Genomic DNA, 65058 nt, shown 5'->3' with positions numbered 1-65058 from the left:
TCGACTGTAACATGCAAATATATCCAGCTCCACGTATTTTTGAATCCTGAATCCGTACCTGAATATATGTCTACTATATAAAAGGAGCCATAAAGTGCCGGATGTGTATCTACTACACACAAATACTTATATATCATCTTATATTATATCACTTGGAGAGAAGAAATGGCACCGCCACCATCGAAAACCGTCCCACCGGTGGTGGCACTCGCGGTTCGGGTGATCACTTTCATTCTCGTACTCGTTTCGGTTATAATTATGGCCACCAACAAGATCGCAGGTGCGGCCAAATTCAGCGACTTCTATGCTTACCGGTTAGTGCGTGTTCCTGATCGATGCATGCTCACACACACACACACAAACACACACAAATACACACACATATATATATGGATCGACAATTATTTTTATAGAAATATTGTTTAACTATCTTCTGAATTATTGGAAATTAATTTAATTTTTTTTTAAATATGTGCAGTTACATGCTTGCTGCGGGTGTGATTGGAATGGCTTATACACTCCTACAGGCTGCATTCACAGTGTTCTATGTGAGCACAGGAAATAAGATTGGGGGTGATGGCTTATCCGTCGTTGACTTTTTTGGTGACAAGGTTAGGATGAAACAGCAATTTTTTCCGTCACATACAAAATTTATTTCCGATCTATTTACTTCAAATTTTACTCGGAGATGATATTCTTAAAATATTTTCATTATTTTATTTACAAATGTAATTTTTTCCCATCATATATCTATTCATAAATTTAATAATATAAATCGGAACCGGAACCATCTCTAAAAAAACCGGAACAGAAATATTCTTTCAGTCAGTTGGAATTGTAGATATTCCGGTTCGGTTTCGGTTTTTAACAATAAGGAACCGGAACCTTAACAGTAATCATAAATTAATATTAAATTTTAATGTTTTGTATTGTGTATAAACACATTATGTAATTAAACTATTGGATCTATATAAATTAACATTAACTCCTTATTTTTATTTCCTTTTATATAAAACCTAGATATTAATATTATGTTGCAGTAAAACTATTGAACAATTAGTTTCATAACTCCACATATTGTATCTTTATTTTTGTTTTTTTTTTTCCTTTAGAACTAAAATGATAAATTTGAGCTCGAATGGGTTCAAACAGTAACTGAAACCGATTTGGCTCGGATTTGACCTTTCATTGTAACTCGAACCGTCGATTTCGAAGCTGTGATCAGGCCTAGCATAGACTCAAAAGTATGATCAATATGAATATATGATATCCCGATTGATTATTTGTCTATTTTGATTATAACTTGTTTGAGCTGCCTGCAGGTAGTTTCCTACCTATTGGCAACTGGTGCAGCCGCATGTTTCGGACTCACTGTAGATTTGAAACGCATCAATGACCAGGGAATCGTTGACTCAGATACTGATCGTTTCTTGAACAAGGCGAATGCAGCAGCTGCCCTTCTCTTCATTGGATTCATCTTTTCAGCAATGTCATCCATAATTTCTTGTTTGTCTCTACCAAAAAGATCAGGCTAACTTTTGTACAAGGGCAGAATTGCAATTTTCTCATTTTAACCATCTTGTAATATTGTCGCCAGGGTTCGCTGCCATTTTTCAGTATCATGTCATCATCACATTTTTTCCTAGATAGGAATAAGTTGTATGCTATGAAAACAAGGTGGTGTCATTGTTTAGGCTAAACCAAGAAGGCTTCTTTTCAGTTCATGTATATTGTGTGGTTTGTGGCTGTAAAACCATGAAATTATTGGGTTTCAAAATACATCAAACTATGAGTTAAAATAATATTAGTCTTAATGATTGATCATATTTTCAAGATGAAACCACTAGTTCTTGGGGATATATATGGATCCAACGTAGGCCAAGGTTGGGCTGAATATATTTATATGGCTTGGATATCCAAGGCAAGGTTCCTTGCTTATCATGAAATATGTTGTTGGCACTAAAATAGACCGATTACAATAACAAAATGGGGAGACCCGTAAGACGATTATAGCAAAACACACTTGATATAACATGTATGTCATTTTTTTCTTCCGGAAATGTCGACAAATCATGTGAGAATTGCACAGAGTCAAAAAGTAGGGTTGCACATTTATTAGACAACATAATTGAATTTCAAGTCCTGTTAAGACAAATATGTGGAAGTTTATTGCGTTTAGACTAGGAAGAGTGCCTACAAACGGGTGCATCAATTCACTTCCTCTGTCATCTCATTCTCAACTCTTATCTCATTTTATAGCATTGGAGTGCTTAACTTTATAATATTTGTAAGATGTTTATTCTTCTGTATTAAAAGAGTGTGTGTTCTTTATCAAAACACAGTGAGTGGTTGTACAATATAAAATATTATAATGTAATTCTTTTCATTTTATCAGTGATTTTTACCCAAATAATTTTTATAATTTTTCACGTAAATCTCAATGTCCAATTTATTTTTTATTTCAATATTTATTATCTCAATTTATCGCACGTAGGATCAACAAGAAAAAGAGATGCTAATATACACGGAAGATATAATTGTTGGGTAGTCTCATCCATCTTGATGAGGAAAAACCATTACACATGGTGGTAGACTTTACCATAACCTCGTCCAACAGCTGCACATATGCTAGGAGATCTTTTTCAGATGTAGTATATATGGACAAATCCATTGTTTCTCGTCACTTGAAAGTTGCATTTCACTACACAAAGAGAAGCCAAAACCACAAGAAGATCAAGAATGATTCATATCAAATCTTGTACAAGATAACCAATATATATACTATATATATACAATTAATTTGAAATTTTGTCCTCAAATTAATCGTGGTTACATTCATTCTTCCAATTGAATGATGGCAATATAAAAAATTTGAAATTTTATGCATTCGATCTTAAATTTGTTATATTTACGTGTTATTTTAGCCATTATTTAACTTGAGATAATTATGATTATTAAGGCTTATAATATTTGAGACTTGATCTTCATGTTTCCCATGTTTCTTACTTTTTAAAAAAATTCCAAGAAAAAGAAAATATTTAATATAGCAAGGGCAAATTGTAAATTCAACCATTTAACTTAACAAGGGAAACAAAGAAATATATGGATTATAAAGAGGAACGCAAGCAAATAAAATTAGGGGTGATCACAGTGCGGTTTTGCGGTTTTTTTTAAAAAAATTCAAACCGAATTGTCATATGCAGTCGGTTAGTATTTTGAAAAATTAATCGCGGTTTTACATAAAAAAAATTAGCCTTACGGTTTTGAGCGGTTTCAAACTGTTGCGGTCGGTTTTACGGTTTTTTTAATGAAAAATATTAGCATATATTCTAATTTATTTGAAAACAACAAAAATATATTATCTTCAAATATAAAATATAGTTCAAAGCATATATAGATCAAAATAGATAAAACAATAATCAAGATTCAAAACTAATTTAACAACACAACACATTCACAACAAAAATGACATTTACATTATTTTATCCATTTTTTTAATTTTAAATAAAATATTGTACCAAAAGAAATAAATACTTTAATAAAAAATTAATATGAAGAATAGTTAAGAAAAAGATAAGTTTTATTTGTAAGAATAATAATTTTGAAGAGAGTTGAGATATAATGAATGATGACTTCTTTATTTGAATATGTTGTTTACAATATATTATAATTCTAGGCCCAATATTATGGCAAGCGGTTTAGGCGGTGCGGTTCTTGGCAAAAAAAATAACCGAACCGCGTAAGCGGTGCGGTTTATGATTAATATTTTTAATCGCGGTTTTTATAAAATATTATGAAAAACGGTACGGTGCAATACGGTTCGGGCGGTTCGGACGGTTAATAAAAAAAAATTGATCAGCCCTAAATAAAATCGTTTCGAAAAATATTTCACTCATATGAGAAAAGTATCGAATTTGAATATGTTTGAACATTTTGTGAGTCGAATTCGTGATCGAAATGCTAATTTTTTTAAATATAATATAATTATATATTATTGATGTGAGGGCTCGTGCTTCTAATTAATATTTAATTACCAAATTACAAAGATTAATTAGTGTAAATAGGGAAAACGAGTTTAAAATGTTCATTTGGGCCTGCAGAAATTTTGGTATGACATCCCCGTAAATTGAACATCCGAAAATTTATGAAAATATAATAATATCAACATACGCTCGAAAATAACATTAAGTTCACAATCAAACAAACCGATATCCAAAACAACATAAAAACATCACAATACAGTTACGTAGGACATCTCCTTGATAAATGTATCAATTTAGTATAATATATATAGATATCTAGGAACTCTGACACAAACCGACTCAACTACTAGGTACCACTCGATGACGCTCCACCAGACGCATCAAATCTCATGTAATGATCTGTTATGCCATCAAAAACAACAAAATGTAAAAGAAAATAGGGGTCAGACCCCAGAACGACAAACCAGTAAAATTACGACGTACATAAAAGGCATGTAATAATACCAAGTAAATGCAATGATATGCGATGCATGAATGATAACTGTGGGGACGCGGACGCTAATTCATTTCTTAATCATCTTTGGGAATAATTAAATCAATTAAGATAAACATGGTCTAAATTTTTTTAAAAAAATACAAGTGCGGAAACGTAATGTAATCAATCTGATATACATATCAAAAGTAAAGTACATGTCTTGTACTCAATACATTAAAATCAAACTAGGGTTCAACTACTATATATCAAGTGTTGAAGCCTATCTACTTCTGATCCAGATCTCCACGTTAACTTGTCCTCTCTCATCCTCTTTTTGACCCTGATCTTGTCTCATCTGTTGTCATGCACACATACAAACACGACAACAGCCGGATAAATCCGGTGAGAATATAATCCCAGTATAAACAATGTAAACATGCAATCATATAAAAACATATATAAAAGCATATAACAGTTATCAATAACATGTATCAAATCCGAAAACATGAATGATGTAAAACTGTAAATAAACACATGACTCGTCATCTCAGACTCGACTCATCTCTAATCTAGGGATCCCGATCTAACTCAGACTTTGGTATTCTGTATCGAATCTCCGCAATAGAAGTCGATATACTCCTACGCAACATCGATACACCAAAAGTCTAGTGTCTTGGCGGTTCTGCCGAAGACTTGGCGGCTCTGCCAATGACTAGGCGCATCTGCCTAAGACTCTAACTCATGCTTTGCTATAACTCAATAGACTAAGCATATCAATCTCATGAATTGCAAATACCAATGAAATAAGTAAAGTATGTGGTTTTGAGAAACTCAAGTCAAATCAAACTCGAGTCGTATCTTCCCAGTTCAACATTGATTTATACCTTTCTTCCTGCTGATCTGACGAAGTCGATGTCTCGAATTCGAAGTCTGTCAATACTCAATCTGGCAATGACAATATCGAAGAGTACAATATCAATATACCACTCAAATCAATACTGGATATAGTCAGAATTCAATTTAATTCTGTTTCAACGACATAACTGCACAATCTCAATATACCCACCAATACAAATCAACAGACACCAATATCAACTCATAATCGATAACAAACTCAATTCTGATATCAAATTTGTATAATCTCAATCAAATCAAATCTGAAAATTCATAACAATTTCATACAGTATCTGTTCTTCAATCCGGTTTTAATTATACGATGTCTACTATATCAAGAACACCATATATCAATCATATCTGATTCCTTCAATATCATATTTTCAAATCATATCAAAACATACGAAAACTTACGTCTGTGTGAAGCCTGTAACGAGAGGAGTACGGTACTGAACTCATATCGAAATTCTGACAGACGGATCTTGCACAACCACAAATCTAAAATATGAAAAGGCGTAAGGATTTTTCACGGAATTTCTCTGAAGCTATCCTCGATTTCTTTTTTTGCTGTGTTGTTCTGAAGGAATAAAACTTCTATATATATGTTAATGCATGAGAGAGACCATGTGGTTCAATGTTCTTGATGCACGTCTCGCGCATATGCGTGACCTATCTCGGCGCATATGCGCGAGACATTATGTCTCGGCGCGTATCCTTCACAGTAACTCGCGCATATGCGCGCCCTCACTCGACGCATATGCGCGAGGTTCTTTGCAACTCTCTGCCATACTCGCGCATATGCACGGATCCATGTCGCGCATATGCGCGAGGTTCTCTGCCTACCTCGCGCATATACGCCCGGCTGGGTCGCGCATATGCGCGAGGTTCTCAGTCCTCGCACATAACATTCTTCCTCCGGTCTTCCCCGGTCCGATCCGATCCGTCTATAATCATATCAATTTATCAACAAATCATTTCAGATTAAAATAATCAAAATCTCGGGCATTACAATAACAATGAAATAACAGATACCAAATTGAGTCCAAACGAATAGCATCATCAACAGTAACAGTGGACATCCGTGCCATGAATGAGCACCAAATCGCCGCCCGTCCATGTACGTAGCATCGGGAATGCGAGTAGCTAAGTCGCTCGTCCCTAGCTGTCATCTGGAAATGTGGCTAATGCTAACCCACTCGTCCCTCTAATGACTCAGTATATATCTCAACAGAATCAACATAAATCACCGTCAAAGGATTCAAGGCTCAGTAAGTTATGCCAATACAATTAATGCATGAATGCATCATAATAAACATTCAATGCACATAATAGCAAACGACATCCACCGAATATCTTACACGCTAATATAAGCGTCATAATAATATAGGTTTGAGCGTATCTTAACTACAACTTACAATACCACAGTAATTTCTTAAGGACTTTATGATGAACTCGTCCAACGATATAACCTACGATATAAATTCGCTATATACTTCAATATACTGAATTCCAACTGACTAAAACAATTTAAATCAGAGTTAGAAATCGAATTCTCAGTTTATAAACCCATTCAAAATCTGGAATTTCAAGCTTAATACCTCAAGAATTGAGGCTTAAATGCATAAAGGTGATCTCGCGGAGGTGGCTCGCCAGAAAAACCATCGGAATCATTGTTCATAGTCAAAAAACAAGCTAGACAACATGGGAAAACCTAAGGCTTCCACCAAGAACAACTAAGATCGAAGTCAAAATCTTACCTAAAACCGGATCGAAGCCCACATGCAAAGGTGATGGAAAACAAGTCGATCGAGCTCGTGACCTTCTGATTCATGGCAAGAAAGAGGCTAATAGACGGGAGGAAGAAGGTTGCTAGCTGCTGCCCCAATTCTACAGCCGCTGGCGGCGCCACGCGACTGCTGCAGAAAGAGGAGAGAAAAGCGATGGGGTGCAAGACAGTGATAGATTTCTTCTAATGTTGTAAGCAGAATACATGACATGAGTTGTGTTAATTAATAAAGTGAAATGGGTTGGCCCAAATTGGTTATTGGGCTCTTATAATTGAGGTGCATTAATTGTTGTTGTTAGGAAATCAATCGAAACTGACTCTTGAATTCGTTGTTACATCTTTAGCACTAACTACACGTTTGGTAAAGCAACGGACACTTGATTCTAAAATTTGCATCAAAGTCAATGTAGCATGTTTGTTCAATTCTCATAGATGATAATAAATGAAATTAATGAGATGATAATTGTTTGGGATGTAATAACTGCCTTGTTAAGATGACGATTGAAACATGACATTTGTATTGTACGACTTAAAATATTTGAGATGTATCATGGACATTAACTATAACTTTTGATTCATATAGTAAATAAATATATTTCGTGCATTTCTTTTTTAATGGTAGTTCAAATAACGCGCAAACATTCTCTAAATATTCTAAGCCAAGCTCGGACTCGAGCCAAGTCTGAAAAAAATCTGATCTTTAAATTCCTCTACTCAACTCCTCAAGAGCAAGCTGGCCACCCCCCTATACTGAATTAGCTTAGTATATTTAATTCGATTCGATTCATTCAAATTCATTATTGCAGGCAAAACAAATAATAATCCCAATACGTACAAGGAGCTATCCTAATATATATATTGGAAAGGTGGCCCGTGCTTCCATTCCCTTTGTACGCCTTTATGAACCGCAGTGAACGGCCCGCAAATCTTGTGTTTCATATTATAAAGACATTGAAACAGCTGTCAGCCTCACGGCCGTGATTTTTGCCGCCTCTCCGCCTCTTTCGTACCCCTGAAATTTTCTCTAAATTCCAATTAGAAAGAGAAAATCGATGGCTTCACCCTCTCAAGGTAGCCTCCTCCTGCAAAAGCAGCTTAAAGGTACTTATATGTCAAGAATTTTCGGTTTTTTTTTCTGGATTTCTTGATATAATAGACTTATCTTTCTCCCAATCTTTGATAAAATTTGTGGGTTTAATGATCTGGGAATTGATTTTCAGATCTGTGCAAACACCCGGTGGATGGATTTTCGGCGGGTTTGTTGGATGAAAGCAACCTGTTTGAATGGAGTGTTACTATAATTGGCCCCCCTGACACACTCTAGTGAGCAAATATATCTTCTTCTTTTTGTGTTACATTCGTGAATATTTACCCCCCTGGTTGGTATGAGAATTCGAGTGCGTGTATGGTTAGTTATTCAATCGTTTTGCTTTATTGTTTTTTCTTTCTTGTTTTTAATAAATCTTCTTTCGCAAGGGTTTTAGTTGCTGTGCTGGTGTTTTTTGAATTGGTCTTACAGCACATGAGATACTCTTTTCCGTGATCTAAATGTGATATTATGTGGCGATTATGGAAGATTAAGCATGAAGCACGTGTAAAACACAACGATTTTATCAAAAACGGAAAAATGGTTAAAATCATGGTTGGCCATATTAAGCGGTGTTTAAAGCATAATCTAATTTAGTAAATCAAGTATTTGAATAAATAAATAGTAACCACATATTATAATTTAAAATGTGTTTTAAATGACAATTTGTGTTTTAGTATTAAAGGTATTTATAATTATAAATCGATTTTTTTGAGTTTTGGTTTTTCTTAATCATATGTACATAGGTGCATATGTAATGATGTGAATTGTCTGGTTATATTTCCTAATTCTTATGTTTTAATCCAAAACCTCCAAGGTGTGTTTGTAACTATCCAATGCCATCCACAAATTGAATCTTAGAGTTTCGGAATTCCATTTTACTTTAGGTTGACTTCCTCAGACACGGTATACTTGTCCGCATCACTTTCCTTTGTTTTCTGAATTTAATTTTAGATTTGAAACTTACTAGTTAGAAGGAAATTGAATCACATTCAATACATTTTGAAACTTATTATTTTTAGAGCATCCAATCATTCTTCCACCTATATTGCAGAACCATGAGCTGTTTTACAGTAATTTTTTTATTATGAATCAACAATCCTATTTCTTCATGATTGTTTTTGTGTAATATCCAAGTCCCAAGATCCAAATGTTATTCACTACAGAACCTGCCTTTGTCTGCTCCGCCTTTTGCTACCTATTCCATGCTCCCGATTTCCAACAACAGCTTTTTCCAACCACTATCTATCAACTTTGATAAAGTTCTAATATAATATCATCGTTTCGCACTCACCACCTGCTTCCAACATCATGCTTGTCTCTGCAACCTCGACGACCTTTTTTTTGTGCTTACACTAGTCAATGATCTAGTCACATTTCGCAAGGGTTTTAGTTGCTGTGCTGGTGTTTTTTGAATTGGTCTTACAGCACATGAGATACTCTTTTCCGTGATCTAAATGTGATATTATGTGGCGATTATGGAAGATTAAGCATGAAGCACGTGTAAAACACAACGATTTTATCAAAAACGGAAAAATGGTTAAAATCATGGTTGGCCATATTAAGCGGTGTTTAAAGCATAATCTAATTTAGTAAATCAAGTATTTGAATAAATAAATAGTAACCACATATTATAATTTAAAATGTGTTTTAAATGACAATTTGTGTTTTAGTATTAAAGGTATTTATAATTATAAATCGATTTTTTTGAGTTTTGGTTTTTCTTAATCATATGTACATAGGTGCATATGTAATGATGTGAATTGTCTGGTTATATTTCCTAATTCTTATGTTTTAATCCAAAACCTCCAAGGTGTGTTTGTAACTATCCAATGCCATCCACAAATTGAATCTTAGAGTTTCGGAATTCCATTTTACTTTAGGTTGACTTCCTCAGACACGGTATACTTGTCCGCATCACTTTCCTTTGTTTTCTGAATTTAATTTTAGATTTGAAACTTACTAGTTAGAAGGAAATTGAATCACATTCAATACATTTTGAAACTTATTATTTTTAGAGCATCCAATCATTCTTCCACCTATATTGCAGAACCATGAGCTGTTTTACAGTAATTTTTTTATTATGAATCAACAATCCTATTTCTTCATGATTGTTTTTGTGTAATATCCAAGTCCCAAGATCCAAATGTTATTCACTACAGAACCTGCCTTTGTCTGCTCCGCCTTTTGCTACCTATTCCATGCTCCCGATTTCCAACAACTATCTATCAACTTTGATAAAGTTCTAATATAATATCATCGTTTCGCACTCACCACCTGCTTCCAACATCATGCTTGTCTCTGCAACCTCGACGACCTTTTTTTTGTGCTTACACTAGTCAATGATCTAGTCACATATCCCTTTGAGTTTTCAATCTATGGCCCAGAGGCCGTGACTGCCCCCCCCCCCCCCCCCCCCCCCCCCCCCTCTTTCCCTTCCCCAGCTTCTGCATATTCTGGGCTGCTGCTTTCCATCTGAGAGTCGAGGAGCAGGAGTGAGTTGTGAGGTGTTTTTGTGGTGGTCTTAGTTGGTTATCTAGTTTAGTTCAGTGATGGAAATTTTTTTTGTGGATTAATTTTTGCATGAACTAGTTGAGGTGTCTACTGCAACATGCAGAAGTATTTATGAATTGTGTGCAAATAGATAATATTTATGTGAAGTGACCAAATTTGGAGTATAACAGGTTACCTATTTCAGTGAAATTTGAATCGTGACAGCTCAGAACAAAAACTACAGTTAGGGACCTTTGGCGATCGTAGAATATTATCAACAGTTTGGTGTTTTTGTTTAAATGAAATACTTGTAATATCTGTATTTATGCTGTTACCCTTGATATGTTTTATGGTGGCAGCACATGTGGAAAGTTTTGAACTAAGCAATTGGGAAGGATTAGAAATGTGGTGCTGAACCACAGGCATCATGTAGTTTTTTTATGTTGAGTAAGTGGAAAATAATGTGCCAATTTAACTTTGGAATAGTGATATCTGTGTGAATCTATGCGATTGAGGATAAAGTAGTAATGAAATGAAAAGACAGTTGCACTGACTTGGTGGAGCTTGAATAACCATGCCGTCTGGTTACGCATTTAAGAACCTGATTGGTCTTTGTGTTAATTTGGATGTTATTATTAACAATACAACTTATTGCGTGCTTCCTTCTAATTGTCGTATTTAATTTGGATGCAGTGAAAGTGGTTTCTTCAATGCCATCATGAGCTTCCCCACAAATTATCCAAACAGTCCTCCAACAGTGAAATTTATCTCTGAGATTTGGCATCCTAATGGTTTGTATTCATTCTCTTTTTAAATTGTTAAATTAGATGGTTCGTGGGGTTTTGATTTGAAGTCATAAATTGCAGTTTATCCTGATGGGAAGGTTTGCATTTCAATTCTTCACCCCCCTGGAGATGATCCAAATGGCTACGAGCATGCTAGTGAACGCTGGTCTCCTGTACACACGGTATAATCATGAATCATTTTTGCTATGTCATATTTTGTGATACATTCTTCGGTGGCTGTGATTTTCGTCTATTGTAGTTGAATTTTCCTGTAGAATCGTGTACAAAACTGAGCATGTTAATTTGTAAAAAAAAAATTATAGTTTTAACTACAATACTTTTGCAATTTTTATAACATTGATCAATGCCTAGTGAAATTCCTACAACATTGTCGTATTTGAAATGAATCTGTTGAATTGAAAGTTTCTCGATACTTTGTCTAGTGCACCTTGCCATCCTAGTCCCTCACAAAATTTGAAAGATCGCCCTCTGCTTTGTGAGTAACTCAGTTACTCTTTAAGGTTGCCTTTCTCTTCTGGTCAGTGGTCTGAGAAATTCTTTAGAGGTAAAGGAAACCTACCTCGACCTCAACATTTTTTTGGTAACTAACTCTGTAATAAGTAATTAAATGATCTGTTACTGTTAAAAGTAGGAGAGACTGAATAATTTGTTGATTGAGCATTGGTTTTGTAACCAGCCTGATTTATACTAGAGAAAATTTCTTGAGTTTGATTTTTATGTAACAAGCCATGATGTATGTCTTCCAGTTAGAGCGAGAACATAGAGGGACTTATATATTCGGATTATTTATGCTCTTATATGCTTTTTCTCATAGTTGGCCCTCCTGTTTGGTCATTTTTTCTTTTTATTTATCATTTTGCTGTTGTTTAATGGAACTTGCTTTGAAATCGATGCTTCAAAAAACTAATATTACAATTTTCAAATGAATTTAGTATGAAAAAATTTTGGGAAAGCGATTCTCGTCAACTTGTTATTTTGTCGAGATTGTACTAGCTATTTTTCCTTCCATATGTTGTGAACGTCGGACTATTTCTGAATCTCGTTATTTTATTTTATTTTTTGCGATGTTTCATTTCACATGGATTCGGCAAAAGAAACGTGATTGGCAGAATTGTGAGATGTTTTGGAGAAGCACATGGATTTAAGAACTTGCAACTTCTCTTTTTTGTTTTTTTTCCCATGGGTATGAGAATGTTTACCAATTCATTTGGTTCCAAATGAGGGTTCTTCTGTCCAGTGCCAAAGTTAGTGTTAAATTCCGTCCAATAATTCAAGAGCTAATATTATTTTCATGAAGAGTTGAATGGTCTTTGCAATATTTTTTTTTTCACATCTGCTACTCTTTTTCATCTATCTCTATCTTTTGAAATAGCAAGGATAAGCTAATAGGAGGCGTTCCACTGATTGAGTGTGCCAGTTTCGTGGAATAAGGGATGGTTTGGGGAACTATTTGAAATATTGTGGGACTTGGCATCAAATTGAATTTCAAGAGTTTGTTTTTATCCAACAATTGTGAAGTTCGTTTTGTGCCTATGGTAAATTTTTTTGGTTTTGGTTTATGTTTCAGACTAGTAGAGGGTAGCAACGAGTTAGTGGTGAACCTTTTCATTTTTCAGTTTGTTGGAGAACTATTCAAGCATGTTCAGTCGGAAAATCCAGCTTGCCTGGGATGCTCTTTTGCAAGTAGCATCTTGTTTGTGAATATTTGTTGGTTTCTCTGTCTAATTTTTATTTTTATTTTTTTAAATCTAGAGCTAAAGTAAGCTTTTTTTTTTTGGTTTAAATTATTTTACTGATGATACTTGAGCATATGTAAACTTGGATTTTCCAATTTTTTCCTTCTGTACCAGTAACAGCGTTTTATTGTATGATAAATGCCATACATCATCAGTTGTTCTGCCCATGATAGTTCTGTGAGAAAAAAATTATACAAATGATTTTGTTGTTTGCAGGTGGAGAGTATAGTTCTAAGCATCATATCGATGCTTTCAAGTCCAAATGACGAGTCTCCTGCCAATGTCGAAGCTGCTGTAAGTTCAAATGCATTAGATTGTTATGATTTTCTCACTATCTGATTAGATCCTGTGTTTAGAGGGTGTTTTCCTGATACTGAACTCGATATAGCAAATTATAAGAAAGCTTAATGTAATTTATTAGTGTCCTTTATGCTCTTTCTAGCTTATAAACAAAGTTTTACTAACTTGTATTAACTTATTTCTCGACCCGCTCGATGATTTTGATTTTTTTTTGTGAGAGCTGAAAGCACAAAATTGTTAGTTTAAAGAAATTTCTTTGGTTAAAAAAAGAAAGTAATTTTGTCTTGTGACTTCAGAATTCAAACTACAAGATTTTTAGCCGGTATTGTTGTAATACTATTTTTTCCCTGAGGAACTAATCTTTTAAATATATTAACACCTGACAAGTTTTTAAATGTGTGTGCGATTGTAGGAGATCTTATAAGCTCTGAGAGGAGCCCCTATCTTAAATTATAAGATGTTCTGCATTAAACATTATTTAATTCTCATGTTCGTGTCGATGTTGTCACTTTTTCCGACTACGTTCCATGTTTAACTGTCTATGCTTGACGTGTAATACATCCATCCATCCATCAAAATGAATGATCCGTTCCAATTTCTCTGCAGAAGGAATGGAGAGAACAAAGGGGTGAATTCAAGAAGAAAGTCGGTCGATGCGTAAGACGATCTCAGGAAATTATGTAAATTGGTGATGATATCTTGCAGTGAAACTTGGTTTGGTTTTGACAGTTTTGCCAACAGATATTTGGTCTGTTGGGGATATTGTTTGGCTGGTTTCTTAGACCGTGTAAATTTACTACATCCGAGCATTATACTGCATTCATTACTATAGGAGAGCTCTTCTCTGCGGTTAAAGTTTCACATACACATGATACATATGACGATTATACGAGATAATTGCAAATTTGGTCCCTGTTATTCGGGCTCAGAACCATTTTGATCCTTGTTTGCGACGTAACTAAAAGGTAATTTGATTTATGAATTTTAAACATTTTTTTTCTCCGATGTTACATTATCGTTACGAAGTAATGAGAAATGGCACGAAAATTCAAGAGGGATCAACATCGTTTCGATCTCAAACAACAGGAATGAATCCAAAAAAAATTTCCGGCCAAGACTGCCAAAGTAAAATTGAACAATAGTGACAAGGTTATGTCTCAAAATCCATATTGTATCAGGTTCAAATTCTACTTAGACTTGAACGTGAAATTATTTGTTCTTTATCATATACTAAAAAGGTAAAAAAAGAAAGAAAAAAATTGTAATTTGTTGATTCAAAGGCATCGCAACATGCGGGATTGGGTAGAAGAAGATGAATGTCCGAAAGCAGCAGTGTTATGAAACAAATCTGACAAGTAGTTTCCCAGATTGTCGGGTGAAAACCTCGCCAATACTTCGAAGTCGTTGCTTTCCTTGCTCAAAACTGTCATGTAACTGTCGTAGAATTCCCTGTAAGCCGGCACTAGTTTCCTCGCTATGGACACTTTGATCTCGTCTCGGAGCTTTGAGTCGGGGATGACCCACGAGCTTTGCTTTCGATATTCGTCTTCGAAGACGGAGTTGAATTGCCTGAAACACTTGCTGATCGTACCGGGCGACATTTCGGCCACCACGTTCTCCGCCGGAAGACATGAAAGTGCTTTGCTCCAAGCTACTGATTCATAGTTTGCTGCGTATAGTTTCACTTTGTTTTGGAGTTTGGATAGCCATTCTTCCCCTAAGATTAGTTTCAACGCCGTCGTGCTAGCTTTTTCGATCACATATTCGAGATTGTTTGCTAAGAAGAGATATGATAACCCCACGTCGTTGTAGAGCTCCGCTTTGCTGTCGAGCTTGCAGAGAAGGATGAGAATTATCCAGGCGAGGCGGCTGGCTACAGAGGAATTCGGAGCCGAGCTGTCGAAGTAAGATTCTGGGAATGGCGACCTCGTGGCCGATGATTTCTTGGTCCTCTGCCATAATTTCTGAGAGTGCCCCGCTGTTGTCCGCAAGTGACGAGACGTAATCCATAACCGAACATGTCATCGGATGAATCCCACCACCAGGTGTCGTGGTTTTCGACGAGTTCTTTTGAATCGATATAACATATTCGGAGAGAATTGTTTGAACAGAGTCTCGGAGTTTGTGCAGAGAGGAGAGAGCTTGTACTCTGATATCTGAGAGTGATTCGTAGGAGAAGACAGAGTCGATATCGGTCCAGAGCTCGGAGATGGTCTCATGCATGTTCATCAATGGGAAAATCTTTTCTGGTGATCGCTTGCTCTTAGCTACCATTTCAGGGAATTTAAACAATTTGCTAGAACCTTCAACTGTTATAAGGGAGATACAGGCTTGTTTGATCGTCTCTGAGGCAGAGAAAACATGATCACACAGAGATCTCTCCCCGCGGAAGAGGGATCTGACGGCAATCTTCGCAGCAAGTATCCATTTTTCGATTTGATGCTCGAGAGCCTCCGAACCCAGCCGGTTGATCACATGGGTAGACGGATGAGTCTTCACACCGAGACGGTAGAGTTCTTCGTCCAAGATTGATTTTCGGGTGATTTTGTATATTTTGAGACACTCTTTGCCGTAACCTGAGCTGATCATGGTTTCAGCAATCAGTTTTAGGTCCGACATAGCTCTTTCCACCTTCGACATGGGAGCATCATCGTCGTTGGATAGGTTGTTATACTCCTCTTCGTCTTCGGAGTTTCCAAACGACAAGGACCGAGATAGTCGTGATGATCCACTCGACACGGATTCTGGATTCAAGTACTCCCTGTTTGCGGATAGGATTTGAAAGAACTCCTTCTCTAGCCGCTTCATGGCGATCTTCATCAACTTGTTCCCTAGGACCAACTGATCCGAACTCGCATGTTCCGAGATCAATAAATGCATTACCCTGCGCAGGTCATTCACACATCTGACGAATTCCTTGGCCTCTTTCCTGTTTTCTTGGAAAATCGCGACAAATTTCTCCATAGAAGGGTTGGAAGGATCCCATTTTCGGATCATGGCCTCCGATTTCTTGATGTTTTCTCGCATAAACGATTTGGAGAACGTGGGCGACGGCGAAGATGGTGTTGATAGAGAAGGTTGATTTGCATTGTTGGTTCTGGAAAAAAGTAAGAGACTCCCCATTGTTCTTTGGGGAGTGGAGAGTGTTGTGATTTCTTGAATTGCCATTTGGTTTCTTGGTTTTTTTTTTCTCTCCTCTTTTTTTTTTTTTTGGTTTTAAAATATTTGATGTCTTTGTCACTTACAAACTGATGACTGGGGAGTTTAACTTAGTTTAGTTGTTCCTTTAAATCAAAGAAATTGCAAGCTATTCGATTTTGAGGTTTGACTTGAAAAATGGGGCCAAATCCATTGACCAATTCAAAATATTTAGAATACTTGTCCACTTTCATATACATACATAAATTAGTTTCACAGTTGACTTGAATAAAACCACCATGTCATGCACAAAAACGGGATAATAAAAACGGGGTATATCGTCGACGGCTTTTAGTTCTTCTGACATCAAAGTTTCAAACTTTGAATAAACTCTCGAGTTTGTTCTTTGATTTTTTTTTATTTAGAAATGGATACAGATTTAATTACATTTATATATATCCTTTTCAAAATAGCCAAATATTTTATTATATGATTTTTAATTAATTTGATTTTCTCCCCTAGATCAAATCAATCATTCATCCGATTTTCTTAAAATTTTCTTTCACTCCATTTTCCCACTATTCTTTCTTCAAAACTTCCAAAATAAAATGAAATATTGCCATGCAATTTCATTGACACCGAGTGGTAATTACGCGGTTTTCCTCGAGAGAACCATTGACTTTTTATCCAAATTTCATTTAGACAGTATTATATTTTTTTATGTGTACTTTCAATGTAATTACATCAAAGCTCACACAATATTTTGTAGGACACATGTTCAACTTTCTTAATTGTTATATCTATCTATATGCATATTAGGATCCATATTGGGATAGAGAATCTGTTATTTTATCATAATTGTAACTTAAATTTTTTAAATCTAATGACACGTATAATTATTACTCTAAAGCTCATGGACCTATCTTTTTTGGGTCCTGCAATCACTCTTTGGCTTCGAAACATAGGTATTGTAAGGTTCATGGGCCTACCTTTTTTGGGTCCTGCAATCACAGCCTACATGATAGCTCATGCGACACTTATTGATAGAACTCCTCACAATTGACTGTGGACTCCTATCATGAGGTCGAGTCCACAGCCAGGTGTGGGAAGTTCTGTCAAATGTCACATTAGTTATCATGATAGTTGTGATTGCATGACCCAAAAGAGGTAGGTCCATTAGCCTTATAGTTGCACCCTAACAACTACTATATCGGTAATTGTATTTCTTACTATCTATAAAAATCACAGGTCTCATGATAGTCCATACGACATTTACTCACAGAACTCCTCACACCTGGCTGTGGATTTGTGGAGACACGTACTCCACAACCAGGTGTGAGAAGTTATGTGAATAAGGTTGCACTATCATGAAGCTGTGATTGCAGAACCCAAAAGAGATAGGCTCATGGGCTTACAATTGCATCCTAACAACTACTATATCGGTAATTATATTTTTTACTAGTCCATAAAAATCAAACATGTGAAATTGATTCACGTTAATGTAAGTATAGCATTGACTTCTTATAGTAATTTTATATTATTCTTGTCCTTTTCAACAGCCCTACATCACTTCCACGAAAGTTTCTAGTTTTGTTTTTAATTTCGAAGTCGATAGTTTTTATTATGATTCACTGACTTGTTGTAAGATTTATTTGATAGATTCTATTAAAATATATTCAGATCAGGGGCGTATCAAGATTTTAAAATCAGACGACTTAAATTTAATTAATTAATATTTTCTGACCAGCAAGATGTAATATTTTTATTATCTTTAAAGTTATTTTATCAAAAAAATTAAAATATAATTTGATATTAGTGTGAATGACAATTGGTAATGGGATATTTTCATATATTCTAAAACATTATATTCACTAAATTATAATATAATATGATAATAGAATATTTTGGAGAGGAGTAAGTCTCTTGTGAGACGGTCTCACGAATCTTTATCTGTGAAACGAGAAACCCTACCGATATTCACAATAAAAAGTAATAATTTTAACATAAAAAGTAATATTTTTTTATGGATGACCCAGATAAGATATCTGTCTCACAAAATACGACCTGTGAAACCGTCTCACACAAGTTTTTGCTTTTTGAGAGAGAAAAATAGATGTGATTATTATAGAATTAACTGTAGCAACACTTCCGGTGAAAAAAAAAACATTTTACGTAAAGTTAATTGTTTTTTTTACCCTGAGTTTTTATAACATATCAGTGAAATATCTTTGATTTTTAAAAAATAAAATGTATTAGCCTATAAATATTTTTTATGGAGGTTTATGTCGTTTATATTTTAAAATTTTCACAAAAAGTTGGTGCAATTAGCTCGATTATTATATTATATTATTATATGGGAAAATAAATAAATTTATTTCGAAAAAATTAATGTTTTCGAGAAATTTTCGGGTGGGGATTCATACGATTAACGAAGTCAAATTATGACATACGCTGACTGGCCTATAACCAATAACAAAAGTCGAATCAAAATGAAGTCCGAAAACACATTAGTGTGGTAGGAAATTGTTTCTACCAACTTTTTCGTATTATATATTATTAATCTAATCATGATTAATATTTTATTTAATTATTTTGAATTTTAGGATCAAAGAGGAATAATTCATTGTTTCAAATTTTATAAATAAATTACATTTACGACAAGTAACTTAATTTGGTTTTTAAATTACCTTATTTATGTTCATATTTCCGGCGATAAATTTTGTATATTCGAGAAAAAGGGTGATGATTTGTCCATGTTTTCGATTTTTCGTTCTATGATACTTAGGTACGGTTAAAAATTGCATAATTTTTTCGATTTCAAATATATACATCTCTAGTATTTTTGGTATGTATTCAATCAATGGAGAAAAAATTTGTCTTGTGTTGTTTTGTTTTTTAAAAAATTAATGCAGAAGAAATTTTGATCATACCATTTATGAAACTGGCGTGCATGCATGCATTATATATCATAAAATTCAATTTGACTAATACTTAATTTCCTTTGAAAACCTAAACTACAACTTTAAGTTCACATTAATTCTTGAAATATCAATCTAAATTCTAGATAGACATATATATATATACACACACACATTACGTTAAAACTGTACTAATCCTAAAATTGTTTCAAGTCAAGCACGCTTAATTTTGAAATTCTTTTGTGATGAGCAGCAAACGAAAAGAAGATGTACTTTTTTTATATGAATAGTACCTATCAAATCTTTTAAGCATTCGTCAACTGCGCAGTTTCATAACTGTACATTTTTTGAATTCTTTTCCTTCCGATGTAAGATCACTCCACTCATGTTCTTTTCGTCTAGAAGCCTGACAGGAGACGCTCATTGTCCGTGCAATCTCATGGCAACGACGATCGCCCCATCCTCTTCAGCACCGTGCCTCACATTATATATTATAGTTAAAATCTTTAGCTGTGTGTCGGACTAACTCTACGATTTATTTTCTCCATAATTTTCAGGTAACGCATGTATGTTATGGACGCTAGGTCTATATATTATAATCGTTACTCGAATCTTTTCTCAAAAATCGTTATGTTTAACCACTAATATTTCTTCCACCATCTCCTAATTACAGGTGGACCGATTTATTTGTAAATATTTTTGTAACATGAAAAAAACTCTAAATATTGGGAATTTGAAAATTGCAGAATAATTTATGAGAAATTGTATAGTCAAAACCAAGAATCCTTCATTTTCGTGCACTATTTTCAGTCAGTCAGTCCGAGTAATTCATGACTGAAACTCCAATTGGTATACCGTGATCGAAGGTTACGCTAACCAACTTCCAACTTCCAAGAACTATCAGGAAAAAGGCCGATTGCCCTGTCGGTATATCCAAGCGACATAATCGGCTTGATTTTTCTTTTTTACATATGAGATCCATAAGATCGATCTTTGGATATATAGTGAAGGCAATATTCAACGACAAAAATTTGTGTGAGACGGTCTTACGGATCGTATTTTGTGAGACAGATCTCTTATTTGGGTCCTCCGTGAAAAAATATTACTTTTTATGCTAAGAGTATTACTTTTTATTGTGAATATCGGTAGGGTTGACCTGTCTCACAGATAAAGATTCGTGATACCTTCTCACAAGAGACATACTCATATTCAACGTAAGTTCGATTATTTTATTATATCGAACACATACTAGTGTGGATTTATTAAAGTTCATTTATATAAGTAATTTGAATTATTTAGATAATTTATTTTATATAAAATTAAATACGATGGTAAATGGCTATGATAATAATTACAACACTGATAGAAAAAGAACTTGGAAAATTACTTCGAATGATTAACAATTCTTCTAGAAACATAAATTCTTGAATCCAAGTGTGCCAGACCGACTTGGTAACAGACAGTGCAATCGAAACAAATTTTTTTACTAAAGAAATCATTATAATCTCCAAAAATGTCAAATAAATCTGCTAGTCTTCCTCCCAATTAACGTGGACAAAACGAAATGTATGCGATATTTGAAAGTTATTAGATTTATTTTATTTTTATGCTACTATGAATAGATTAATTTATTTTAGGAAAATAATAATAATAATAATAATAATAATAATAATAACAACCAATTAGATCAAAATTTGGATAAATCAACAGTTAATTAAAAGAATTTCAAATATATTGCATTTGGATGCGTATCAGGTTTTGATAGGAGAAAAGAATTATATATATTATAATTAGAAATTTGTATATTTGAAATGATATATAATTGGTTATCATTTCAAATCTTCCCAAAATAAAACAAAAATGCATTGAAGAAGGCTTTTAAGAGGGTGTTTGAGTTGGTGGAGCAGATAATTGTTTGATCAACGATCATGATTTCGATTCCTTTTACCAACATATTCTTAAGGCGACCTACCCAATGTGGTTTACGTGATTAACGTGATCTACATGTCATTGCTTTAGTTTCAGTGTATATTCAGTGCGTACTTTAGGGTCCTCATTTTTCTTCGATTCATTATTTTATGCTGTGGGAGTATAATTCACATATATCATAACAGTTCGATGTTATTCGGATTTTTGAGAATACAACTCGTATTCGTTAGAGTAATTCGTCCTCATTACGACGAGTCAAATAATGGATATCTTCAAATTTAGCTACCTCGCCGATTTAGAATGTTTTCAGCCGTAACTCGTAAGCTTTCCCGTAAAGAATTTTTTTGGTAAAATTGATTTTTCAATTGACTTCAACTCGATCACATCATTAGCAATGCCACTAAATTCAATATCGCTTCCATGTCAAATTATCTAAATTTAGCTACCCCCTCCCTACAAAATAAACTGACTGTGATTTCAAGGACGTAACCAAGATTTAAGAATAAATTGGACAAAAACTTAAATAATATTTTTTAGAAAGCAGAATATAATTTATTTATTTTTCAAATTTTTTACTACAATATAATACAATTATATAAGTGAAATTATACTATTTTTAAACTTTTCTGCACGAGGGTAAAAAAACTTAAATAGTATTTGTCAATGGTAAAAATATTTTTTTTTTATTTTCAAAAAATTTCGTACAAAAGAACAAAATCGTATAGGTAAAATTATATCATTGTTAAAATTACCTACATGGAAAAAATCTTAGTAGTCAAAATTAAATATTTTTACATTTTCAAAATTTCAAGGTAAAATTTTATATTTAATAAAATTTCTACTCGGCAAAAGCCCAGATTTGCCCACAATCATAGGAGCTGCGCCCCTTCATTCACGTAACAATTGAGTCCTAAGGAATGAATAAGAGATTGATTGGCTGATATTAATCATTCATATGCCAATCTGTCACCTTTATATGTCAATGCACCGAAGTCGACGGATAATCTTAGGAACAATATTGTTCAAATGAATTCCAAATCTGTAACTTTTGAATCTCTAAATTTATATATTATTATCTTTGTTTTATTTAGACACCTATTTGGTGCTAATGATATTTGAATCATCCAGACATTTAGCTCAAGTTTCGTTAAAATATTAGAGTTGTAATTCATTATATTATCAAAATATAATTAGTCATCATCTATATATAAAATATTATTTATCTTCTCATCAAATTATGCTACAGAATTATGAAAAATCACTGGACATTGCCTCTATTTTTTATTGACAGCAAACATAACAGTACACACCAACATAGATAGCCACACCAGGAGATAGATCCAAAGGGTTACTCATTAAGACACAGCAGCACAATTTTTAACCATTGACTTTGGATGCCCATCCTGCAACAACATGTTCCTTCGTAGGCTTTGTTTTCTGGAAGGACTCCAGAGAAAATAGCAGCTGTAAAATGAAAAGAGAGAAAAATAAATGGTCGCTTTCAGCTTTTTTCTAAGCATTTACAATCTTCCTGATCTAAACAAAATTTGCTCCTTCTTGCCACATATTCAAGGGAATTTATTCACAAATTCGAATAGAATGAAAACTATTCTAGATGATAAATGTCCTTCAGGAAAAGTGAATTTTGTTTATCCAATAACAAGAAAATAGTAAAACAAAAAAGAAGACAGCAGTTGAAGCTCATTTGTAGAAAGAAAATGATTTCATGCCAACAGCAACCAAGATCGAAGAAAGATCTAGCTAGAAGTTCAAAGCTGCTTGGTAACAAAATATGCTACAAGAAAACGTAGATGGAACACATGGAGGAAGTATATAAATGACCGGGCTGCAGTACCATCCATAATCTTTCAACAAAAAATGAATCCAAATATATGGCAGCATACTTCCACCTCATTTCCATCACGCAACTTCAGATTGAGAAAGGCAGAGAACCAAGTACTATGTCGAACGTTATTTAATTAAAACATGACATGCATCAATTTTAATTTAATTTTATGTTGCATAAAATATTAATTCAAAGTATTGGTATTTGGTGTGTTATTTGTCGTTTAATTTGAAGTTACATGAGCTTTTTAATTGTGCCAATGAATTCATAAATATTTTGGCATCTATAATCTCTCCACAATCCAGAGTCTCATCAAGGTTCTAAAATCGTTAGGCGCTAGTCATGCTCCAGACCAGCGCCTAAAGCCTAGGCCGCTTAAATGGAGACTAGGCGCCGCTAGACGGATTCCAATGTATCAAAAGACTTGTAATGGTTCTTAGAATAAATTTGAGCCCAAACCTTGTTAAAATCCAATTGACAACTGGTTCATTCCTCCTGCTTCTTCTGCTTAAGACGGGTCGGTATAATAGGTAATGCAAGAGAAATCAAAATAAACAAACCAACAAATCGCGGTTTTAACTGAGCATTTGGGCTTTCAATCCCAAAAAAGTAAAAGTAGAGACCTACTATTTCTTATGTCATGTTCTGGTTTAATTGAGCTTTCAAAAATTAAAAGCCAAAAAAAATTTCCCAAGAAAAAATAAACGCCTAGGACCACCTAGGGCCGTCTAGAACCTTTTTGGTGCAGTCGGACGGCGCCTAGCCCGAGTTTCAGAACACTGAGTCTTATAGAATATTTTAAATTTCATAAATTCAAAAGTCTGAATAAAACTTTTGACACACTCCATTTCACGTGCAAAGCATCCAATATATCTTATATATCTGACTGTCAACCCAGAAAATGTCGAAACCATAAAAGTAAAGCATAAATACAGAGGAAACAGAAGAAGTATGATTTTAAGTTGCTCAATACTATACCTTCATGTAGTTGTGCACGTGAGAAAAGCTTTCGGGGATAGCCCAGCCTTTATAGTGGCCAAGAGCCACATCAAGATGGTAAAGCTTTGGTGCCAAACTCAAATCAACAGCACAAATTTTTTCTCCATTGACAAAAGGTCCCTGATCACACACAAAAAAAAGGATCTTAGTTTCATCGATAACAAATGCACAATCTTACTACTCATTTTTATTTGTCTCCAGCATAAATACATCTCTAACACATTCAACACCTTAGTTTTCAGATGTTCATCCAAAGCTTTCAATTCATCAAGCAGTGCTTGCTCAGAACCATCAGCAGGATCCTTGCTTGTTAAGAACTTGACAAAAGAAGGAAATATTTTGGAACCCCTATAATAAGAAGTTTGAAATGCACAAATAAGTAATAAAAACACATGCACAGAAAACCCCACGGTTCTTAATGGCACAAAGCACACTAACATACAATATCCTAGGATATAAAATTAATGGATAAAACTATGTCAAGTAATATCTAACACACACTTTAAAAACAGCGACCAACAATAAATCATACAGTCATTCATTTACATTATGAACGACTTATACTTTTAAACATGGATTCACAATCAGAGCAATGAAGGGCGCAATTGAAGCACTTCTCGTGTGATTAAGAAATTTTTTTGAACGCTGTTCATCATTTTTTTAAGAACTCTTTTAAAGTAAACCTGTCCATTTTTTTTCTTTAGCTGATGTTTCCAACTAATGTTTTCCAGCGTTTGATCAGATTTAAATTTAAATAATTTATTCTTTATAGTTTCTTTTTTACCTCTCTGAGAAAAGACATGGTTAAACTAACTGGCGCTGTGAGTTTTAGGGGGCAGCAGATTTTCATTTTGGAGCTCCTCACCTGGTGGTTAAAAAAATGCAATAAAGATGATGATGGAGAGGCAATAAGAAAGAGGATCAAGGATGTGAAATTCATTGATTGCTGCCCAATTGTTGGACCCAGAGACATTCGGTTGAATTTTTTGGGAAGGTTGCAGATGGGATTGGAGAAGTTATCTCAGGTTTTTCCCCGAAATATAGTTGATCAGATTCTTCAAGTGCACTTTCTGTCTTGAAGGACAAACTAGAGTTGAACTATAGTTTTGATGGGGCTTTTAGCACAAAATCTGCTTGGAAAAAGGTTAGACAGAGAGCTGAGGTCCATGTTATCTTTACTCCTCGCTGACCGAGCCTTTTATCTTTTATTGGAGATTTCTTCAGAGGAAGCTTCCTTTCAACTTGCTTCTCATTTTCAGTGCTGACAAAGTGAGAGAAACCCTGGATCACCTAATTTTCCGGGGAGACCTCGCCAGACAGGTATGGGGATTTCTTTGCTTGTCTTTTTGAGGTCCTAATTACCAAATGTCCATAGCTTCTGAGGTATGGGACGAGCGAAATTGCAACTTGTAAGGGGAAATCTAAGGAGATCATTCCTTTCTGCTCCTTTAATTCTTGTTGGTTGGTTGGAATGACTCTAAGCATAGAACAATCATTCATTTCAATGGATGATTAGAAAGGAGAGAATGGTTTCATACACTGAGGAAACATCACCAGGAGGAGAGAGACTAGGGCTGGGGTATTTCTCTTCGATAATGCCAACAATCACATCTGAATCGCCAATCCATTTGTCATCAATTTTGACCGCTGGCACCTTTCCTTCTGGGTTGACTTCCAAGAACCTGAAATCCCATAATAAACAAGCATTTCCAGCAACCGAAAAACATTAACAACAAAACCCATATTTTCGAGGAAACAAAGTCACAAACACAAAAATTACACAGGGAACTGATGATAAATCATGCAAGTAGCAACAAATCAACAACCAACTATCAGTACCACTGAGGCTTTTCGCTGACGTTGATTAAATGCGTGTTGTAAGGAATTTTCTTCTCTTCCAGAGTCAGGAGGACCCTATGGGTGAACGGACCTAAAAAATGTTGAAATCAAAATACAAAATGAAGGGAGCTAAATCAACCACAATGCGATGCTTAAGAGGAGAGAGAGAGATTTATAAATACAATCTCCGAGAGTATCGGGAGATCCGACAGCCGCCTTGGCGCAAAGCTCGATAGCCATGGACGGATTTTGAGTGTCTGCTGTTCGGTCGGAGGAGGAGAGTGGCGGAGTATGAAGAATACGCAGCTGAAGACGCTCGATCAATCTAGAACTTCTGCGACCGATCAAATTAAAATTTCAATTTATAGTTCTGAAATACGTGTTATCGACATTAATAATTTTTGTATATATAATAAATGTATGTTTGCAAATTATTTGATACGATCAAAAATAATATTTAAAATGTGTGTATTGAATATTTGAACGTTGAATATTTGAATGTTGAAAATAATAGTTGTAAATATTGAAAATTAGCGTATGATGATGTAGGTAATGATGTATTTTATTTTTGGATTATTTGTAAAGAAATTCTATAAATAGCCTCACCATTTGTGAAGAAATACACAATTGAGTAGAGAAAAAAATATTATAAAGTGTGTTGTTTGGTAAATTTTGAGAGTTTGAGATTTTTACTTTTTACCATAAATTTTTACTTTTTCACAACACGTTATCAGCACGAAACTCTAAAGGTCTTCCATATTTTTCCAAGCTCCTAAAACAAAAGAAAAAGGTAACAAAAGTAATAATATTTATTTTACTGTTTATTTATTGTGTATATATTTAATATATAATATAATGTTATTATATAATAAAATAAATTTTTCAAAAACTTGTTATAAATCCTGGGAGGATGTTAAGACGACATCCCACACTCCCGGTAAGGGATACAACAAGTATAAAAGCCTATAAAGTTTTTAAACAAAATAACTTATGACACCTCATTATAATAATATGATATGATATACATAATTATTTAAACATGACTAATATTATATACATCATATTATTATCATAAAATTATACAAATACATACATTTATTTTTTTGTACACCAACGGTCATAAACGGTAACAAAACGACTAGTTTTTACCCTATAAATATGATTTCACAAACACATTCAATCACTTCAACTTTCTCTTCTTCTCTAACAATTATTCTTCACCAAATTTTCGAAGAAAAAAGATGGCTTTCTCAAGGCTATTTTTAATTATTTTGGTTATCATACTCACGAATCTTGTATTTATCGGAGAATATCCTCCTCGTGTGTTTACTTTATTTTTACGAATGCTTGTATTGTTGTTTATCAATTACTTTGTATTGCAATATTCATTAACTAATAAAATGCATCGTAATTTTTTTAGTACCACCATGTCAAATTTGACAAAGCTCGAATTTGTTGCGCTCGACATCACGGGAAAAAATTATATGACATGGACTCTCGATGTAGAAATGCATCTTGAGTCATTGGATCTAAGTGAGATCATTAAAGAAAATGGTATATCTTCATCACAAGAAAAAGCAAAAGCTATAATATTTTTGCGTCGACATCTCGATGAAGGTTTAAAATGTGAATATCTCATCAAAAAAGATCCATTGGCTCTGTGGAAAGGATTAAAAGAAAGATTTGAACATATAAGGGAAGTTATACTTCCAACCGCCCGCGATGAATGTAATATGTTAAGATTCCAAGATTTTAAGAAAGTTAGTGATTATAATTCAGCGATGTATCGAATAATCTCGCAGCTAAAATTTTGTGGACATGAGGTTACAGAATCGAAAATGCTTGAAAAAACATTTTACACGTTTCACGCATCAAATATAACTTTACAGCAACAATATAGAGTGCGTGGATTTGCGAGATATTCTGAACTCATCGCCTGTCTTCTTGTGGCGGAAAAGAACAACGAGCTGCTAATGAGAAATCATCAGTCCCGACCCACTGGATCAACAGCATTTCCAGAAGTAAATGCTGTAAGTAAAAATGAATTTAAACCTGGAAACCAAAATCAAATTCAAAGACAAGGTTTTGGTCGAGGTCGAGGTCGAGGTCGTGGACGTGGAATTGGTCGTGGTCGTGGTCGTGGTCGAGGCCGTGGTTTTGAAAACAATAGAGATAGTTATTTTTATAACTCATCTCAAAAGGGCGTCACGAACCACCCACAGAAAAGGCATCATGAGAACATGAGTGTTAATGAAAATCACTCGAAAAGATTTGAAAGTTCTTGTTTCAGATGCGGCACTCCAGGACATTGGTCCCGTATTTGTCGAGCCCCCGAGCACCTTTGCAAGCTCTATAAAGAATCTATAAAGGGAAAGAAAAAGAAACCAACTTCACTGAACGCAGTGACCGTTTGAGTGATTCAACTCATTTTGATGCTGCTGATTTTCTGAATGATTTCTCTGAAAATGATCAATATGTTAGTGGGATAGAAATGAAAAATATTGATGCTGCAGATTTTCTCAATGATTTCTCTGAAAATGAACAATATAGTGGTAGAATACAAATGTACAATAATTTATTTTTCATGTATTCATATAATAATGTCTTATTGTATAATTATGATATGAGTTATATTTAAATATGTATTGCCAGTAATTTATTTCATTGCATATTTTTTTTGAAGTTCAAATATGGAAAATGCTATGAGCAAAGCTGAAGTTTGCATACCCGATAGTGGTACAACGCACACTATCCTCCGAGATAAAAGATATTTCTTGGAACTAAAACCAACAAAAACAGCGGTGAATACAATATCAGGTCATGTAGACTTGATTAAAGGATGTGGTAAAGCACAATTTTTGTTATCTAATGGTACAAAATTTTTTATCAATGATGCTTTATATTCACCACAATCGAAAAGAAATCTGTTGAGATTTAATGATATATATTCTCATGGGTATGATACTCAAACAATGAATGAATGGAATGAGAAATATATGTGTCTTACTACATATAAATCAGGAAAGAAATATGTAGTTGAAAAACTACCAATGCTACCTACGGGATTGCATTATACATATATAAGTCCAATTGAATCAAACATGGTAGTTGATAATTCTTCAATACTGATCAATTGACATGATCGATTAGGGGACATCCTGGTTCAACAATGATGCGAAGAATTATAGAAAATACACATGGTCATCCGTTGAAAAACCAGAAGATCTTTCAGAATAATAAGTTTCAATGTAAAGCATGTTCTCTTGGAAAACTTATTATAAGATCATCACCAGCCAAAATCCAAACTGAATCATCAATGTTTCTTGAACGTATTCAGGGTGATATTTGTGGACCAATCCATTCACCACGTGGACTATTCAGATACTTTATGGTATTGATTGATGCCTCCAGCAGATGGTCACATATATGTTTATTGTCAACTCGAAATGTTGCATTTGCAAGATTACTTGCTCAAATAATAAGATTGAGGAATCAATTTCTCGATTATACAATCAAGAAAATTAGACTTGATAATGATGGTGAATTTACTTCCCAGACTTTCAATGATTATTGTATGTCTATGGGAATCATTGTTGAGCATCCTATTGCTCATGTACATACACAGAATGCATTGGTTGAATCATTGATTAATCGTCTGCAAATGATTGCTAGACCAATGATTATGAAAACAAAGCTCCCTATTCTATATGGGGACATGCAATTTTACATGCTGCTTCATTAATTCGCATCAGACCAAGTGCATATCACAAATACTCCCCATTGCAGCTTGCATTTGGTAAAGAACCAGACATTTCTCATCTGAGAATTTTTGGATGTATGGTGTATGTGCCTATTGCACCACCGCAACGAAAGAAAATGGGACCTCAAAGAAAGGTTGGAATTTATATCGGTTATGATAGTCCATCAATCATTCGATATCTTGAACTTCAGACAGGCGACGTGTTCACAACACGTTTTGCTGATTGTCATTTTAATGAGGAAATCTTCCCAATGTTAGGGGGAGAACAGAAACATACTGAAAAGGAAATTACATGGTATGTATTATCATTGTTACATCTGGATCCAAGAACAAAACAATGTGAAAAAGATGTACAGCAAATTGTGCACTTGCAAAGAATAGCAAATCAAATACCAGATGCATTTGCAGACACAAAAGGGGTAACTAAATCATATATACATGCTGCAAATGTCCCTGCTCGAATTGAAATTCCGAAGAAACAAATTGAAGATACTCATGATGTCATTAAACGCCTGAAGCGTGGAAGGCCAGTTGGTTCCAAGGATAAAAATCCTCGAAAAAGAAAATTCATAGATAAACACGATGATCACAAAAGAGAAAATGATGTTTCTGAAGAAACACATGATAATCACAAAATAGAGAATGATGTTCCTGAAGAAACACATGATGATGAAAATGTTCTGTCAGAAACACAAACTAACAAGAATCGTGAAATATCTATCAATTACATTAATACTGGAAAAATATGGAACCGAAAAGATATAAAAGAAATTGATGATATATTTTCTTATAATATGGCAATCGACATCATAAATGATAATGAAGATCATGAACCAAAATCTTTTGGTGAGTGTAAAAATCGGCATGATTGGATAAAATGGAAAGAAGCCATCCAGGTTGAATTGAATTCGCTAAATAAACGTAATGTTTTTGGACATATAGTCCTTACACCTGAAGGTGTAAAACCTGTTGGATATAAATGGGTTTTTATTCGAAAACGAAATGAGAAAAATGAAATAGTAAGATATAAAGCTCGACTTGTTGCACAAGATTTTTGTCAAATGCCTGGAATTGATTATGAAGAAACGTATTCTCCCGTGATGGATGCAATTACGTTTCGGTATTTGATTAGCTTGGCGGTATCTGAAAATTTAGAATTGCTTCTTATGGATGTTGTTACAGCTTACTTATATGGATCACTTGATAGTAATATATATATGAAAATCCCTGAAGGATTTAAGATGTCTGAAGCACAAAGTTCAAAACCCAGAGAATGTTATTCTGTGAAATTACAAAGATCATTATATGGGTTAAAACAATCCGGTCGAATGTGGTATAATCGGCTAAGTGATCACTTGATGAAAAAGGGATATGTAAATATTCAATATGCCATTGTGTTTTTATTAAGAAAACAACATCCGGATGCGTAATTATTGATGTATATGTTGATGATTTAAACATCATTGGAACGAATAAGGAAATTCAAGAAGTTGTGTCATACCTGAAGGAAGAATTTGAAATGAAGGATCTTGGAAAAACCAAGTATTGTCTGGGTTTACAAATTGAACAAAAAGAATGTGGAATATTTGTTCACCAGACAAATTATACAGAAAAGATCCTTAAACGTTTTAATATGGATAAATCAAATCCTTTAAGTACTCCAATGATTGTTAGATCATTAAACATAGAAAAGGATCCATTCCGTCCATGTGAAGATGATGAAGATATTCTTAGTCCAGAAGTACCATATCTAAGCGTTATTGGTGCCCTTATGTATATTACAAATTGTACAAGACCTGATATATCTTTTGCCGTAAATTTATTGGCAAGATTTAGCACATATCCAACAAAGAGACACTGGAACGGAATTAAACATATATTCCGTTATCTACGAGGAACAACAGACTTGGAACTTTTGTATTCAAAAGATGCTAATCCAAGTATAATTGGTTATGCTGATGCTGGATACTTATCTGATCCATACAATGCACGTTCTCAAACTGGATATGTATTTACTCGTGGAGGCACTGCAATTTCTTGGCGTTCACAGAAACAAACGCTCGTAACAACTTCATCAAATCATGCCGAGATTATTGCACTACATGAAGCAAGCCGTGAATGTGTGTGGATTAAAATCAATGACCCAACATATCCAAATCTCATGCGGATTATCATTTGACGAGAAACCTGTGATACTATATGAAGATAATGCTGCATGTGTTGCTCAAATGAAATAAGGATACATAAAAAGCGACAGAACTAAACATATTCCTCCTAAGTTCTTCGCATTCACCAAGGAGCTTGAGAATAATAAATGTATTGATGTTCGTCACATTCAATCAAGTGAAATCTCATCAGATCTCTTCACGAAAGGCACTTCTTACGACGATATTTAGAAAGCACATATATAATATTGAGATGCGCAATCTACGAAATTTGTGAAGAATTGTTCGTGTCAACATGATGGGGAGTTTACGTGACTGCACTCTTTTTCCCTTACTATGGTTTTTATCCCAACGAGTTTTTCCTAGTAAGGTTTTTAATGAGGCAGTATAAAAACACGTAATGAAGACAATCATTATGATCATCATCACAAAGGGGAGTGTTGAAAAATAATATTTAAAATGTGTGTATTGAATATTTGAATGTTGAAAATAAGAGTTGTAAATATTGAAAATTAGTGTGTGATGATGTAGGTAATGATGTATTTTATTTTTGGATTATTTGTAAAGAAATTCTATAAAAAGCCTCACCATTTGTGAAAAAATACACAATTGAGTAGAGAGAAAAATATTATAAAGTGTGTTGTTTGGTAAATTTTGAGAGTTTGAGATTTTTACTTTTTACCATAAATTTTTATTTTTTCACAACATGATAAACTATTTTTCGAGATAATAGTCGAAATATATTTATTTAATATATGTTATATTATATTTATAAAATTTTAAAACTCGCTAATTACTTACAAATTGTGGAATAAAATAATTTCAAGTAAACTTCAGCTAAAAAAAGAAGTTAAATGTATCAACTTGGCTAGAATTCGATATTTTTTAACAGTAATCGAACGTTTTTCGATTTGGTTGGATATATTTACACCATGATCATGCTATGACATCCACCACCGAATAGACCCAAAACTTAGCAGCATAATCGTCATGTTTACTGCATTCTCTACGCTGCCCCTGATGCAGCAAGGCAGCTCCCATTTGGGTCATTCCGGCCGCTTGTCGACACATACAACATCTTACGATCCCGCAACATTCTCACCGTGCATCAACTTGAAATCATAAATTTTCTTGGTAAAGAAGAGGATGAAACCATGGAACAGGGAATACCAACCAAATGACTTTAACAAAAGCAAGTATCCATTTTCCAATCAATATTTATTTGACAAGTTATATGCATCAGCAGTACTGAAATGATTTCGTTGCATATTACACTAATTTCTATCCACAAATGAACTTTGAAAATTAAAAAAATGTCATGATCTCATGGACATTAACACATAAAATAATGAACGTCATCATCTATATAAAAAAAATTATATATTTTTGCAACGTTTTTGGACACTTGCATCATTACAGCTACAAGGGTAAAAAAATGAAGAACTAATCTATGGGATGCTTGTCGACCTGACGAGAGGTATAATGAGCAGATAGCAAAAGCAGAGATAGGAATGCACTGGCTGCAAATATAGCATCAAACCATCGATGGTAGAAATCGAATTGAATGTCGCCACCCAATACATCTGTTATGATCAGCCTGCAATCAGATCAGCATCATAAAGGCAATGGATTAAAGCCAATTTTATGCCCAGGGTGTGGCATACATTTACAAACGAAACACTAGCCTATCCTTGGATATCTGGGAATAAAACAAACGAAACATAACTTTCAACATCAATAGAAATATTTTTTATCCAACAAAATACTCAATCTCGAAAGCGACTAGTAGCGGTCAAGCTCCAGATATCAAACGTAGTTATTCAAATATGCGACCAAGATTTGATGTCTTTCAGTCTCCGGAGATTTAAGGATTATATAATTCAGATGGTAGGCCACATAATTGCTCCCTTGTGGCATGATGTGACCAACTATCGTACAATGAACTTAGCCGAGAAAAGTAGTATCTTACAACTCTAAGATGTTATGTATTGAACACGAAGAAAAATTCAGTGCAAAGAAACAGTAAAGAGCTAAACTAATAACATCCACAAGAAAAATAAAATGTATCCTCTGCTAGTAAAGTATTTGCTTGCATTCCTCTCAGGAAGCTGAACACTGACACATTGGAAATATCAGCTAACGAAATATCCATATTAGTTGAGGTAATCACAAAGCTGCAATCTACAAGTCAAATGTGGAACTATCTTATCAACACTGAGACCAGCAACAACATTACTCCTAATCAGTTCAAGAAAATTCTGGAACTTAGGCGGCACAAAATCAAATGTTCCCCCAAAATCTAGGTAAATGTTTTTACATGTGACAACGGACAGGGTAAGAAAGAGAGTATGTTCAAAACAGAGATCTCATTGATGTCATGTTATATAAGTTCTTTCATAAATAATTCTGACATCAAAATGCTATTGTGAAAAAGAAGAATGAACATCCCCAAAAGAGGAAATGAAGGGATTAAAATAGACATAGATTGATTGCAATAGCTTCTATTGTTCAAATAAAAAAGAGAAACAAAACAGCAATAGGTAGATCTTTAGAAATACCATAACATTCTACAGAAACGTTATTCATAATTAGCACCAAAACACAAGAGCTTGCAACAGCAGACTCACATTCAATAATGAAAAGGATCTATCACAATAAGAAAATCTCACCTATACTCTGTTGCCAGGCTTTTTCTGATCAACAATATGGAAGAAACAAAGTACATTCCCATTATCTCAGAGAGGAAAAGGACAACATTGCTTGAAGATCCACTCCCAACTCTGGAAACTGCAAAAAAGAACTGTACAAAAGCCAGGAACTTAGATGGTATACGATAGAAATACCATGGTAATAAACAAAACAGATTCAATGTGATTAGATCTAAATTAAAGGATTAATGAATTACAATATAAAAATTTAACTTATTGTATTGCGTTATACACACAACTGCCTGCTATGAACTTCCTTGTAAAGATAACACTCACGTTCCAAATTTACACAGGCAATCAAGATACGATGTTAAGAAAAAAAATTAAGGCACATTTCTTAAAGTTCATAATATTAAAAAGTGAACTGTAAGTGCGAATCCAATCACAGGTGCAACAAAAATTTGATGAAAAGTATTACAAACTCGCCTTCATCAGGTTTGACTAAGAATCCCCGTACAGATATTACTATCAGCATCCCGATAAATAAGAGGGATATGTACTGCATAACAGAAGACAAAACATGCCATACATGAGTAGTGATAATGTATCATTATACTGGAAAATAGAATATCATGCCATTCATTTGTAAAATGGGATGTGGTTTCTCTTGATTAATTTAAGTGGTTATTCATGCTAACGAGTCACTGAATTAATATACAGTATTCTCCACTCCAAGTTCATGCTATTAATTTGTGTCAACCATTTGAGGACAATTACCCTACAAATGCTGCAAAATCTTGTCCTATGCCTCAAAAAAAGTTTTCCTCCTTCAAGCATGCTTCACTTAAACGCACACACAGATACATAAATTGTAAAGTGGACCAGTATTTATAAAAGAGGGGTATAACATTGAGATTTTGAAGTTCAACAACCCCAACACATTAGAAAGATTATAAAAACCCCACTGGATACTATAAGCAAGTAGCAACAAAGATATACATGCATAATAAAGCTGTTGAAGTGATGCAAGGACAACACTGACCTGAGATACCAAAGTCACATTAATGCCTATGTCAAAGAACTGCAGGAAGATGCTGATTGTCTTTGTCACAGGATCAACAGAACCAGTCTGTGAACACAGATATGTTTTTAATGCTTTGAAATTTGTACAAACATGGAAATCATATGACAAAATGGAACAATTAAGATGTGAAGTATGGAAATTGGAAAGACAATCAAAGCATTACCTCCTTGAATATAACACTTTGTAGAGACTGCATAATGAAACAAACATATATAAATAAAAAATCAGTTAACCCAAATTACAATACCATATCTTTGCAGATCTTAAACATAGAAAGTTTGTGTCAACTACTGATAAGTGTATCAAAAACCCTAAATCATGTTTATAATTTGAAACAAAATTTGAACATAAAATACAATGAAACAAGAAAGGCTGTCATTCTACACCAATGAGGAATGCTCACCTTTATCATTTTATATACACAATATACCGAGCATGCATAGCCCAAAAAATTCTGCAGGTGCCCCTTCCAGGTTCGAGAATATGCAGCAGCTTCCTGGAAATATGCAGAAATACTTAAAAAAAAAGTAACATTTTCCATACGATGTAAAAGTTAACAAACTATTGCAGTTTGATTCTTAAAGAAAAGACCAAAATCATTCAGTACACCTTAGCTTGGCGTAGCTCATAGATTTCCAAAAAAAGTTGTTTTGAAAGCTCCTCCAGAGCTTGTACCTCCTCTTGCATCCCTTTGATATCTTTGTACAAAATGAAATCAAGAACAATAAAGTAACAGAAAAACAAAAAAATAACAAGTTGCTAAAACCAACTCTCGGAGACCTCCCAAAAGAGGTCGAGCATGACAAAGAGTTGGTAATAATTAGATGGAATGATAAATGCATAAAGCAAACCTCACGAAAAAACCAGGTAAATTTTCATGTGTGGATTTCTTGTCCGCTTCTTGTAATTAATAGTTTTTAAATTATCTAATATAATATCGTTTACTATTAAAAAAAAAAGGCCAGTGGAAAGAATATTGCGCTACATCTTGGTTTTAAAAACTATGTTGGCGGTATATGAAGTGGCTATAACACATTCTGATTTATACATCAAACAAAAACTGACCTTGCTCCTTTTGATCATCCTGAACAGACCGAACAACAGTTCCAACTAATCGCTTTAGGAAGGATCTATTCTTCGATTTCTGTCACATTAAATTTACAATGAGTAAATGTTCAAATCTGTGAAAAGAAAGAAGCAGATGTTATTCACAATGACACAGTACATATCATTAACATATCCTGTTTACTATCATATAGCCTCAAATAATAATAAAATACAAATAGACAACAAATCATTCATAAAGTAAAAATCAAAAGTGTCCACGATAAAACAGCAAAAGAAATTAGGCCAAAAGCACTAACCCCCCTTGAACAATTGTTTCATACTAATAGCACTAACCCCCCTTGAACAATTGTTTCATACTAATATTCCACTCCAAGATCAGTCATGTTATAAAATTGCTGAGAAGACAAGTCTATAACAGACAATCATACCATGACACAATCAACATCAAGGCAACAAAAACTCAAGTTTTTTCAAAATGGCACAAAATGGTAGGCATTGCTATTGTAGCACCAAACATCCAATGACATCAGGCTGCTAATCCACTAAACCTCCTATTATTTAATGTCAAATCATGAAAAAAAGGAGCATGAAATATGATACAGTTAGTATCCAATATTGGTAATGATTACTATTGTTTTCTAATGCTAATTGCCTAGGCCGGTAAAACCATATTTTCCCATATTCATTTCTTGAAGTTCATTTCCAATGTGCGGACTCAGTATAATATGTTGTGGTTGAATAATAATCAGAGGGTACTTTATGTTGTAGCACATTACAAAGAAGGTATGCTTGCCTTGCGTCTGTGCAGATATGTTAGACATATTATTTGATACATCAAGCTAGATAAAGGGGGCCTAAGGAAACATATGATAGTTCAACAAGGTAACATTGATCGGCAGAGAGTTCAATTTAGTGTTATTTCCTCAAATTCTTTACAGCCCTTTCATGAACTAATTCCCATCATATCAAAGTACAACATTTAAAATGGAAAGAAAGCCAATTCACCCATAAATCGACTAAATCATTTTTATGCATCTCCAATTGAGCAGATAATATTAAATTAGTAAAAGACAAACTTAATAAATATGTATCAAGGCGAATGAACCTCTTCTGACCCTTGTAGACGCTCCATTTCCATTTGACAGAGAATAATCTTCTTTTTCTTTGCAATGCAGGTCTCAATTGACTGCATCAGCTGCCTTTCTAGCGCCTTGATATCTGCTTCCTCAATTTCTCTTCAAATTAAGGGGGAAAATTATAAAACCAGGAGTCCAGGAGAGTTACTAAATGGTGATTTTAAGGATAAACTGCAGGTTGCCTTTAACTCACGTGAATGCTAACTTTCAGAGGAGAAGAACTAGATAGCTAAATCATGTATATATGTGTGTGTAAGTATAAACCTAAAGCATACCAGACTCAATAAAATTGCACTCATTACGCATAATTTGACAAGAAAACAGTATTTAATAATTTTATTGAAAATATGTGATATTCTATAGAACTGACTAAATCTAAAAGAGTGTGCACTAAGAAGCAGTGAATTTAAAAACTATAGTTAAGAGATGAAATTATATTCCACGTGAACCCGCATCCTTGCCAACTTATGGTTACTATCCAAAAGGCAATAAATTAAAGGATATTAAGTTTTTCTAATCATTCAATCAATTTGAACTATGCACACGTCATTCTTCTTACCGAATAAAGAGGGAAAGATAACTGTAAGGCAAATTCACTGCCCCAAAACCAGATAGCACAGCCATGACAGTCACGCCAATGACACCAATTCTGCTTACCAGCTGAGGCATGGTGAAAAATCCTGAGAAGAATATACATTAGATAAATACAGCTAAGAAGGAGAATACTTCAAGTAAATAATATCCAAGAGAGAATTGGAGGAAGAAGGTTAAACAGATTTCGATAAGAATTAGCAAGCAAGGTTGCAATTGCTCCTTGAGCTAGTTTTAGAGATACAAAACAAGTGTAAACACGCAGAGACATATTCTCCAAGGTGCCTTTAAGAAATATTTTAACCTCTTGGCGACATTTACAATTAATTGCAAACCTTTGTCTGGAGAAGGCATTGGAAAATGAATGCCCATGCGCCAAAAACCATAAAGAAAAGCAAACAAAAAAAGAACAGCACCAAGCGCAGCACGCTCCTTTCTAACACCTGAAGCACAGAGTTGAAATTAAATTAATACTACTCCCAAAAAAAATTTAAAATTATTAAATAAAAAACAAATACGAACATATACGGATTAGAGTACATGAAATTGCTATAATTTTCCCTCGAAGCTTTATTTTAAAGCCAACCACAAAGACCTACTCGCATACAAAATAGTGAAAACTAGCCGCATATCAGCCTAGGCAAGCATAATTTCCCATCTCCACTAGACAGATAAAAGAGTAAAAATTAATAATTTACGCTACTGAAGTAGAGATGAGGGTGGAGACCTTACCACTTTTACAGAGCATTATATAACAATGGTAATACGGCAACATGAAGACAAGCAACAATATCAGGCAAAACAAATCCACCTTCCAATTCAACCATCTCGCCCTACAGTCAACATCACGTGAAACAAAAAAGGGGGGGAGGTAAATAAACGAAACAATGCAAGGTTAAAATCAATCACACTGCCCTAAGATGGATTGGTTACTCACTGTTTGGACAGAACAGGAATGATCTCGAAGAGAACGAGCTGAAATAGATTGCAAGAGAAGGCGAAGACGACGCTGAATATGATCTGAACCAACACCCGCTTCTCTTCGTACTCCTTGTAAAGCCGCTGATTCAAGAACCACAGCCCGCCCCAACCCAGCAGGACCAGCGACCCCACCGCCACCACTCCTTCGTACGCCGCTGTTATCCATCCCATCACACTATCCACTAATCGATCCTATTTTGCTGTAGACTTTCACCAATAATTTCGATCTAGACTTCTTTCTATTCCATTCTTCGATTCACCCCTTTCGCCCTACTTCCACCTCCTCCTCCGGCAACTCCGCCGCCGCACTGAAACCTGTTGAAGAAGAAATCAATACTTCCACGGTTAAGCAATACGTTCTGCGTGGAACCTGCCAACTGTTCTAATCTAACGATCTGAGAGGTTTTATGATTAATATATTCTCGCAGTTGTAAAATCAATAATCATATAATAAAATCATAAATTATAATGGCGTATTTATTATGCAACCAAAAAAAGGAGCTACATGTGATCTTTGGAGGTAAAAATATAATCTTCTAAGGTCCGATTACGTTACAAAAAATTTGTGTGAGAAGGTCTCACGAGTCATATTTTGTAAGACAAATATTTTATTTGGGTTATCAATGAAATAATATTACTTTTTATGCTAAGAGTATTATTTTTTATTGTGAATATCGGTAGGATTGACCCGTCTCACAGATAAATATTCTTGAGACCGTCTCACAAAAAACCTGCTCAACTTTTAAATTGGTAGAGTTGGTGAGCACGAGTCAATTAATAAGTTCGATTATCCTAACTCTCATCTTTGGGCTTGTGAAGTGTCATCTACCTTATGAATGTTCAAGAATTTAATGTACATCATAACGGTTTTCTCAGTAAATATAATTTTTAATTTTAATGTAATTTAATATAAATAACAAATTAAATTATATAATTGAATTATTTAATTAATAAAATTATATTTCCCTGATTTTTATTTTTTTAATAAAATTTAAACATTCACAAAATTAAACAATATCAATATTTAATTACTAATTGACTCGCACTGCAATAATAAATTTAGTTTCAACCTTTTTCGTTTGTGCGAAATTTCTTGTTATTATTTTTTCTAAGTTGTATTATTTATGTCCTATTCTCGTAAAAGAAATATTAGTCCTATTTTATGGGAGTCTAATGTTACATTAATATTTCTGATATCACGTCAATGTTTTCTGATAAAACTCATACTTTAGCAATTCGACAAAACATGACTAAAAACTAACAAAAAAACAGCTAGAATACTAAAATTCAACTTTTACAAAGTATATAACCAAATAGAACACACAAATTTTACAATTTTTCTCTTTATTTTAGAGTAGGTCTATTATGTGATGATTTCACGAATTTTTATCTGTGAGATGGGTCAACTCTACTGATCTTCACAAAAAAAAGTAATACTCTTAGCATAAAAAGTAATATTTTTTCATGGATGACCTAAATAAGATATCAGTCTCACAAAATACGACCCGTGAGATCGTCTCACACAAGTTTTTGCTTTTATTTTATAAAGAAAACGAACATATATTTAAATAAAAAATTGATATATTTTAAAAAAGAAATAGTTTTAATAAATTGGTACATAAAAAATATGAAAAAACAGCCACAGTCTATGCTTCCTTCTTCACCATTATCCATGTGGATCAGTTTACCCACATACTGAGTTAAGCAAACTCACACAAGCTTAGCTACTTCGAAAATCTCCCCACCTCCCATTTTTTTTTCTCACAGTGCCGCGAATGGTCATGACGGTTTCGTCTCTCTCGCCCATCGCCTCCTCGAAATCCTTCTTAAACAGGGTTGGTCCATCTGCTCATCAATGTCCTGATTGAAAATTTTCTAGTTTCAATTGCGTAATTGCGGTGTAGTTTCGATTTTCCTTTGTGAAATTGCAGCTTTATGCGCCATGCTCGATGAGTGTAGCAGCAGCAGCGGAATCTGCAAGGTGTGATGGAAACACTTGTAATCATGATAAGGAAAATGGTAAGATTCGTTCTAATGTCTTGCAGTTTCTTATCTTTATGTGTTTTTTTTTTCCAATTCGACTAGCGAATATGATTGGATGAATTATCTGTAATTGAATCAGGGAACTATGTGTCTGTGTTGAGCACTTATAAGGAATAATTTGCGTTTTGTGTAGATTTTTATATTTAGTGTGCAGATTATAGGATCCAAAAACACGTTTCCATAACCAAGTTTTCAGTTTTTGGAAAAAACCACCATTTTTTATTCGTTTTTAATAACGTGAAACGTGTTCGCGGTTTGTTAGAATTAAATTTATTGTGGAGATGCTAAGGAAAAACCAGTAGATGTTGGATTAGTTCAAAACAAGTAGAACCAGTAGATGTTGTAAACCAGAAGTACTTATATCGCGCTAAAACCTGCTTCAATAATTTCTTAGCTAAAACCAGAACTAGAAGGATACAAAATTCGAAATATACACTAACAGAATCTTGCGTATCTCAAAGTCTCTAAATATTACCGTTGATCTATTAACGTGATACCAGCATTTATTGCTTCATTAAATGCCATTAAATGCTATACAAGAACATTTAAGACGGTATACCATTTTTGGTATGAACTGCGACTGATTACTTTTGATGTATTCTGCAGGGTCCATTTTAAGCAATAAAGTTGAACCACCAAAAAGAAAAGAACCGTTCAGTTTTTGAACGTTGAATAGAGCCTATATACGAAGATGAAGGATTTCGTGAAATAATACGTAGCATTGAACAAAAATCTGAATCGAAAAACATCATTCGAGCATTATTAGAACTTTCAGTTATCTAAAGACCTCAAACACTGAAAAAGCAGCACACGCTTCATTGCATACTCTTGATCATTGAGATCATATTGTGCTAGCTATTTTTCGTTATATCTTCTCAAGCTATTCACTTCACTATTTCATTGATAGAAGAATTTGTAACTGGAAAATAGTCTTTTCCAGAACTTAAGATCATTCAAGAAGTTGAGTTGTAAAGCTAAGAGTTTCAATAGGCGAAGGGTAAGTCCGGTTGAAGTGGGTGTGTACAATTGTTGTGCTGTATTCACCAAAGTCTTTTAGTGATACCTTCTGGAAACAGAAGAAGGGGAGACGTAGAAGATTCATCTTCGAACTTCCAGGAACAAATCTTGTGCTATCTACTGCTTTTCGGCTTTATTATTTTTCACCCACTAACCAACAGATCGTTTTCCGCACATTATCTTGTGATCTGCTGGTCTTTATACTTGAACAAGAATCGTTAAAATCTCTAACAGGATTTTAGCACATCATTCGAAATAATTTAATAAGTTGGCCATTGAGTTTATTCAACCCCCCCTTCTAAACTCAACCCGATCCTCAACAAGTGGTATCAGAGCAGAGTTATTCTTGTTCTGAAAAATATTTAATAGACATGGCTCATTTCAGCAAAGTTCCAATGTTCTCAAAAGAAGATTTCGATGATTGGAAAATCAGAATGCACGCTCATCTTGCGGCTCAAGATGATGACATGTGGTATGTTGTGATGGTCCATTAAAGATCTTAAAGCCAAATCCAGCTATTGCTATCACCGAAGGTGCACCTCAGATGCTTGAAAAACCAAGATATGAATGGACAAGTGAGGACAAGAAGAAAGCCAATCTTGACAACGTTGCGAAGGACATTTTGTACAAGACACTCGACAAAAATACCTTCAGCAAAATCAAGATGTGCCATACCTGCCAAGGAAATCTGGGAAAAATTAATTCAGATCTGTGAAGGAAACGAAGAAACAAAGGAAAACAAACTGTCTGTAGCCATGCAGAAGTTTGAGAATATGAAGTTGAGGGCTGGAGAAACTATGAATGAATTTGATGAACGATTTAGCAGCCTCGTCAATGAACTCTCAGCTCTTGGGAAAGACTTTGGCAATAGAGAAATTGCATTAAAGGTAATGAGAGGTCTACCCAGAGAATGGGATGTCAAAACAATGGCAATGAGAGCTTCCAAGGATCTCAACAAGTTAGAACTACACGACTTGTTCTCGGATTTAAAGGCATATGAGTTTGAACTTGAAGTTCGAAGTGGAGAAGAGCCCTTAGCAAATCCACCAACCAAAGCTCTCGCAGCTACTGTTAACTCTACTACTACAGTTGCTCCAAGTTCATCTTCTGCTACTGCTTTAGAGAACACTTCTGAGAGAAGTGCTGAACAGATAAGCAATGACGCAATGTCATTATTTGTTAAGAAGTTTTCCAGATTCATGAGAAAGAATCATAGAACATTTCAAAGTCCCAACCGCAATTTCAAAAAGGAATCATCACCTAGTGATATGGCATGCTTTAATTGTGGAAAAGTTGGACACTTCATTGCTGATTGTCCAAAACCAAAGAAGGATGACCAGAGGAAGAAGAGTGTCAAACGCAATGATAAAAAGACCAGAAGAGACAGGAAGGCAATGGTTGCAGAAGAAAGTAAGTCCAAATGGGCAGACTCAAGTTCTGAATCTTCTGGTTCTGAAAGCCATTCGAGTGAAAGTGATGAAGATGAGAATCTTGTCAAGATGTTCAAATCATTGGAAAAGTCCGGGCTTCGAATATTCTTGGAATCACCTGCTGTTATCTACAAGTCTGTTCTTCTGGATTTCTATGCCAAAGCAGAAGTTGTGGAAGGCAAGATTACCTATACACAGGGAGATGCATCGATTTCTGTTGATGCTGCACTTCTGGGTTCCACTTTCTTCCTACCGATTTCTGGCCTTTCCGAGCTCTCGGACATTTCAAAGGAAGACATGTCCATCGCCTTGACAAATTTTTCAGCCACTGGAGAAGAACTTTCACCCTCTTGCTTCAAAAAGCTAATGAAAATTGAGTACCAGGTACTCGCTGATATAGTAGCAAAGCCTTGTTAGTTAAGGCTGGAACCTTTGACAAACTAACAAAAGAAAAGGTTCAAGTGATGGTGGCCATCACATCAGAAAAGAAAGTGGATTGGGGACGTTTTCTGTTTCGCATTATGAAGGATATGATTCTCAGGAAAAGTACTGGATTTGCTGTGCAAATCAGTAAGATGTTGAAAGATGCTGGTTTTCCTAGAACAGCAGAAGAGGATGGCTCTTCGGTAACAATGACTGATGCTGATAGCGTGCTTGCTTTAAGGCCAAAGCTAACCGTTGGTGAGTTTGTGGCCATTAAGAAGGAAATCGGAGAATCTCAAATTGAGGGGCAGAAGAAAATTAAACGAAAAAGGGTTGTGGTCTTGTCTGATTCTGACAAAACAGAATCTGGAGAATCAGCAGCACCCACTCAGCAAGCTTCACTGCCTCCCACCCCAGCTAAGAAGAAGCCTCGCACAACAATCCGCATCAAGAAAACAGCGGTTCTGTCTGAACTGGAGAATGTTCCTCTCCGCCAAGTTTTTCCATCTGTTGTTTCATCCACCAAAGCCAAACCGATTGAATCAGGGCCCTCACCTGCTCAAAGCTTCAGACCAACTTCTGGTGTGGTCATTAGAGAATCTGCTACTGGTTCTTCTGCTTTTAAACCAGTAGTCCCTGCTGCTTCTGAAAAAGAGAAAGAAAAGATTACTGAGTTGTCTCAGTCACCGGTGGCAACATCAACCATTCAAACAGCAATAAATCTACATCTGGAAGAAGTTGAAATCTCAACCAGAGAAGATATGAAATTTTTTGACGATTGGCTTAAGGTACGTGTCTACCACCCAATCACATTTTTGAAAACTACTGGTGTTTATGCTCAAACTAGTAGAAAATGAGAAAAAGGTTTTTGATGCTGCCGGGACACGAAATGTGATAGAAGCTATAAATCGTCGCAATTACATTCTGGAAAAATTCAAAATGCAGAAGATGGACACTGTTCTGAAAACCTTAAAGTCAAATTTTGACTCTGCAAGTCCTACTGCTTTTCATGACCAGAATGTCAATTCAAATTTTGTCGGAGCAGCTGACAATTCTTTCTGAGCAAACTGCTAATAAGGAAAAGGCCTTTTCTCGGCCTCCAAAGTTCAGTCTCACTTCTGTCTCCGCAATTTTGAAGAATCAGACAGTTGAGGAACCGACCAAAGCTTCTCCTGAAGTCAAGGTCTCTAGTACTCCTGCACCTCAAGAAGTTCCTACTCAATCATCCTCTCTGATTTCTGTTCATGATCTGGCATCGGTTGATGAGGTAATCGAATCGATTATGCAGACCCAAACAGCACAAGATGAATTGCTTCAAGCTATTCCTACTACTACTGATCCTTCTCCAGAATCTGCTACTGCTACTGCTACTGCTGCTGCTGCTGCCAGTGCTACTGTTATGACTACTGCTTCATCGTCTCTTCCAGCACTTGAGCATTTTTCAGAAGCTCACCAAGCTGAAATGGCAACTTTGTTGCATACTTCACCCTCTGTTGTTGAGCCACAAGCTGTATCTGTACCTGCTGCTGTTTTGCAGCAACCAGACGAAGGGCCAACAGAACAGTCTACTGCTTCAGAAGGACCTTCTGCTGAACCAGAACCAGCTGTTACGACTCAAGCAGAAGCTGTACCATTCTCTATTCCTTCTTTGCAGTCTCCTGAGCGCATTGCCCTAATGGAGGAAATTAAACAAAGATTGCAAGCAAGGACTCCTTCCCCAGCTATGGAACCATTTGATCTAGAATTCCAAATTGATGCTCTTCAAAGGGATCTTGTAAATCTTTCAGACTTTGTCAAGCGGATATCTTATGAAAATGCCGCCGAATTTCATGATGCTCAATTCTTCCGAGAACGCATGTCTAAGGAAATACAGAACACTGCGGAATCTCTGAGTAAAATGCATGCTGAGACCATCGTCTTTCGACAGGCCATATCCAAAAGTTCCAGTCAGATCGCGCTTGCTCAATCTGATATATTTACTAGGATCACCGAGCATGATGAAATGTTTCGATCAATCTCCACCACCATGGACCTGATGGATGCCAAGATTGATTCTCAATCTCAAACGCTCACTGCTGTTAATGATCGAGTTTCTAATCAGACTCTTTATCTGGAGATGCTTACAAATGGAATTCACAATTTATCTGGGTGAATGGATGAATTACTTGCTAGGGTCCTTCTTGATGATGCCAAAAAGGGGGAAGACGATAGAACTGGAGCAAGTAGCAGCAGACCAACTGGAAGGAATCAAAATCCAGATGAAGCCATCTTCAGGGATATTGGAACAAACTAATTTTTTTTTATATTTATGCTTTGTGTGATTTTCTCTGGATATTGTTTTGATTATCTAATCCGTTCTTATCTCTATTTTACTAACACAGAACATCTAGGTTTTGGCATCACCACAAAGGGGGAAATTGTTAGAATTAAATTTATTGTGGAGATGCTAAGGAAAAACCAGTAGATGTTGGATTAGTTCAAAACCAGTAGAACCAGTAGATGTTGTAAAACAGAAGTACTTATATCGCGCTAAAACCTGCTTAAATAATTTCTTAGCTAAAACCAGAACTAGAAGGATACAAAATTCGAAATATACACTAACAGAATCTTGCGTATCTCAAAGTCTCTAAATATTACCGTTGATCTATTAACGTGATACCAGCATTTATTGCTTCATTAAATGCCATTAAATGCTATACAAGAACATTTAAGACGGTATACCATTTTTGGTATGAACTGCGACTGATTACTTTTGATGTATTCTGCAGGGTCCATTTTAAGCAATAAAGCTGAACCACCAAAAAGAAAAGAACCGTTCGGTTTTTGAACGTTGAATAGAGCCTATATATCGAGATGAAGGATTTCGTGAAGTAATACGTAGCATTGAACAAAAATCTGAATTGAAAAACATCATTCGAGCATTGTTAGAACTTTCAGTTATCTAAAGAGCTCAAACACTGAAAAAACAGCACACGCTTCATTGCATACTCTTGATCATTGAGATCATATTGTGCTAGCTATTTTTCGTTATATCTTCTCAAGCTATTCACTTCACTATTTCATTGATAGAAGAATTTGTAACTGGAAAAGAGTCTTTTCCAGAACTTAAGATCATTCAAGAAGTTGAGTTGTAAAGCTAAGAGTTTCAATAGGCGAAGGATAAGTCCGGTTGAAGTGGGTGTGTACAATTGTTGTGCTGTATTCACCAAAGTCTTTTAGTGATACCTTCTGGAAACAGAAGAAGGGGAGACGTAGAAGATTCATCTTCGAACTTCCAGAAACAAACCTTGTGCTGCTATCTACTGCTTTTCGGCTTTATTATTTTTCACCCACTAACCAACAGATCGTTTTCCGCACATTATCTTGTGATCTGCTGGTCTTCATACTTGAACAAGAATCGTTAAAATCTCTAACAGGATTTTAGCACATCATTCGAAATAATTTAATAAGTTGGCCATTGAGTTTATTCAACCCCCCTTCTAAACTCAACCCGATCCTCAACACCGTTGAAAGCATTTTTGTAGAGAGCATGAAATTGTGTTCTATTTTAGTATAAGGCATATCTTACCCAGGATAAATGTCTACATAAATAGCATATCTATTCTCTATCAACTCCATTCAAATATGGATGACATTTGGGTCATGGGCTATAAACCTGGCCCCTATTATTCGATCCAACAATACAAATAGTACGTTGAAAAACAAAGACTCTAAGAAAGAAAGTGATAATTAATTTTGATTGAAGTTACTATTGTGAGCTCCGATTGCAATTCTGTTAAGAAAATGAGGGCCATCTCATACCCACGGTACTTAAAGATTTTTGTAACGGCTCTTTGGATATATGTATGGATAGTTTGGTAAAACCTAGAAACAATTATGAGTTGATATTGTTTTCTACTAGAGTTTCAGTTTTTGTTGTGCTGGTCCAGCAGTATTAGTATTAAATTCTTGTATTTCAGTACTCTAAGGTAGAGTCCATGTGAAAAAAAGAAGGGAAAAAAAGGAACTTTTGGAATTTAGTGGAAAAAATCGTTTTTATAATACTTTTACAGCTTCAAGCACTGAGATACAAAACTTATTTAGGTGCATTCTATATTTTGTGCAACAGTTTCAGAAAAATGTAAGAGGAGGATGGTTGTAGTTGGAATAGGAGCCTTAACAGCTGTTAATTCATTATCAGCAAGCCCTCTTCCGGCACTAGGTATTCATAATACCTCTCTTCATTAGCTTCTTATACAGTTAAATTGGTTCGTATGCGATATTTTGTTTTTGACGCAAATAAAAAGTGTTGTCCATCACAAAAAAAAAAACAATTTCCAATTCAATTCCATGAATAGTAAATTTAAAATTCAGAAAATGATATCTTGCATCAAACTTAAGCATAATTGCGTAAGTTTTTCTTGTAGGTACATGCTTAAGGCATATTTACTCATAAAACTTACTCTTATATTATTTAGATGATATAATGAGGTTAAGTCTATCCTATAATGGTGAAACACATTAATTAAATCCTGAACAGTACACTTTTTTAAGTTTTGATTATTTGGGTTAATTTTATTGACTCTGCCATCATTATGAATTTAATTCATGCTGTTGCTTATGCCCACGACATTCTATTGTGACTGGATAATGAATTGAAGCTCTTTTTGTTCGTGCTTTTCATTAAAACCTTACTATTATTTTGTTCAAAATTTTGTTGGGAGTCTATATTGGCTCCATAAAAAATTGTGGAGCTGTATTTATCTTTGAGAGGTGGTTCTAAACTATCTTTTTTAGTTGGGGTGAGAGTTAACCAAAGAATATCCCTACAATTAATTAATTGTATCTGAATATTATGCCATGCTACTATTTTTTTCCCTACAGGAAAACCAGAGGATTACCAAATTTTTGTTGACAAAATAGATGGGTATTCATATTCTTACCCCTCGGACTGGAGAGTAAGTTGTGGCCACTGAAATTGTTTTCTGTAGGATTGATGCATTAATGAAATAGTTACTATGTAGTTGGAAAATTCTACTATTTCCAATGCAGGAATTTGAGTTCTTAGGTCACGATTCTGCGTTCAAGGACAGATATTTGCAATTGCAAAATGTGAGACTAAGTTTTATACCAACTAATAAAACTGATATCCATGAGTTGGGAACTTCAATGGAAGAGGTAATTACTGTAAAGTTTAACATCATTTTCAGAGCGTTACATGGATTAGTTTACTTTGAGATAATTTTATTCTCTAACAAGACTTTAATTTGTTTATTACTGAAAAAGGTTGTTGAAAATTTAACAAGCAACATTTACTCTGCACCGAATCAATTTGCAACCATATTGGGAATGCAAGAGGTGATATATTAAAAGTCTCATATCTTTGTCTGTATTTTCTATCTTTGTTTCTATCTCAACAATGATAGACTTTGTTCTTTTTTGTATGTGTGATGCCTAATTTAATAAAAGATGACTTGTGGGTGCAGAAAAATATCGATGGTAGAAGCTACTGCACATTCGAATACATACTCACGTCTCCGAATTTTGCACGAGCGGCTTTTGCAACAATAGCAATCGGAAACGGTATCGTGATTTATCATGCGTGCGCACACACACACGCATATATATGTGTGCATGCTCACATGTGTATTTGATTTATTATTCACATTAACTATGCATGTCAATGCAGGGAGATACTATACATTGATTGTTGGCGCAAACAAAAGACGATGGAGAAGATTTCGGAACCAACTTAAAGTGGTGGCCGACTCGTTTAAGGTGTTGGACATCTAAATCTTTTTGTTATTGTTGTCAACACCATGGCGCCCTTTCTGTCTTCCTCTCTGTATATTATTGTTATTTTTATACACATGTAACAGAACAAAGTGCTAGGAAAATGATCCATATTCTGCAACAATTATAACATCAACTGCGTTGCTTAATTTTGGTTGCTTTTCATTGGATTTTCTATTATTTTGGTGTAAAAAATGCATGATGTTTCTAAAGAATGTAAAAAAAAATTAACTACTTTTGTTATTTGAAATTATGCTTTTGTTTTAGGTCTCGAGAGATTTTCATATTCAAATATACGAGTTTCATATTTGTTGGAAATTATAAATTTATTGTGAGAAAATTACGTCTTTTTTGGGTAAACAAGTCATAAATAATAGTCGGAAATTCATGACATTTTTACACGACGTGATTACCCAAAAATAAATAAACAATCATGAAAAACATATGAGAAAAATAAAAGGAAACTCGACAATGATAACAAATTATTGATGACAACATATTATTAAATTAAAGAAACAATCATATTTCCACTACATTTTTGTTGATTACTCTTGTAGATTTTGATATTGATATCGTAGTTACTTGCGAAAAATAAGGTTTTGATTATTTTTGAAGTGTTATTTTATATATAGTTTGACTCGATATCTATACTAATTGGAATTTTACATCCTTATGTTATTGATATATTTCAATTAACTTGATAACCAGATTAGAGATGAATTAAATTACCAAAATTTATAACATTATCAATCCAATGTTTTTTACTCGGTCGTCATTTCTATTTCTAGAGTGATAATAGTAATTACTTAAGTTCTTTGATTTGGATAGGACATTTAATTTATGTCGTTATTCCTGGATCAAGAGAGATCGAAGCAAAATCTTTTTATTTGATTATTTATAAAATAACTAAATTAATAGTTTATATTAAAACAATTGAAAGTCGACCTTAGACCGAAGCATATTGATATTAGAGTTGTTTAACAATAACACAAGTGTAAAGAACAAGTCTCGTAATACAAATCTTGTCAAAAACCAATTTATATAATAAATCATACTAATGTCTTAACCATGTAATTAAAACTTAAACGAAATGTGAAAATGTAAAACATGAAAACATAAATAAAAATGGAATGACATGATTGGTCTTGATTTAAGTGGCTTGTACATCATCCCAAAAATATTCATGTTCATCTTCCTCGATTTGTTTCTTGTTTTTATCTAGAGTGAGAATATAAGTGGTGAGTATTTTGTGAAATACTCGGCAAATATGATTGATCGAGCACTGAACAATATATACATACATATGTACTTTCTAAATTCACAAACACGACATAATCATAACATGAATTTGAACTTAGTCTGATATAATAAGAAACAACATCATTGCAATTCATTTCATAAGCCACGATGTTGATTAATCTCTTATATGTAAAACTTTAACAAAACGAAACGAATCGAAAAACAAATCATATTGTGAACGATCACTTTAAAACATACATATTCATTTTAAAACATAAGCTCACTTACTTAATTGTTCTTGAATAAAAAACACGAAGACGACACGCTCGAATTCGAAAATGACTAGAAATTTGTTTGAATTTGAATGTGAATATAAACTATTCGTAAATATATAAAATAAAAATATATAAATATTCGATGAAATAGAAATATGTAGTCTCTCTACTAAAATATCGGATTCCTCCCATCACATCATCACATTATATATAGTTTACTCATACCACTCCAATGATTCGGAGACAAGACAAGATAGTTTTCCGAATGCTGTAATATATTCTCTCTGGTTGGTTGGTGGTTGGTTGGTAAACGAATCATTCTTCATTTCCGAGCAAAATGAATCTTCACTCTTCAAGCCCTAACAGCTATGGCTATCTCCTTCCTCTACTGGTTCTGCTACTGTTTTCGCCTTGCCTGGGTCGCAGTTCAACCAATCGGAAGCTCAAACAGCAGCTCGATGATGGGGAGGCAGACTCTATCCCCTATATTTGGCCACTGCCTTGGAATTACACTTTCGGCAATCAAACTCTCAACGTAGACCCCAATCTGTCGCTTGTTACCAGCGGGAATGGTGGCGGTTCTCCCATTGTAACGCAAGCCTTCAACAGATATAAAAGCATCATCTTCGAGCACAGTTTTAGGTTTCCGAAGATTGGGGTTGACTATGATCTTACGAAAGTCAATGTCATCGTTCATTCAGAGGATGAAGAGGTGTTTTCAATGGTTTTTTTTTTTTTTTTATATAAAGCTTGCTTCTTTGATTCCAGCTTCTTTACAATTTTTTTTTCTGGGTTTGGGTGTTGTAGCTTCAACTCGGAGTTGACGAAAGCTACTCATTGATGGTGGCGGGAAGAGATGAGCTGTCGATCATTGGAGAAATCACAATTGAGGTGAAAGTTATATATTTTATGGTACTGGGTTTTCCAGTCACAGATAATTCATTAATGAATATAATTACGACATACATTTCTTGCACATAGAGTTCATTAATGAATATGAGAATCTATTTGAGCCAGACAATCTGATTTTTCCTGGCTATTTATGTTGGGGCCAATTTTAGTATTTTATATGTATGTTAACTGCCTAGTGATGGAATTGAACTACAAGATAGGCTAGATCATTGTATTTATTTATGCATTTTCCTTTCTAAAATAGAATTATTCATATGGCTGCTGGACATGAAGCTTATGTTATTGTGCTCAATGAACTCTGTATCTTTTTGTACTTGTCAGTGTAGTTATGAATTACCATGTCATGAATTCGGGATACAGCTTCATCTTTTTATTGTTGTCCATTAAAGTACCAAAACTAAGCTGTTTTGTGCTTCTTATTCAACACCCACCCTGGCACTATTCCAATGTTAATTTCTAATCGTAGCTACTCTGTCATGTTGCAGGCAAATACCGTCTATGGGGCTATACGTGGCCTAGAGGTAAGTAGTCCACACCATACAGTTGTATGGTAATTACAGTTTTATTCAGTACTGGAGAAGTGGTGATAGTTGATTGCTTGTAAATGTGTTTGCTAGATTCACATGTAAATGAGGCAGAAAAAGAATGGCGTTTTTGGGTTTTCTTTTCGCATAAATATTTTCAAACGGAAATAAAAAATTATCATCTTATTTTTATTCATTGCCAGGACTAGATTTTCATTCAATTCATTCCCCAAAGGTTTTCATTACCATTAATTCAATTTTTGCTACTTGACATGATTACCCTATTATTTTATTGTTCTTTTCAATACGTTCTTGTAAAAAATTTTAAATTTTGTACACACTAGCAAAAAGTAAGTAAAAACCCAAAGACTCTAGCATATTATGAAATTTATAATAAAAAATGCATCCTTGAGAAAACAAAAACTTAGTTAACATAGGATCGTATTTCCAAAAAACACTCTCTTGAATTATCACTGATAAATCCAAACACCAACGATAAGTGTCAAAAGTGGGGGTGAGGAATTTATATTTTCATGTTTGTATGACTTTGAAACGAAGATCTTGATAGTTTCATTTTCTTAATTGTTGTGGGGGGAGAATGTCAGGGAAATAGTTTGAGAAAGTGTTTTGTGTGAATAAGATGTATGTTGGCTTGTTATTAAAAATAGATGTTTTACTAAAGATCCTTAATCGTGCTACGAATTCCACATAGTGGTGACTGGTGCCATGCTGTAGTATAAACATTTTATAACATATTGTTATGTTTGATATTTTAATATTAATATCAACTGGGTATATTAAATTTGAAGATATAGTATTTTGGATTAATATATAATATTGTAATGACCTATTTCTGGGAGTTGTGAAAATTTGAATCAACATAGTGATTGTACATTGAAATGAAAAAGTGTGTTGAACGTGTTTCTGGAAAAGAATTATAAAATAATTTATATGTATTTTTGGAAAATGAAGAAACAAGCCTTAGGGATTTATTTTGTGGATCGGAAGAGGGGTTGACGAGAATGCTTTTCTTGAATCCTTTTTTGCTTAGTCCTACTGTCTCACGAAAATATGGAGGAGATAAAAAAATGTTGAATTAAATGCTATCCTCTCACTTAGTTGATTATGCTGTTTGTCCAGACATTGAGCCAGCTATGTTATTTTGATTATGAAACAAAAAACATAGAACTGTATAAGGCGCCGTGGTACATTCAGGATAAGCCGAGATTCACATACCGTGGGCTCTTGCTTGGTAAGTGGAGTCTTTTGTTGACCGACAATCTATTGTTATTCTTATACTGCTTTTCTTATGAATGACTGCAACATTCTCATGTTTTGGCAGATACCTCAAGGCACTATTTGCCAATTGAAATAATCAAGCAAGCTATAGACTCTATGTCATATGCCAAACTTGTGAGACCCGTTGATAACCATTTCAGTTCTCTTTGTTTGAACAATTTGTTTCCTTCTCTCTGGAATATAAATATGTTTTTTATTGCATTCAGTAGAATGTCCTACACTGGCACATCATAGATGAAGAGTCATTTCCTCTTGAAGTGCCAACCTATCCAAATTTGTGGAAAGGCGCATACACCAAGTGGGAACGATACACCGTGGATGATGCTTATGAAATTGTTAAGTATGTACCTATTATATTTCTGTCACATTCTTCTCTAACTTAGCAGTTTAATTGCACCAAGAATAAATTATTTCTATTAGAATATTTTCTTGGAATGGCATTTATTGGTTCAGTTATCCCTATTGATCCCACTAGCAGGACCATGAATTATGAAAATCAGAATTTCAGCTTATTAAGCTCGCAGTAATTGATAATTTATTTTTCTTAGGACCTTAATATAGAAGCTTGGACTATAATTATTTTCATTACGGGCATACCTTCATGTTTTTTGTACTCCTGTTGTAAATTCTAATGTTGTTTTTATCTCTCATGTCTACTGCATATGGCGTAAAATGAAGTTTCGCAAAACTGAGAGGTATGTTACGTGCCATGAGAAAGAAATTTTACGAGTAGATTCTAATATGTATTCATGATCACTCTGATAAAATGGTTATGAAATCCTTGGCCAATTGTTTGAGCTATGTTCAGGATCAGTGTGATGAAGTTGAAAGAAACCATTTTAATCCTTTCAGTGACTGTAAATATTTTTCCCTCAAGATAACCAATTTCAACTCTGTTTTTATTAGTTGAATTAACTTGTGGTATTCAAATCTATCGACTCTCCAACAATTCCTCGTGTTTAAATCATAAATCAAAATGCAACTTAAAGTTCTATGGACTAACTGCTTCAATCTGTCTTTATTTCAGGCATAAATGTTATGGCAGAAGTTGATGTTCCTGGGCATGCAGAATCATGGTAAAGCTAATGACATCATGAAATACAAAAAATCTCTCTTGTAAATTATACTCTTAGTACCAAACAACTTGTCCGTTAACATTTTTATTGGCCCTAGTTAGGTTACATACCAAAAATTACTTATGTACTGGGGCTACAGTTATGATAACCATTTCCAAGATTTGTTTGCGAATTCTTCTTGGAAACAATATATTAGAATTTCAGGTTTTATAGCACCAGCGTTTGGAAGTAATTGGGTGATTTAATTTTGGCTTTTATTTAAGTTTTGGGTCAAGAATGGACGCAAATAGGTGCATAGAATGCTTGTAACTTGGATGGCATAATTTCACATTATGTATTCAGCAGGCATACCAATCAGGCTGCATGTTTATCGTAGCATTGTTTCATGTTAAAATATTTCAGATGGCTAAATGAACATTTGTGGTTGCATACTTTCTAGTAGGCCTGACTCACTTCTTCCCGTGTATGAACAATGGAAGCTATTTGGAGAGAATTCATTGTTGTTTTCGTCTTTAACTAAACCAAGGATACATAGTTTAGGCTCTGACAATTGCTTATTTTTCTTCAGAAACTAAATTTATTTGTTTGCATCTGCAAACTGCGATAGTATCTTCAAATATATAACATCAAACAAATTATATCTAATGCAGGGGAATAGGATATCCCGATCTTTGGCCTTCTCCCTCCTGCAGAGAGCCTTTGGATGTTTCAAACAACTTTACATTTGATTTGATCTCCGGCATCCTGGCAGGTCACAGTATACCTTTTTTTAGTCAAAATCGTGCATGAGTTGGTAAACTTCTGATTCTTGATGTTGAACTGTTATGATTATCTTGCCGACCCGTTGCAAGTTTTTCACCGAATAACATCTATCTGTGAGCTATCTTTTTTATTTGAAATCTTTATATAAAAAGTTCTTCAGAAAGAGAGATTTCCTTTGAAGTAGTGAAAGAGTAATGACAAACAACTCACACATTCATGATTTATCAATGTTGCATATGCCAGTTTTACTAAATCGGCATAGCTTTTTGTTGACTTACAGTTTACAATGAATTAAATCTATATAATTCTGTCAAAACAGAAATTCAGTTTCATATATGATGCCAACAAAGAATTAACTATGTGTAACTCTGTCAAAACAGAAATTCACTATCGTATGATTGTTAGTTGCAAGTTCTTCTTGACTAGATCTTTGTTCGATAAGTATATAAACTCAGGACAAGTTACGAAGAGGCCAGAGATATCTCTAAACTTAAAGTTTTATTTAATTGGAGCCATCAGACTCAGGAGACACTGAAGCCCTGATCCTCTCAGGCCTACTATCTGCATAAACTATTGTGCTTGGAGAACCTGCTTCTATTTGTGATCGTGACATCAATTTCCGTTTTGCAGACATGAGGAAGATTTTTCCTTTTGAACTTTTTCATTTAGGTGGTGATGAGGTCCATACAGGTAAAAACCAGTACTTTTTATTATTATCAGTACCTTCCTGTATGATATTTTTCTTTGCTTGAAGATATCTATAATGGTTGCTTAATTTTTTCGGAAAAAAACTACTGGAAAATAAGAACTCGTTTAATATTTTGCAGCTTGAGCACGATAAGTATGATGAATATCTGGTACTGTATTTTGTCCTCCACTCATGTGCTGTTTTTTGTGTTGGCACGATCGATTTATTGTTTGACCTTGTCACCTGTGCTACTGGGCACAAATTAGTTTCTGAAATTGTGTAAGAGAGCTTATATTGAAGACTGGTTGTAAGATCCTGAAAATAATCGTAAATAATGTCATTTAAAGGAACTTGGTCAGTTATATAGGGAACATAAGCCCCCAAAATGAAGATAAATGATGTTAGTAACTTAGTTAAAAGCATTTTGATTTAAATTAATATCCTATATATATATATATATGTATAATTGTATATATAGATTTTATGATATAACTTGTTTTTAATAAGGGGGAAATAGTCTCATCACATCAACATCCTTTAAACCAAATCTATCAATATTTTTTTATCTCGTTTATGTATTGTCTCTCGTCATATTTGTTCTCAATTCACCTACACCCGACAATATTTCTTTTTGTATAAGTGTATCATCGTATGTTTTTTGTTCTCGTGGACGCCCTTATGATGGAGATGGGCAAGATCTTTAGGCTTAAAGAACAAAATATATGCAATGATACACACTTGGACATAAATATTGTTAGATGTATGTGAATTGAGGATAATCATGATCGGAGTCAATATATATGAGACAAGAAAAATCGATAGATTTGGGTTAAAAAGTTTTGATGTGATAATTTCCCCCACTTTAAAAAAAATATTAATATTTATATTTGTATATATATATATATATATATATCTGTGTGTGTGTGTGTGTGTGTATGTATTAAATAAATATCTAGGACAATAAATTAGATCAAATTTCATTTAAATGGAGTAATTTGCCTTCATTTTTTAGGCATGGCATTCACTATATATATATATGGTATTTTAAATAAGTTTGACCAAATTCCTTTAAATGATATTATTTGCGATATATTAGAGATGGTATAAATTTCGTTTTATATGTATTCCATGATAAAGATGGTTGTACATCGTAAACCACTCGCTTGAGTATGGTTCTGAAACATAAGTGGTTAATGAATTTAAATGGGAATGGAACCTTGTGTGGCCTTCAAATGTTTTCCAAGCATTTATATGTTGATGCTTATATGGATATGAATGTAACCTTTTTGAGGTCTTTATATATGATGGAGCCTTACAGAGGGAATCAAATTACTGGTTTTGCTTGATGGTTAGATATTTTTTCTTAATGATTGGAATTCAAGAGCATACTAATTTTAGTCTGCTCTTGGAGAAAAGTGGCATTTTGTTGCTACAGTTATGTAACATAATCTTGTCAGTTCTGTTAATTGGACTTACTCATGGTGCTTTGATATGGTTTGTTTCCCAGTATACAAAAATCTTCTACACATTTTTTAAGACCAATATTCTGGTTGATTACATAGGGCTTTTTTGTTGTTCGGCTGGTAATTATATTGATATGTTATGATTCCGAGGACCAGATTCTGCAATTTTAGTATAACTGATCTTATCCCTGAAACTTTTTACATTTAACCATTGTCTCGCTAAAGAAAAAGCAACATGACGATTTCACTTTATGTAGTTAGTGACACTGGGGCTCTTTAACATTTTATCATCTCTACATTTTCTGTTTGGTTTACCATTCTCACTTATTTGTGCAGATTGTTGGAACTCGACTCCACATGTGAAGCAGTGGTACTTTTTCTCACTTTTCCGTAACTTCCATATGCCATGTTGGCTCCTTTTTTTATGCCAAGTTCCTTTTTGAGCCATAACTTCTAATTAGTAGCTTGTCTGATCTCTTTGGGTTGGAAAATCTGTCAAATCATTGATAGTGCTTGCATATAGTTCTCGTTTATCATTTTTTGAATTATGTACTCAAAAGATATAATAAACTTTCTCATGCTTGAGAGAGAGACAGATGGAAGCATACCAGTTCGATGTTAACTATTATTGCGCCAAGTTCATATTCTCGTCTTATGCCATTTATAACGTTATTCATTTGTCAACTCTATGCATGTGAACCTTTTTAGAAGAAAAGTAATTGTTCTGATTATTTTTACAGGTTCTAACTACTCCACTGATTTATAGTAAAAATGGTCATTCATGATCAACTCAGATGGCAAGGAGTCTATCTACTGCACAAAATAGGTTACCACCTAGCTAAAAGAACTGAATTACTTATCCTCAAAGATAAAATCGTCGCTAATTCCTACATTTTAGGCATTCCCTCACATTAGTGCACAGATATCAATCATGCACAGCTAAATAATCATTTGGTGTGGATATCTGCAATTTGTTGCATGTTTGGGACAAATAGCATACAAATAAATCTATTATCAATCTTCTCCAATTATTTTTTATGGCAATTCCATCAGTGTCAAAATATTTCAATGTGATCATGTTGTAGTGGGTTCTTATGATGGTCATGTTAACTGGTATCTATGGTACACGGATACTTCTAAAACGGTCATAAACCATGCTGGATAATCCTTGGGTACTGATACTGGGTCTATAGAAGTATCCGTCATGGAGAAAATACACATACCGTATCTGACGTGGTCAACGATTATATTTAGACTGTATCCAATAAACCCAATGAACATATTTGACCATATTAGTTATTTTTTAAAAAAATTAAAAAATAGAAAAAATATTAATTATTTTTTGTCGGAACAATAAATAGAGTTGTGAAAATGTGAATTTAGAAATGATGTGTATAATATTGCTTTGAATCCATTGATAATATTTACATGCTGTAAATTGCAAAACCCAATTGAGATTAACCATATTCTTTATATTGGTTAATTCTTTATACTTGGTAAATAATTTAGTAACGAGTTTGGACAATTACATAATTATTTTGTAATTTTTAAATGTCCAATACAATGATAAATTTAAACCTTTTTTTATTTGAATGAATATATTATGTACCCTTTGACACCAGCTGGTTAATGTGTTGGTTTTGTAAACTGATTTATAGTTAATTGTCATTGCATGTATGGTTGATGTTACAGGTTGATGAAGTCACCAATATTCCATTTTTAATGCATTTATATAATAAATGTACTTATTTTTATTTAAGTGGATGTGTGTATAGATAGAAGCATATATGCAAGAGTTACTCTCTATGTATTATATCTTGATTTTGAAAAATTATCAGAACACATATTCATATCACATTGAATCTTTTTTCCTGTATTCGGGCCCCTGCAAAACGTAGATTCATATTGTTAACTCTTCTAGTATCCTTTACTTCCATAAGAACTAGTAATCATCGCACGTGGTTTTGCACGTGCTCGCATAGTTTAGTTATTTGAAGAAATTGAAAATTATTTAAAAAAAAAACTGTAGAGAGCAAAAAACATTTGAATTTGAGATAAAATAGGGAGAGAAGTTGGAGAAGAAATGGGAAGATGATGGAGAGAGGTATGAAGATTACTAATAATTCCACACCATCAAAATCACATAACAAATTATGTAGGGGTAAAACTGGAAATAAACACACCAAAGTAGTGACTATGAGGTGATCACTTATTATATAGTAGTAAAAATATCCCATTTACTAGTTTGAGTTGAATGTAGATGTATCTTATATTGGTCTTTAATAATTAATAGTTTGATGGTTATTTGAAGTTTTATTTTGATATTGGGACTGCAAATGGGTGGTTTCCCTCAGCTGTCTTCCAAAGATATAGCTTATACTGACCTGACTGGTTATTCTGTCTTTGTATGTGGTATATTCTGCTTTTAATACTCTATAGTTAGCACACCATTCTATATTAGCCAATTATCTGCATACCATTTCTGCCCTTCCTTTTTTTCTTATAGTTACAGTTTCCATATGCAGGCTTCAAGATCGTAATTTTACTGGTAAAGATGGATATAAGTATTTTGTTCTCAGGGCTCAGGAGATTGCAATATCATTCAATTGGATTCCAGTTAACTGGTAAATTTTTTGATTTGTAATTTCCTGAACTGAAAACTGAATTTTGTTTGTCAGCAAAAAAAAAAAATTCATCGAGCTACCAGTATTAGGATACTGGGATTTCATGTTATCTAAATTCTCCTCCTGTTGACTTTTTCTGATATCAGAAGCTAATGTTTCAATAAAGGTTATGTTTCTTAATTTTCATGTACTTTCTAGTCCAACGATAACTGTGATACTTGCATCAAATTTTGTTACTTCAGGGAAGAAACCTTCAATTCCTTTGCTATGGATCTCAACCCCAAAACTGTGGTGCATAACTGGTTAGTATTTGGTTCTGTAGATCGGTATTAGACCATTTCAAGATGTACCAGTGCCTTTTTGGATGTAAACATTGTTGTGTACTCAATGTAGGTTGGGGTCTGGAGTTTGTCCAAAGGCTGTTGCAAAAGGTTTTAAGTGCATTTATAGTAACCAAGGTTTTTGGTATCTTGATCACTTAGATGTCCCTTGGGATTCTGTCTACTATGCTGATCCCTTAGAAGGGATAACTGATGCTTCAGAGAAAAAACTTGTGCTTGGGGGAGAGGTTTGCATGTGGGCTGAAACAGCTGATCCCTCAAATGTTCTACAAACAATATGGCCTCGTGCAGCGGCTGCAGCAGGTATGTGTTGGAATACTGCATTGGCACTTTAGTTTCAAGAACTTATTGCTATTGATCCTGTTTAAAGGTGCTGTCCTATTGTGAAAAGGTATAATTGTCCTTGTCTTCTATCCAATAGTATCTTTTAAGTTTCCCATTTTTTTAGATTATTGATTTAAAATCTAATGTACTCTTCAATTGTTAATGACTACATCAGTTACCCTCTCCGAATATTAATATTCACAGTACAAATATTCATAACAAATGTCGATACTTAGCTTTCGTAAGTATCTTTTACCCGCAGTAGTTTAGCTTTTGTGACTGACTATTCATATAAATAATAAATATATTTGAGCAATATAATTAAATAAAACAATTAGGATTGATACATAAATAACAAGTATATAAAATTTGTAAAGAAGTGATTATTTGTTCAATAATATTCCTATATTTAATTTAAAATATTCGATATTGATACACGAATATGCATGAGCGGAGTCACCATGCAGCACACAACATTCCAATTCCAGACATTTTCTTTTGGATTTGTCTTTATTTTGTAATAAATTGTTTATACGTTTTTTGCTTTTGATGAACAAGGGCCCGATTAATTTACCTGATGGGGATATAATGACAATTTTGATTTTGTGCTAGCTATTGCAAGCTTTGTTATATTTTGGATGTAAGAAGTAAGAAAATATGGATCCTAAGTGTTCCACAATCACTATCCGTTCAGTTTCAAAAGTTCACCTTTGATGTTGTGAAGAGATTTGTTAGATTTTTTGCTAATTGTTTGAAATCTTCATCTATTGGTTTACATCTAGTACCAGGATTTCCTTGTCTTTTTTGCAAATATATATGTAGAAAATGGCTGTACAAATGTATTCTGCTTGACTGGTGTGACTCGAATATATTTGATCCAGTAAAACATTGCCTTTTTACAATGGGCATTCATGTTATAAGTTTTCTCATGTACAGAGGTTTGGGATTATTTCCATTAAAAAATAGTATTTATTGATGACCCAATACTTTTACTGATTTCTCTTGCTTGAATCTGTAGAGCGCTTATGGAGTGATGAATCAACGTTAGCATCTGTGAACTCCACTGTACTACCAAGGTTGCAGAATTTTCGATGCCAATTAACAAGGCGTGGGGTTGAAGCAGCTCCGGTTAGAAATAGTTATGCTCGAAGTGCTCCGGATGGTCCAGGATCATGCTACAAACAATGAATGGAATGTGTTTTGTATTGAAGAGCATATGTTGTTGTTTGTTCGGTTGCATATATTGCTCTCATATATGGGGAGAGCAAATGTGAAGACGTGTGTTCATTCAGAATTTATTGGAGTCCTGACGTTGTTACTGTATCCCTATGTGGGGAACTGAAATCTCCATGTGTTTGGAAGCAAATAAATATTTGAATAAGTAAAAATTGAAATAATCTTGGGACCATCTGAGAGTTTCATCTGAAATTCTGAATTAATTCAATGACGGAACGAATGCCAAGTGGCGCCGATCAGTACCGGCCATGATAAGTTTTAAGCCAGATGAAAGTGAATCTGCAAAGAGGATAGATAGATAACTGTATTTTAATTTCAATATGTTTGCTAATTTGTAAACATATTTGGGTCTGGCAAATGTACTTTAACGATAATGGTCAGATGTTAGCGACCAAGCAAAGCATCGTTGCATGGATACACAAATTCAACCTCACAAATTCTCCCATGCACTGAGCAATCTGCATCACCAAATAGAATCAAACCACGTAAAGATCAGAAAACCGAAAGAAAATTTCCAATGATCGCAACTTAATTATATACTTTGGGATGAAATTTATGACTACTTGGAAATTTTGAATAAAATTTTTCTTTTTCTTAAAATTATGTCGATGGATTCTGTTATTACAATTTATGTCTCAAACCGAGATCTCATTCCAAATTGGGAACATTGGTTGTTGGTTCCGGATAGATTATAAGACATCAACATTTTATGTAAATATTTAGGAAAGCATTTTGAATGACATTTTATTTATCAAGACTGCTAATTGATGCAATTAGTTTATGGAAGATAGTGTTTTTGTACGCTAATTTATTCAATTTTGTATTTTCAAAGTTTTATTTTTGTGCATTAACTTTCAGTTTCCGGCTATTTTCATCAAATTATTGACGTGACATCGTTGACGCGACTTCAAAATTTTTTATCTTATCAAGTGTAATTGACAAAAATAACAGAAAATTAAAAGTGATCAAGTGTACAAAACCAACATTTAAAAACTTGATAGAGCATAATCCCAAAATTGGATAAATTAAGGAAAAAAATTATTTTCCCATCAGTTTAATTTAATAGCATAATTGATATGAAGTGGTGGTGAGATCAGTACCTGAGGCCAGAGCTACAAGTACAGTGACTACCGAAATTGATTTAAAAAACGCAGCAATTGGGATTTTCATTTTCTGATCTTTCTTAAGATTATATTTTGCAAGAAATTCTGGCTAATAATCTTTTTAAATAACATTTGAAACTCAATTTGGTCGAAATATCGATTTCACACAAAAAATTATTGATGTGACATAAAAAAAATAAAAACATGACACATACATTGTTTACTATTTGATTTCATGTCAGCATCAAAAAAAAAAAATATATGATTGAAATTGAAAAAAATAATACAAGTCAGTACAAAAAATGTTGTTTTCCCGACCATGCACAGATACGTAGCTAGGTCCATGGCCAATATTGAGTCCAACATTTTACGTCTTGGGAAAATTACACGTGGTATTTTGGTATACTATACAATCCATAGCAAAGATGAATACAGGTGATACATGCATGTTATCTCTGCAATGAGACTTCAATTAGTTTGTGTTACCTCCTTAGAAAGACCATATTTCATTATGACGTGACCGAAATAACCGATTTTAAGATCTGTTACGTCTTTTCGGTTATGATAGATAATGCAGATATATATGATTCAGAAAAAAAATTTGTCTTGCGCAAACACAATATTATCTCAAATGATTCGATCCATCTTATAAGTAGAAGCGATTCATCGTAAGATATACTAGCAACTGGGGTATACGTAGAGTGCTATATTGAATGCTTGAATTCTTGAGCATTTGGTAAGGTGTTTGAATTCAATGAGAAGTCCCCAAGAGCTTGCCCAATGTGGCATAATATTGGGAGTACCATCGGAGAGTTTTCATCTGAACTTTTGAATTTATTCAACGA

At 34.1% G+C, this 65058-nt stretch overlaps 7 protein-coding genes across 7 annotated transcripts; 4 read left to right on the top strand and 3 right to left on the bottom strand.

Moving 5' to 3' along the window:
* The first annotated feature begins 53 nt into the window (after positions 1-53).
* LOC142538299 (CASP-like protein PIMP1) lies at positions 54-1779 on the top strand. The gene is made up of 3 exons (XM_075643649.1): positions 54-314; positions 479-611; positions 1323-1779. Exons 1-3 carry the CDS (start codon positions 166-168, stop codon positions 1533-1535), a joined length of 495 nt encoding a protein of 164 aa, XP_075499764.1. The 5' UTR covers positions 54-165; the 3' UTR covers positions 1536-1779.
* Positions 1780-8032: 6253 nt separating this feature from the next.
* On the top strand, positions 8033-14389 carry LOC142538283 (ubiquitin-conjugating enzyme E2 7-like). The gene is made up of 6 exons (XM_075643642.1): positions 8033-8239; positions 8359-8461; positions 11412-11509; positions 11585-11685; positions 13477-13554; positions 14167-14389. The coding sequence occupies exons 1-6, from the start codon at positions 8191-8193 to the stop codon at positions 14242-14244; spliced, it is 507 nt and encodes a 168-aa protein (XP_075499757.1). The 5' UTR covers positions 8033-8190; the 3' UTR covers positions 14245-14389.
* A 271-nt stretch (positions 14390-14660) lies between these two features.
* LOC142538275 (exocyst complex component EXO70H1-like) lies at positions 14661-16799 on the bottom strand. Its single transcript, XM_075643635.1, is given in 2 exon segments — positions 14661-15510; positions 15512-16799. Coding segments are annotated over 2 exon segments (1893 nt in total). The 5' UTR covers positions 16729-16799; the 3' UTR covers positions 14661-14834.
* A 5917-nt stretch (positions 16800-22716) lies between these two features.
* LOC142538268 (glutathione S-transferase DHAR2) lies at positions 22717-26598 on the bottom strand. The gene is made up of 6 exons (XM_075643629.1): positions 26412-26598; positions 26230-26320; positions 25929-26072; positions 24621-24738; positions 24370-24510; positions 22717-23009 (listed from the first exon to the last, which is right to left on the bottom strand). The coding sequence occupies exons 1-6, from the start codon at positions 26467-26469 to the stop codon at positions 22923-22925; spliced, it is 639 nt and encodes a 212-aa protein (XP_075499744.1). The 5' UTR covers positions 26470-26598; the 3' UTR covers positions 22717-22922.
* A 6902-nt stretch (positions 26599-33500) lies between these two features.
* LOC142538262 (GPCR-type G protein 1-like) lies at positions 33501-40120 on the bottom strand. The gene is given in 14 exon segments (XM_075643624.1): positions 33501-33751; positions 34824-34954; positions 35289-35303; positions 35305-35361; positions 35845-35931; positions 36050-36076; positions 36290-36382; positions 36496-36584; positions 36952-37030; positions 38060-38189; positions 38650-38770; positions 39017-39124; positions 39414-39514; positions 39619-40120. Coding segments are annotated over 14 exon segments (1407 nt in total). The 5' UTR covers positions 39834-40120; the 3' UTR covers positions 33501-33597.
* A 1176-nt stretch (positions 40121-41296) lies between these two features.
* On the top strand, positions 41297-50527 carry LOC142538257 (photosynthetic NDH subunit of lumenal location 1, chloroplastic). The gene is made up of 8 exons (XM_075643618.1): positions 41297-41497; positions 41594-41681; positions 48684-48776; positions 49439-49512; positions 49607-49732; positions 49841-49912; positions 50041-50137; positions 50244-50527. Exons 1-8 carry the CDS (start codon positions 41438-41440, stop codon positions 50345-50347), a joined length of 714 nt encoding a protein of 237 aa, XP_075499733.1. The 5' UTR covers positions 41297-41437; the 3' UTR covers positions 50348-50527.
* A 1565-nt stretch (positions 50528-52092) lies between these two features.
* On the top strand, positions 52093-63282 carry LOC142538248 (beta-hexosaminidase 1). The gene is made up of 15 exons (XM_075643612.1): positions 52093-52573; positions 52669-52752; positions 53259-53294; positions 54438-54549; positions 54640-54710; positions 54806-54936; positions 55275-55291; positions 55624-55672; positions 56323-56423; positions 57065-57124; positions 58922-58955; positions 61111-61209; positions 61452-61511; positions 61603-61853; positions 62893-63282. Exons 1-15 carry the CDS (start codon positions 52199-52201, stop codon positions 63060-63062), a joined length of 1650 nt encoding a protein of 549 aa, XP_075499727.1. The 5' UTR covers positions 52093-52198; the 3' UTR covers positions 63063-63282.
* Positions 63283-65058: the final 1776 nt, after the last annotated feature.

The sequence above is a fragment of the Primulina tabacum genome, chromosome 1 (genome assembly GCF_025594145.1).
Source record: "Primulina tabacum isolate GXHZ01 chromosome 1, ASM2559414v2, whole genome shotgun sequence".
NCBI lineage: Eukaryota > Viridiplantae > Streptophyta > Magnoliopsida > Lamiales > Gesneriaceae > Primulina > Primulina tabacum.
The sequence above is the reverse complement of the archived record's forward strand: the minus strand, read 5'-3'. Positions and strand labels throughout refer to the sequence as shown.

Coding starts and splice junctions, on each gene's coding strand:
- LOC142538299 (XM_075643649.1), top strand. CDS start 166: ATGGCACCGCCACCATCGAAAACCGTCCCACCGGTGGTGGCACTCGCG. Junction 315..478: donor AGCGACTTCTATGCTTACCG/GTTAGTGCGTGT, acceptor AAATATGTGCAG/TTACATGCTTGCTGCGGGTG. Junction 612..1,322: donor TTGACTTTTTTGGTGACAAG/GTTAGGATGAAA, acceptor AGCTGCCTGCAG/GTAGTTTCCTACCTATTGGC.
- LOC142538283 (XM_075643642.1), top strand. CDS start 8,191: ATGGCTTCACCCTCTCAAGGTAGCCTCCTCCTGCAAAAGCAGCTTAAA. Junction 8,240..8,358: donor CCTGCAAAAGCAGCTTAAAG/GTACTTATATGT, acceptor ATTGATTTTCAG/ATCTGTGCAAACACCCGGTG. Junction 13,555..14,166: donor CTGCCAATGTCGAAGCTGCT/GTAAGTTCAAAT, acceptor ATTTCTCTGCAG/AAGGAATGGAGAGAACAAAG.
- LOC142538268 (XM_075643629.1), bottom strand. CDS start 26,469: ATGGCTATCGAGCTTTGCGCCAAGGCGGCTGTCGGATCTCCCGATACT. Junction 26,321..26,411: donor TCCCGATACTCTCGGAGATT/GTATTTATAAAT, acceptor AACATTTTTTAG/GTCCGTTCACCCATAGGGTC. Junction 24,511..24,620: donor ATGAACATCTGAAAACTAAG/GTGTTGAATGTG, acceptor GTGTGTGATCAG/GGACCTTTTGTCAATGGAGA.
- LOC142538257 (XM_075643618.1), top strand. CDS start 41,438: ATGGTCATGACGGTTTCGTCTCTCTCGCCCATCGCCTCCTCGAAATCC. Junction 49,733..49,840: donor TGGGAACTTCAATGGAAGAG/GTAATTACTGTA, acceptor TTACTGAAAAAG/GTTGTTGAAAATTTAACAAG. Junction 50,138..50,243: donor AACAATAGCAATCGGAAACG/GTATCGTGATTT, acceptor ATGTCAATGCAG/GGAGATACTATACATTGATT.
- LOC142538248 (XM_075643612.1), top strand. CDS start 52,199: ATGAATCTTCACTCTTCAAGCCCTAACAGCTATGGCTATCTCCTTCCT. Junction 52,753..53,258: donor TTGGAGAAATCACAATTGAG/GTGAAAGTTATA, acceptor GTCATGTTGCAG/GCAAATACCGTCTATGGGGC. Junction 56,424..57,064: donor GATCTCCGGCATCCTGGCAG/GTCACAGTATAC, acceptor TCCGTTTTGCAG/ACATGAGGAAGATTTTTCCT.